At 42.2% G+C, this 71,358-nt stretch overlaps 4 protein-coding genes and 1 pseudogene across 4 annotated transcripts in view; all 5 read left to right on the forward strand.

Annotated features, from left to right (window-relative positions):
• The first annotated feature begins 12,092 nt into the window (after positions 1–12,092).
• Positions 12,093–13,921, forward strand: LOC107519955 (C-C motif chemokine 2). Its single transcript, XM_016163224.2, has 3 exons — positions 12,093–12,248; positions 12,966–13,083; positions 13,436–13,921. Exons 1-3 carry the CDS (start codon positions 12,173–12,175, stop codon positions 13,539–13,541), a joined length of 300 nt encoding a protein of 99 aa, XP_016018710.2. The 5' UTR covers positions 12,093–12,172; the 3' UTR covers positions 13,542–13,921.
• Positions 13,922–15,909: 1,988 nt separating this feature from the next.
• On the forward strand, positions 15,910–16,028 carry LOC118604281 (annotated as a pseudogene).
• A 15,843-nt stretch (positions 16,029–31,871) lies between these two features.
• On the forward strand, positions 31,872–35,907 carry LOC118603928 (C-C motif chemokine 2-like). Its single transcript, XM_036223343.1, has 4 exons — positions 31,872–31,892; positions 34,135–34,247; positions 34,660–34,786; positions 35,842–35,907. The coding sequence occupies exons 1-4, from the start codon at positions 31,872–31,874 to the stop codon at positions 35,905–35,907; spliced, it is 327 nt and encodes a 108-aa protein (XP_036079236.1).
• A 7,879-nt stretch (positions 35,908–43,786) lies between these two features.
• CCL11 (C-C motif chemokine ligand 11) lies at positions 43,787–46,117 on the forward strand. Its single transcript, XM_016163225.2, has 3 exons — positions 43,787–43,924; positions 45,060–45,171; positions 45,562–46,117. The coding sequence occupies exons 1-3, from the start codon at positions 43,849–43,851 to the stop codon at positions 45,665–45,667; spliced, it is 294 nt and encodes a 97-aa protein (XP_016018711.1). The 5' UTR covers positions 43,787–43,848; the 3' UTR covers positions 45,668–46,117.
• A 22,459-nt stretch (positions 46,118–68,576) lies between these two features.
• LOC107519945 (C-C motif chemokine 8) overlaps positions 68,577–71,358 on the forward strand; it is a 2,788-nt gene continuing 6 nt past the window's right edge. Inside the window, exons 1-4 of the mRNA XM_016163197.2 lie at positions 68,577–68,613; positions 69,477–69,647; positions 70,310–70,427; positions 70,799–71,358. The exon at positions 70,799–71,358 is cut by the window's right edge and continues 6 nt beyond it. Of these exons, the coding sequence (XP_016018683.2) occupies positions 68,577–68,613; positions 69,477–69,647; positions 70,310–70,427; positions 70,799–70,904 (432 nt within the window). The 3' untranslated portion in view covers positions 70,905–71,358. The remainder of the gene's footprint in view (positions 68,614–69,476; positions 69,648–70,309; positions 70,428–70,798) is intronic.

The following is a 71,358-nucleotide window of genomic DNA, read 5'->3' on the forward strand; positions in this document are numbered from 1 at the left end:
TATAAATGAAATGAAAGGGGAAAAAATGGAGAACTAGAAAAAAGCAACTCTAAGAAAAAATGAACAGCAGAAGCTGATGATCAGAAAGGGAACCAGAGTCTGTATATTTGGCCCAGAGCAGTGAAGATAACAATTACATTGCAAAACACATTTGAGAAGCAGGAAAGAAAAGGATGTGGTCTTGGCCGACGTGTGAGAGCAGACCTTACTGCAGACCTCACTGGGTTTCAAATCTGGGTGCCTGGACAACGCTTTCTTGCCAAGAAGCATGGCAAAGCAGTATTGGAAAGTTCAAACAGGGCTGGTTGTAGATGCAGAACACCTGCTTTCCAATCCTTTCTCCATCACCTTCTTGCATTTAACCTTGGGCAGGTTATTTGACCTCTCTATATGATGGCATGATTGTCCCTGACCTGCTTGTTCTACAGTACTATTATGGGTATGAAGTAAAATAATGCAAATAGTTGGCTATGAGCCTGAAGTCTGGTGTCCCTTCCAATGGGGAATTTCCAAAACTGAGGTATTTCCTTCCTTTGCAGCTGCCTTGACAGTGAAGAAGTGATAGAACAAATGAAACTCAGAATTATAAAGACATTCAGAGATTTATCATTTCCCTTCTGCAGAGGAGAGCCCAAGATAGCCAACCACTGAGCCAAGGTATTACAGCGAGTCAGTGAGAAGGGTAAGTTTATTGAGTGAATGCTCAATGCAGCTCAGACACAGTCAAACTACAGTCAAAAATCAGGAGCCAGATTTTTTTTTCAGATTTTGACCCCTTTGTTTAGCTGAGGTCTAACCATTCTCAGGCTCTTCATTCATTCATTCAGTAAATATATGCCTAGTATAGAGCTCATGTCTAGTAATTAAGTTATTAATTACTGCTTGTTAAGTGAAAAAATAAATGAAAGGTGAATGAATGAATGAATGAATGAATGAATGTCAGCCCTGTCCTAGGTGCTGAGATAGAGTCAAAGAAGAATAGGTAGTTCCTGCCTATACTTAGTAATAGTATGGTGAAGACATACACATAACTAACCTTTAAAATACAGAGTGCAATCAAGTATTGTAAACAGGAAAGTGCAGAATTTTAAGGGAAGACAAAGGATTGTGTGTTTGGAAAGACTTCTTGGAGACGGTCCAGCTTTCTTTCCAGAAAAAAGAAACCATGCATGCAAGGGCTGCGTTCTGGGAAAGACGAGCCAATTGGTGTTACTACAGTCAAGGGTATTTTAAAAGAGTGATTCCTGAGTGATATATAGCCTAAATGGTATGCTGGAGCCTCTTGATGGCCATACTAAAGAATTCAACTCCAAAAAGTAGATAGAGAGAGCTACTGGAACATCTTTAGCAAATCACATTGATGGTTTGGGATAGATAAACTTTCTATTAGTACAGAGGATGAACTGGATGGTAGAGCTTCTCTTGCAAGAAATCACATTCAAATGTTTTAATAGAACTCAGACTGAGACAGTGTCATTTGGGATGAGGAAGAGGAAATAAATACATGAGACACTCCAAAAGTGCAGGGTCAGATCTTAGTGATAAACTGGATGTGAAAGGACATGGAGAGAAAAATCTAAAACTGGCTCTCTGCTTTCTAGCTTGGCCATCAGGGTAAGTAGGCATCTGAGTTCTCAGTAGAAGAAACAGATCTAGGAGTAGCATGATGAGACCAGGGACTGTGGATCAGGATTTATCTACATTCCTTACACTCAGCATGGTACCTGGCAAAGTAGGCACACACAGTATGAACATCAAGGGATGGTTTGAAGAACTTTGAAAACCCTCCTCAAAAATTCTCCGTACATTCTCCCACCTAAAGTGACCCCTAAATGAATAAACTAACAATAATGTGCTTCTTTATGCAAATACAACTTAAACATCAGTCCTATACTACATCTTCCAACCACCTAATTCCTCAAAGCCCTCTAAGGTAGAAATTTTCATCTGTCACAGGGGTTTATTATATCTAGGTTGAAAGATGGAAAGAAAGAAAGAAAGAAAGAAAGAAAGAAAGAAAGAAAGAAAGCAAGAAACAAGAAAGAAGAGAGGTGGGAAAAGGAGAAACACAATCAAGAAAGAATGAATTTCTTGAAGTTGAGTGTTATTCAGGTATAAATGACCAGTGGATAGATAGAAACACCAGTCTAGAGCTCAACTAAAGAGTATCTTGCTGGATAATGAGAGTTTAAATGTGGGAGTCCATAAGAAAAAGAGTATAGACCTAGGATAAAAATTCTATTATAACAGGGGCCAGACAGATAAGAGAGTAAAAGGAGCCAAGAAATAGATAGTGGAGAGATTGTGGAGGAGAAAAGAGAAAGGTAGTCTCTGGTAAACCTGTGATAATGAGCTTCATCCAAAGGGATGGGCAACCAGTTTGCAAATCCTTGTGACCAGTGAGAGCAAAAGTATGAATCCTTAGAGAAGACCAGTATTTAGGAATGAACGCAGAAATCAGTGAATACAGTAGAAAAAAGAAGAAGCAGAGAGTAATTGAAAAAATAACAGAGCCTAGACACAATAGAGGAGCGGATTTTCTGAAAGAGGGGGTTGTGACAGTGATAACTTGGCAGTAATTTCACATTAAATCAAGTTATGAAAAATTTTTTATATTAAGCAATGAGGAGGTCACTAAAGAGACCATACAAAATTCAGCTGAGTGATGGATGTAAAAAGTACACAGCAGCAAATTAAAGGATTAGTTGTGGGTGTGAATGTAGAGAACACAACTAAACATGAATTATTCAAGAATTGCAATAATTTTTCCCATGAAAAGAAAGTAAGAGAGAAGAGAGTAACTGCTTGAGGGAAGAAGGGGTTATAGAAAATACTTTTTCTTTTTTTTAACAATGAAGAAGACTTGAGCATGTTGGTTGGAAGAAGGAAAAGGAAGAGTGGAAAGAGGGAGATAGAAGAGGCATGGAATTAATGGAGAATGCCAGGTTCTGGAAAAGGCTGTGGGAGATTAAGGATATAGATTGATCAGTGATCCTCAATAAGAGAAATCAGCTCTTCTTCTAAAGCAGGAGAGAAGAGATTTGATAACATGAAGATGGATTTAAGTTTTGATACGGGCATGGGGGTGAGCCTTGAGGGAATGTCATAGTCCCTGCTTTTAATGGGGAATATATTGTCTCACAAGAGTGCTGAAGCCTGAGGCTAGAGCAAGAGATGGAAGGGAATGGTGAAGGTTTGGAATGCTACTGTGGAGTACAGCAGAAAGAAATAATTAGGATAAATGAAAGGATTGCTGGCGTAGTCATCAGGGGGAGCAGGACTTTCAGAAATCTTGATATCCTAGGAGTGATCAAGAATAAGGGGGTTGATCAGATGATTTAGGCACTGGCAAGTGAGGAGACAAAATCAGAGACATGAAGAATCACTATGGTGGTGAGATGTGACCAACACCAGGTGGGTCTAGGAAGGAAAGGAAGCCAGGTAAAAAGCGAGGGACCTAGAGGAGTTGACATAGATATAGAGCTGACATGGTAGATATAGAGTTACTGAAAAGGAAGGAAGTGAAAGGCTGTGGTCAAAGAAATGGATTACTAAGTCGAATGCCATGAAATGGAGAAGTTCGGGAAGATGACAAAATCTAGAGAGTGGCCGCGGAGTAGTAGCTGCGATGAATTCATTTGAAGAGAGACCCAGAGGATGTTAGAGAACTTCCCTATTAGTTCATTTGCATACCCTAAACTTTTCCTTCCCTTAACCTTCCACCTCTTTACCAAGCCTTACTCAGGGGATGGAAGTCATCTTAAAAGATAATCTTCAGGATGAAGGGAAAGGAAAATAACCAGGAGAAGGAAGCATAAAGAACACTGGCCTTCGAAGGAAAAACCTGAATTCCAATCCCAGCAATCCTACTTCCCAGCTTCTTTGTCCTTGAACAAGTCAACCTCTAAGCCTCAATTTCCCCATCTGTAAAACGAAATGATAATACCAGTTTCACCTTCATTACAATGCTCTTATTAGATTCACAGGACTTAATGAATTCCTAAAGCATACACAAGAAATTAAATTGTAAGTACCTTAATTTTGAAACCTTACCTAATTAACTGCACACAAGTTCTAGAAAGCATTCAATTAATACCTAAAATTAATGTTTATCATCATCATGAAATCAGAATTATATAATGAGAAATCTTGTCATAAATTTGGAATGAAAGTACATCCTAAATATATTGGGAATGAAGTGGGGAAAAGGAAGCGGACACATGATGTGCTTGAGCAGTGAACTGTCCACAATGAAGAAATGTGGATGTATAACTGATATAGTCCCTTTTGTTAGCTCGGGGCACAAGTGGGTCAGACCTCTTTTATTATGCTCAGTTAATCACTGGCACCCCGAGTTGTCTAGATTAGGAGGAAATCTAATCGTTCATGCTTAAATGCCCTCTCCCAACTTCCTCACAGTGCCCAAGAACCTTGGGGACCTATTCATTCCAGCTGACAAATCCTGCTGCTAAATTTCCAGCAAAGTGAGAGCTGGTTGATCTGACCCAGTAATCAGTGACCAGGGTTCCTGGCTGCCATTGCTTCTGTCACTGACTCGAGTGTTAACTATAGATAACTGAACACACACCGCCCAAAGTATTCCCCTGTTCCTTGCTCTAATAATGCCCCCTTCAGTCTTGGCCAAGATGCCACCTTGGTTTCCCAAGGTTGCAGAGTGTTCAGTTTAAACTCACAGGTTTGGCCATTGCCCTCGAAGCATGACTGCTGCATCCATATGGAGGATCCCAAAGGTCTTCCCCCCTAAGCCCTCGCTCCTTGACTTCTCAGCCTGGGTTGGGACTCAGACTGCAATCTAGTAAGAACCTCCTCAGACTTTTAAAGAGTGTCTAGTAATTTTGGACTCAGAAGAAAGGTCCTCAATTCCTCTTCCCTTAGGATGTCTCTTGGTCCTTAGCAAATGTCTGGTCCATTTCTTCCCATGTGTCCAGCTTTGCATACTAAGGGGTGTGAGGAGAAGCAGTCTTCTCTTTGGCCATCAAAAGGTCTTCCCTCCCTCCACAACAATGAGTGCCTATTTAAAATGCGTGTCGACTTCTACTGCCTCAGTAAGATTTCTCTAAACAAAAAATTGTTTCCCCTAGGGAAAAATGTAGTTGGCAGTCTCACTGGAAAATGTCGTGATGTATAATCAGGTACTTCCCACAACACATACGCATGCATACTCACAGCTCGTCGGCACTGATTTAAGAGTGCAATAAAATTCTGGGCACTTTCTTTTTCCCATTTTAAATTAAGCAGGGCAGGGATTTTCAACTCTATGGCCCCTCTAGTTCTGATTCTCCCCAGCTCAATCCATTCATTCATCACATATCTGTTGAGTACCTATTGCTAGGTAGTAACACTGGGATGCAGGAGTGAACTACACAGACAGACATTCCTGCCCTCGATCATGTCTAACTCCTGCATGCCTGCCTATCCCACCCCATTGTAAATAGCTCCAATAGTTTGTAAAGTTTCTCTCATTACTCCAGCTATATTTTTAAGCAATAAATAAGTTGTAGGGTTGAATTATTTGGTCATACTTTAAGTCCTTGTGTCTAAATCAGAAAAGATGGGTGTGCTTTGCAAAACCGTTTTCTCCAACTTCCTCCCCTCCCCTAGACAAACTCCATCTGCATTCTCATTTGGACTCACTCTCAGACTCTAATTTATAGTAAATGCAGGAGGAGCTTTTGAATGGAACCAGTGCTTTGCAACCTGGGGCTCCACCAGGAAACCAGCTGAAAACTAAACGAGCACAGAAAGGGCTATTCTGGGCAGCTGAAATTTCCCTTTTTCAGTATGCAATATTTTGCAACCAAGAGAGAGAAACAGATGACTTGCAAAGAAGGATCCATGGCGCCCCTGAAAACCACGCTCTGCTGGTGCCTCCTCACTATCCCTCCAGCACTGCCACTATCTCTCCCCCAAATAGGAGAAATGGGGAACTCAGGAAACCAAAAGTCTTGCTTCCCAACTCATTTCCCTGTCTGCTGTCAGTGGTACTGTTAAACCATCCCACAATTCAGATATTTGGGGGAAATGACTTGGGATTCTTGGACTGTTCATAGATTCAAACAATATTTATTGAGAACCTGCTATATGAAAGACACCAGGCACTGGGACCCAGCGTGGGCAAGAGCCATGCAAAGAGATGGAGTATGGAGAGTTCAAGAAGCAGAGAATGAAGGTAAGGGTAACGCGAGGTTTAGAGGTGGACAAAGGCCTGCCAGAATGTGGATGTCGGGTGAGAGCTGGCTGCTGTGTGAGGTGCTGAGGCCCTAACTCAATTCTGAGGCTGCCCTCTGTGACTCCTCATTTTTTGTCAGCCCCCGAAGGCTCTTTCTGTGTCCACAGCAGACAAGAAAGCAGGGATGAGGAAGAGCTTAAAAGGTTTAAACTTCACTACATTATCTAACATAGATGCCGAATAAACTTTCATAGCAAGAAATAAGGGTGGAGGCTTGGGCAGTGCATTGGGGACATACGAATCTTCTACCTGGGACTGGCTGCATGCACCCCGAAACTGTCTGGAGACCAGCTTGCTTAAGACCTTAGAGTGGCACAATTATTTACATGTTGCTTACAAAGCACCCTTGGTGTATTATTTCATCCAAGTCTCATGACAATATTAGGAACAGCTGTTTTACTAATCACACTTCACAGAAGAGGCCCAAAGAAGCCAACTGACCTGAGAAATGCCAAACAGCTCATTAGAGGCAGAGCCAGGCATCTGGCCCTAGTATTCTGACATCATCTGGAGCTCTTTCTACGATTCCAGGCTGCCTTTCCTTTCTATCCTCTCGTCTCTTATTCTTTCTCCTCTTTTCCTTTCTTCTTTTCTGCCTGTGTCTTTTTCTTGTTCATGTCACCCAGCCCAGCCAGCATAGCCTCTACTTCATGTACCCTATAGTTTATCCCAGGGGTACCTAAAAACACACTGGCAGTCATCTGAGAGTGGAAAGAGAACTTAGAAAAAATATAGCTTCACATAGTAAAATTACAGATTGTGATTCAGCCAGTCTGGGGTAAAGACTAAAATTCTCCATTCTTGATAAGTTCATTGGTACTGAACTATTTGGAGGTCATAAATGCCTTTACTGATCTAATAGAGGTGATAGACCCTCTCTCCAGAAAAATCCACAATCACATAAATGAAGAAGACTACTCCAAATGGTTCTTGAATCCTCGCCAAGAGCCACAGACAGGAACCCTGGCCTAGACAAAATTAACTGCTCACTTTTTCTCACCTCTGACAAGCATTTCCCATGCTGAATCCTTTTAAGGTTGATCTAGTGGGACCCTGGACCAGAATTGTCAGCAGAGCCTGGGAGCTGCTTAGAAACACAGGATCTCAGGCTCATCAAGACCTGCTAAATCAGAATCTGTACTTTAACAAACTCCCAAGAGGATGTACGAGCTCTTTAAAATGCAATCTCTATAAGGTTGCTTCAAAATGAGCTCCTTCTCTACCGAATAATCAGCCAAGGTTCCAAATCTACCAACCCTTGAGCCCATCTTAAATTTACCACCATGAAGACTTCCCTGAGCCCCTTAGCTGGGTCTTTCAGAGCTCTGCATCTCTCCTACTACTGCAATAATTTTGTGTTACTTGAGTTTCTCTCAGGTGGACTCAGCACAGGTACTATAATAAGGATTTGATGAAAAGCTGTCAAAAACAGTGTTTCTCTGTCTCCATCTCCTGCTCTCCATGATCTCTGTTTCCCTAAGACATCTCCAGTTCAGTGCCTTCATGGGGTACCTCAAATGTGCTCACCAGTCCCCTTGACCCCTTCATCTCACTACTCGGGCCACCTTGGGCAACACATACCCCAGGTGAGGAAAGTGGCTTCTCCCTTGCTTTGCTGCTCTTGGCTGTAGTCTATCGAGGAAACTGTGGAGTGCCTCACACTGCCGTTAACCTAGCAGTTTATTCAGATTCAACTCCCTCACCCACAGCAGCACACTCACCATAGCGCTTCAGTGCTCGTCTATGAGGGCCAGCCCAGAAGACAGCCTTAGGGACAAGCCCCCACTTGGCCGAAACACCACTCACCACCCCCAACCAACCAAGGCCGTGGCAAGTGATTCTTCCCTTTCGCTTCCCATAACTCTCTATCCCTACCACTGCTCCCTCCCATACCCTTGGCTGCTTCAAGCAAATAGATGTAGGGGACATCCATCCCAGAACAAAGGAAATGCCAGATTCCTGGGGTGACCACACTGCTCAGGTTTATTCATAAACTCAGTCCTACTTCCTATGGAATCTTACTTTATCATCTCCTCTGGAAAGCACGCTTCATATCTAGTTCAATTATGACCCTCGCCCCCAGTCGCCTACCTTAGGCTCTGCACAGAGTAGATGCTGACTGCATAAGTGTTGTAGTAAGGAGCTTGTGCAGTGTGTAAAACAGAATGCTACACCGAGAGCCCAGAAATGAACAAACTACCACATGTGTTTTCTAGTCATGTGCCTCTTCCATGTGTCTACTAGTCGCCTCGGGCCTGTCACTGACTCTTTCTTGACTTCAGTTTCCCCATCAGTGAAATAGGAAGATGACCTCTAAGGTTTTGTTCATATCTGATATTCTGGGTAAGAGTAAAGAATGAATTTCTAGTCTTTAAAAGGCAAAGGATTACAGAATAGGGGAAAGAGGCTCCTGTCTACCTAGAGCTCATAACTACCCTGGAGAATAGGAGAGGCTGAAGGAGAGACATGGGGAAGTCGTCTAAAAAAGACCTGATGGGTCTCAGTCAAGGGCCTGTGGGGGGTGGGGGCAGCGTCCACAAACAGATGAAGGCTGCGCGAGATGGGGAAGGGGAGCAAGTGACCTTCTGAGGGTGAGGTGCGGGCTTCTAATATTTCTAGAAAGCTCACTCTTAGTTTCCCCTTTCTTCACCCCTAACACTGAGTGAGAGTCTTGGGCGATGACAAAGGCCCACGTGTAGGATGCTGGTTAGGGGGCGCGGCAGCCCACTGAGAGGAAGGAAGAAAGGATTATTCACCAAAAAGAACATTTTCATTTCTCATCTAAGATTTGATAAAAAAGGGGGCCCCAAGGGGCCTGGGGATTCTAGGGAGCAGCAAAACTTTGGCTCTGCCTCCCACGCCCTTTGCCTGGCTGTTTCATCCCTGGGCAGCCTTAGACCGTGTGCGATGTTCCTGGCCCCACGCCCGGAATCTGGAATGCAGACTCCCTCAAGCAGATTCTCTTTCACAGGATCTGGGAACTTCCAAAGCTGCCTCAGAGAGGGAATTTCCACTAATTTCTCCCACACTGCGGCTGACCTGCCAGCTGAGGAGGGCATCTCTTCTTGACAGAGCAGAAGTGGGAGGGAGATGGCCGTCCCTTTCCGGAGACTTTCTCTTCTGATTCACACCCTTTCACCTTTGATCTGTTTACTATCTGACATGGCAATGGCCAAGTCACTTTCCAAAAATGATGATTTCTCTCTGAGGTAGAGACATAGCTTCACATACTCAGAAGTCTGTCTAAATACTCAGAAAAGCCAATAAGCTTTTCAGTGTGACCACAGGCTGATTGGCCTTCCTCTCTAGAATATGGCTTCCTCACATAACAAGAGGAGATTGAAGTACACGATGCCTACAGGTCCTCTGATTCCAAGATGCTAGAAGTGATAGTAATGTGACCGAACCAGGAAAGAATACAGTGGATGCTTTAACGATGTTGGAGTTACCACTCCCTCCCATGCAGTTGAAAATCCACGTATAACTCGTGACTCCCCAAAAACTTAACTACTAATATCCTACTATTGACAGTAAGCCTTGCCAACAATATAAAGTCGATGAACATATATTCTGTAAGTTATAAGTATTATAAACTATAATCTTACAATAAAGTAAGCTAGAGAAAAGAACACGTTATTAAGGAAACATAAAAAAGAGAAAATATATTTATAGTATTTATTGGGGAAAAAAAAACCAAACTTGTATAAGTGGGCTTGCACAGCTCAAAGACCTCCACAGCTTTAACTGGTTGACGTAGACAGGAACCAAAGAATGATTCCCTGCATTCCACAGGGAAACAGGATGTAATCCTAAATCCATGGAATAGGACACTAATAGATTAGGGAGGGGTTCCATTAATATGAGGAAAAACTTCTTGGAAGTTTAGGTGAAAGTGTCTGGAATAACTTGTGAAAGTACACAGACCTCATTCCTGAAAATATTTTACTCATTCAAAGTGAATGAATTAAGCCATGGTAGAGAGCACTGAGCCAAACACAGTGCAGAATGAAAATAAGGCTTTGAGAGAGGTATAAGCAAAGCAGTGTGCAAGTCGATTTGTCCTCTGTCATTCTGTCTTTTTGGAACGATATCCAAGAATCTGGAATGGCCTCTCTGTAGATTCTTTGCTCTCCGATTCTCTAGGAAACCAATATCCAGCATAAGCCATTAAGCCTGTTGTCTGGGAGCAGGGCTTCAGGAATGAAAGTGTCTCAGAAGGGAATCTCAGCCCCATCAGCGAGTACCTGAAAGATGCTGGACAAGTTACACTTAACTTCAGTTTCCACCAAAGAAAGTTGGGCTGTTTGGAGGATGAATGAAACAATGCTGGAAAGCACCTCGGCACCGTGCCTGACCCTCAGTAAGCCCTCAGGAATGCCAGTTATTCATTTCTTCACAATTACTGACCACTTACTTCTGACCAGACATAGTCATTTGTTCAATATGATCCATTCCTTATTACCAACATAGTGATTGTCAGGTGTGTCTTCCAAGAAGCTCTGCACATTTTCTAGACATTGTCTCAATGACCTTTTAATAAAGAAAGGTCGCTAGATCCTTCCATGCCCACTGGGCAGAGGCAAAGCAAGACTCAGAAGCATGAGGCAATAGAATGCGGAATTCAAGAGGCCTGAATTTCAGGACTGGCTCAGCCGCTAACATGCCTCGAGGAATCCTGTCAAATTTGTAAAAGGTAAGAGTTCACTGAAATGAATTCTAAGATCTTTTGGGGTTTTATTATCATGATTCCGTGGTCTCTGAGGAAATCTACGGCAGAGCTGCGGCATGAAGGCATTCTAATTCCCATCATACTGTTCCTTTGCTCACTCATGCTCCCTGGGGATCCAGAAAGAAGCTGGGATAACAGCCACCATAGCAGGACACAATCCTTGCCCACTGCCACTTGCTGTGCTAACCATAGGCTCCAAAGGCATAGTAACTTGACCACAAGGAATGTGTCTTATTGTTCAGGTGTCTGCTATTTGGGAAGATACTGAGAACAGATATATAACCAGGCAGACAGTTGAAGGGCATATGCACATTTCATCCAGAACTATGTCATAGTGGTGACAGCACAGATACCGGGTTCTGCTTCGGGGAACTTAAGCAGGTTACTTAACCCCTCTGTGCCCTCTGGGTTGTCTGGTCTATAGAACAGGAATTAACAATACTAGATGGAGTTGGAGAATTGAAAGATTAGCATTTGTAGAGGGCTTAGAATACGCCTGGCACAGAGTAAGCACCATACGAGTATCATGTGGATATTTATTTTGTAGCACTACAGGGCTTCTTCCAAGAATCCAGTGATTCTTAAAATTCAATTCTATGGTTACAAAATCCTATAGTTCTGCTAAGCTTCAATCACCAACTGCATTTTAAAGAAAAAGTGGATTTAATATGCTTTTGACTTCAGGGCACCCTCCCGGCTTGAAGGCCCCTTGAAGGTGGGCTGGGAGGTGAGTCCTGAGATGCTTTCCTTTCACCTTTGACCTCTGCTTCCTTGTTTCTTTTCTTTTTGCAGAATTTTCACTTCAGAGAAAGCAGAACTCTTAAAAATAATCCACTTAGTTCATGTTTGTGGTCGCTCTAGATATAAGTGTGCTCCGCCACTCCACCCTGCCCCCCCCCCCCCCCCACGCCATACGCTTCTTTTGGTCTCAGCAATGAATGGAAAAAGTGCCCAGTCCCAGCCCAGTTTCTCTTCCCTGCTTCCTGGAAACCTCCCACGGTGCTACCCTTGCTCAGCACATTGAAGATTCGACTTAGTCATTCATTAAGGAGGATGTCGTCTCGGGCCAAGCATTGCTCCACCCACTTGGCTTTCAATAAAAAGCAAGCAGAGAGGCCAGAGGAGCAGAGAGCTGGAGGCGAACTCAGAAACCAACAACTCACACACCGAAGCTCTCGTCCTCACTCTCCACCATGAAGGTCTCCGCAGCACTTCTGTGCCTGTTGCTCACCATGGCCGCTTTCAGCACCCAGGTGCTTGCTCAGCCAGGTAAGCCCCTTCCTTATTTCCCTTTGAGGCATATCACCCCATCTCAGGGTTATCATTGGCCATTAGAGCAGGTTTACCCACAGCCTCACTTTAGCAAATGCTTTTGCACAGTCAGGAAACTCAGAGGAGAATAGAGAGTGAGCCTGATCACACAGCTGCTCCTGGGAAGAGCCTGGGTGAGAAATCCATCTGTGAACCCCAAATCCAGCTCCTTCTAGGACTCCAGCTCTGGAAGCACACCCTCAGTGCAGTCACTGCCCAGCTCCTTTCAGCAGTGTTAGGTGACTGGAATGATCAAAGAGAGGGGGCCTCTGGTGGTAGGTGTGCAGGGTATTTCCAGATACAGTGGAAGGAGAGGAGGAGACCCAGAATCTGGACTGTGCTTCTTGAGTCCAACTTCCAGAGATATGGCTCGGCAGAGGCAGTGGCTATCAAGGAAATTCGTGAACAAGCATAGATTTCTTGGAGCTTAAAGGGTCACCCATAACTGGAGTCCTCAAACTGATTTTCCCTAACCCTGATCATTTGGATTATTAGATCTTTCTAATAACACTTCCAGGAGTAAGGTAGTTTTAACAGCTACCCCGCCCTTCTATTTGTTATCAGTGCTGTATACCCATTTTACAGAACAGAAAACTGAGTCAGTATACCATTGTAGCTCTGAGGTATAGGCAGAACACCTCATACTAAATGCTCTTTTCTTTGTTCTATTTCTAGATGGAATCGGTTCCGCAGTCACCTGCTGCTATAACTTCACCACTAAGAAGATCCCAAAGCAGAGGCTAGAGAACTACAGAACAATCACCAGTAGCAAGTGTTCCAAAGAAGCTGTGATGTGAGTTGAGCACAAAATTCCCCGCTGGTCCAGTTCTTCCTCAGAAAAAAAGGAAACATTACAATCTTACATTCAGAAAGTTATACCACCTAATCCAATATCCAAAGATGCCCAGTGGGAAAACTGAGGCCACGAGAAAGTTACTCCCAATATCACTCTCTGAGTGCTGATTCAGACCACACAAATTTCTTTAGCTTGAAGTTTCAACCGAGACATCTATAGGAGCAGGGTGCCCTGGGTTCCCTCCTTCTTCCTCCAGTTCTCATGGCAGCTCCTTAGGGTAGAGTGAGCTATACTGCTAGGCTGAAGTCTCAACAGAACTCCATCTAACTGTGCCCTGCTCTTCCCACAGCTTCAAGACCAAACGGGGCATAGAAGTCTGTGCTGACCCCAAAGAAGATTGGGTCAAGAATTCCATGAAGCACCTGAACGAGAAAACCCAAACTCCAAAGCCTTGAATACTCACTCCACAACCCAAGAATCTGAGCCTAATTTATTTTCTTCTGGCTTTCACTAAATGTTCTCTGATATTATTTTATTATATTTTCACAGAGTGTGAACTTTGTTTACATGATGCCTTAAGTAATGTTAATCTTATTTAAGTTATTGACGTTTTCATTTTTATCTTCCATGAATACTAGTATTTTTTAGATATGGAGACTTAAACAAATTGCTTTCTTCTGTGAACTCAAATTCCACCTTAGGATGGTGCGATGGTTCTTACAAAAATCATTAATGCAAACACTTGTCGTTTTAAATTCCAAGGTATTGCTAAAAATGTTATTGTGGAAATGTATATGATGTAACTATTGGACAATACATATATTTTTTTACAAAACCTGACCTTTTGTGTTTTCTCAAGGGAAATTCAATGGCTGCGTATCAGCTTGGTGATGAGGGAGGAGTGTGGTTTCAGAGGGTAGGGGTCCTGTTCTGAAAGAGTCAGAATGTGGATTTCCCTGGTCTTTTCCACTGGATGTGCTCATCTGAGTGCTTACAGAAGAATATTTATGGCAAGATCCAGTCAGGCATTCCACCACTACCCCTCCAGTCCCAGACACCACCTGCTCAGATGCCAACTACCCTTGATACCTTTTTAGCAAAAGCCCCACCCCTACTTCTTTTCTCATAGATTCTGAGCCCAGCCTACAATCACTCCCATAATATATTGTAACTGCCCCCTAACCAGGGTACCCACCCTCAATCTCTTTTCTTTCAATAATCCTTCAACTTGGAGTAATATAGATACTGCAGATATTGGGAAATCAGGGAGAGACTTAAATGACCATCAATAATATGGTTAGATTAGTATTTCATAAAGAGGATATGACTCCAATTTATTCTTGAGGAATGATGAGGTTTTTCTTTAAAAAAAATTATAAGATCATTAAAGAAATGAGAAAGAAGAGTGGAAGCAAGTATCTGAAGGTAAAAATTATGATGACATGTACATCAAATGGGAAGAAATATCAATCATATGGGAATTGGGCTCTATGTCTATGTCATGTGATGGGGAAGTTTAGAAAGAAAGGTTGAATAAAGGATCGTAATGCCAAATTGGGGAGTTAGTACTCAGCTTCATTGGTTAAAAGCAGATGTTGAAAATATTGGTCCACTGAAGAAGGATCTAACATGCTCAGAGGTTCAGAGGCGAGTTTCAGGAAATGTAACTTATTGGCTTCATGCAGACCTGGATAAGTAAGGACAGGGGAGAGGTTACTGCCATGGTCTAAGAGATGATGAGGGCCCAAATAGGGAGCCTTAGAGGCAGAACCGGAAAAGAATGAGCAAGTCAGGGTGAAATGTTGAGTGTTATAGATAGAGGAGAAGGACCTATGACCTAAGATACAGAAGCTTCTTCTTCAACCCACATTTTAAGGGGTCAACTTCCCAGAAAGTAGAATGTACTTTTCTCTATCACTATCCCCCTATCCCAGTTTCAGGGGGCCAGGATCATCCATTTAGATAGCTAGGTCTCTTTTTTCTCAATGTCCACTTAAAGTCTGAACTCCTTTGTATGGCACTTGACCTATCTCTGAGACATCTGACCCACTTAGATACAGTTTCTCCACTAAGAAAAGCAGGTACATTGCCCTATTGGATAAATTCTGCACGGTACTCACCTTCCCAACCTGGTGGGGAGTTGGTCACTGGGTCAAGCTGGGCCAGGCAGTGACTTTGGCAGCATGAAGTACAGGAGAGAACCTTGGCAGGCAAGAAGGACACTTGGGTTCTAATCCCAGAATTGGCACTGAGTCATTCTGTCGCTTAGGGTAGGTTGGGTATTCTGAGTCTTCATCAATAAAATAAGGAAGATAATGTGTTACATTAGGAATCCACTAGAAGACTTCAATTTCTATCAGCTGGACCTGAAGAGGAAAAGAAATGATTCTGCTTCTGTATTTTGAACTGGTCCAGAGCCCCTGATTCAGGCTGAGGGATTCCTACAAAGCTTCAAGTAATACTTACCAAAGTGCCCTGATACATCGGTCAGCAGATAACTTGTTAGCTTCTGTTTATGGAACTCGATGACCCTTGTGCCAGGTCCAATAGCCCTCCCTGCCTCTTCTCCTCTTCTCTAGTCTGCAGCTTTGATTGCCAATCAGGAGTAAATCTCATATTGCAATGGATGCCAAGGGGTCAAAAGGGAGTGGAGAGCAAACCAATGAGGCATCACCGTATAGTTTACTGAGTAGCAGGCTCTCTAATGCCAGGCAGATGGAGGTGGAGGGTCTGGAAGGAGGGGAGACCAAGAAAGGGGTGATTCAAGTGCTCAAGTCCCCAAATAACCTGTTCACATTCTCTTTTAAAACCACATATATTTAAGACTACAGCCATGCCACCCCGAACATGCCCTATCCTGTCTGATCTCGGAAGCTAAGCAGGGTCAGGACTGGTTAGTACTTAGATGGGAGACCACCTAGAAAGATCAGGGGCTGTAGGCATAAAATACATACATATGTACATACATACATACATACATATGTACATACATACATAATAAAATCACATCTATTCATTTTTAAGAAATCTTTAATTCACTTTTTTCCCTAAGCTAAGTTTGGGTTTCCTTGTTACTTGCCTGATGAAACTGTTAGAACAAAGCACTGGTAACAGACCCTGTTTCAGGAGAGAATATACCAAGTTTAATGTATTCATTTCCTGTTGCTGCCAACAGTCTATTCCAGGAAACACAGGCTTTTTCTATCATGCTCAAAATTCTTTCAGCCTCTGCCTATTGTCCAATTTCAAAGCTATTTTTACATTTTTTACTATTTGTTAAGTAACACCCTACTTACAAGATATGAAAATCTGTATTAGTTTCTTATTGCTACTCTAACGAATTACTTATAAACTTAATGGCTTAAAACAACACAAATGTATTATTTTAAGTTCTGGAGGTCAGAAGTCTAAAATGAGTCAGTTGGGTTGCATTCTTTCCGGAAACTCTAGGGCAGAATTCGTTTTCTTGCCTTTTCCAATTTATAGAGCTTCCTGCATTCCTTAGTTCATGGTTCCCTTTCCTCCATCTTCAAAGCTCTTAAAATCCTCTCTTTCGGACACTTACGCACATGCGCGCTCTCTCTCTCTCTCTCTCTCTCTCTCTCTCTCTCTCTCTCTCTCTTTCCCCCCCCCTCACTCCCCCTCCCCCACGCTCCACTCTACATCCTTATCTGCTTCTTCATCACATCTTGCCTCTGATTCTTATCCTCCTGTCTCCATCTTATGAGAACCTTTTCGACTACACTGGGTCTGTCTGGATCATTTAAGATAATCTCACCATCTCAAGATCCTTAAATTAATTACATCTGCAAAGTTCCTTTAGCCATGTCAGGTAACATATTACAGATTTCAGGGATTGGATTAGGATGTGGGCCTCTTTGGGAGGAGGGCATTATTCAGACTACCACTGCTCGAGACCAGGAAAAGGTTTACAATAGGTGGCTGAGCACTCTGACCTGGCCTTTGAGAACTGGACCTGGTTTGGTGTATAAATTCTGAGATAACTTTGTGCAAGCCACCTTTCATCGGTGGGCCTATAAGTTATAGACTTATTTTGTACATCACATAGTTCTTAATTTTCCTGTGCATTCAAGTCACCTGAGTCCCTTTCAAAACATCAGTACATCACCCACGGATTCACCTTAGGATATTGAAATGAGGGTGGGCTCTTCTTCCCATTCCTTCATTTTATGAGTACCCCAGGAGACCTGGATGCACATGAGTGTGGGGTCCTGTGTTCCTCAGTTCTCTCACATTTAGGATGCTGGGATTGCCAGCCAGTTCTGCAATCTCAGGCTTGGCCTTTTGTAGTGTGCTTCGTTCAGACCTGATTTTGTCAACTTATAAGTAGGAGTGAAAGGGAGTCCAGAAATTTAGGACCTTGGAGAGTTTGAAAATCCAACTGTCTCACCATCCCAAGCAGTGACATGGAATTTTTAAAAGGGTAGTGTGGTTTCAGGAAGAGAGCAAGTTAGAGTGTCCCATTCCCATTCAAGCATGGGATCATCAGCCTCCAAGAGAGGCATGGATAAGATGTGGAGAAAGCAGAGAAATCAGCCAAGAGCTATGCATAGGGAGGAAATTCGCATGTTGTTACTGGTATTTCAGAAAAGGCCTAGCAGCTTTTTGCTGAGGGAATTGTATTGCCAAGAAAATCAGAAGCCAAGACTGAAAAAGGTTTTGACATTTCCAGCTGTAAAGCAACTTTCAAATTTTCCATGAGCTAGAGACAAGCAATGACAGCCACCAAAGAAGGGCATGTTTACCAAGGAAGAGCCTGGCCAAAGGTAGATATAGAGATCTGAAACAAGGGAGCTCCTCCTGAGAGCAGGATCACACTTCCTGTTCCAGAAATGGGCTTTCACAATACCTACGCAGCATTGCTAGGTGTTTCCCAGTGAAAGTAGTGATTGTAATTCTATTGTTCCTATTCCACCAAGTACATGGGAGTGTCGAGGGCAGACAAACCATTCACTTTTTAATCATTCCGTCATCTTTTATTTGGAGGCGATAACATTCACTTCAATATGGCTTCATTATCTGGATTTTTTTTTTTTAATTTTCAGTTTTAAAAGCTGTGGTAAAAAAGAATACATAATGGCAGACTAGGTAAAAGCAGCGTTTGCCTCCTCCCAGGTCTTCATTGAAATTACAATCAAATTATAAAATAATCAACATGGATAATCACCTGAAGTCCAGCTGATTGTAACACAGAAGTCTGATAATATAAAGAAAGAGCCACATGGAAGCTGGTAGGAAGGGGAAAGTCATAAATCAGCCTGGACCCACGGGTGGTAGAGGAACACTGGGAGGGAGAGCTAGGTTGCAGAGGCTCCCCTGAAGGAGGAGGGATTTCTAGCCTCATTCAGGTGCTCCCTGGCCCAGGGAAGAAGAGTTTCCAAAAACTCTGACTATAAAAACCAGAGGAGATTGCGGCTGTCTGGGTGAGATGCAAGGAGACTGAAACCCTAGACGCCCTTTTGAAGGGCCCAGCACAGCCTCTCTCGCCTGCAGACACTTACCTGGGGCACCAGTGGTGGCTCAGAAGCTTGCGCAAGATTCATACTGGGAAAATCTGCATTACCTGGCTCCAGAACGATAACTAGACAGGCAGCCACCATTGTACCCGAGCTGGGCCTCCTACTGGGCAATCCACAGACCTTGCCAGCTTGACTGTGCAAACTCCTCTCACAGGGCCTTTAGGAAGTGCTGGCCTGAGGATATCAGCTCACCCTACCCAACTTGCAGATTGCCTGGGGCTTTTGTTGCTGGGTGGCTGCCACGCCCTGCACAGATTCAGGGCCAAACATTCTCTGCTGGCAGCCAGCGCTGTGAGCACACATTTTGGAGACAGTTTCAGGCAGATCACTGCTGCCAATGTGAACTTGGGCATATCTTGGGAATCTGTGGGCCAGTCCCAGACAATGGATCGTCTTGCTGTGATCTGCGATTTTCGTGGGAATGCACCAACGGTTACTGAAGTTGCAGCAAGACTGAGGCTGTATTGATCTGACTGCAATTGTCTCCCTGCAACCCCATCCCATTCAACCCACGAATTGCCCCAGGCTGCTCATTGACAGTCAACCACCCCCACCTTCCCCTCCCCATCCCCCTCATCTTCCAATCCACAAGGCAAACTTTGGCTAGCACAGGGCAGGCACTACAAGGAAATTTGCTGCAGGCAGATCTCTGCTGCATGCAAGTGCTGCAATATTACGTGAGGGGATTGCAGGCATCTGTGGGACCACCCCAAATGGCGGCTGGTCTCACTGCGATTTGTGACTATAGCAGGACTGTCCGGGCAGAGAAGTTGCAGCACAACTGAGGCCGTATTGGTCTGATGGCCCTGTCTCTCTGAGATCCCACTTCACCCAAGCCACAGAGTGCCTGCAGCCCATTGATGGGCAGCCTCCCCCCTACCCTGCTTTTCTCTGGGGTTGCACATTCTGCACAGGCAACAGACCTTGGCTAGCGCTGCGAACGCATACAGGGAAAACAATTGTGGGAAGACCACTGCTGCCTGTGGGCAGATCACAAGCTGCAATATCTCTTGAGGGATCGCAGGGGTCTAGGGGACCGCTCCAGACAGCAGCCTGTCTCCCTGTGATCTGTGACTACTGTGGGAATGTGCAGACATGGAAACTGCAGAAAACTGAAGCTATTGGCCTGACGGTCCCTGACCCCTTGAGCTCCTGCCCTATCCAATACACAAAGTGCCCACTGCACATTTAGCACATTCTACGCAGTCAACAAATCTCAGCCAACAAAGTGAGCAAAGTTCAGGGAGTACAGTGACGGGAAGATTACTGCTGCCAGCACGAGATACAGTGTCGCTTGGGCAGATCTCAGGGGTTTGGTGGGCCCATCACAGACGACAGTAGGTCACACAGTGATATCTGACTTTGGTGGGAGCCCGCAGTCCCAGAGCTGGCAGCGAATCTGGTGCTGTGTAGGCTTGACAGCCCCATGCCTCACTGAGATGACACCCCACCTAACCCACAAATTACCTGTGGCAAGTCTGATTCCAGGCAACCCAGTCCCATCCTGTGCTTTCCTTGGGTCATGAATTCAACAGCAAACAAAAGCACTCAGTTCATGTGGCCCACGCAAAGCCTGTACACCTGGGAGAAGCATTCGGTGGCGGGCCGCGAACTCATGCCCATGAACTTCGGTAATTTTTAAACAGAGCTTGGGTGTTTCCAGGCCTGAGGTGGGCAGCAGCTGACCTTGTTACAATTGGAAACTTGTGCAGATATTGCAGAATTCTCAAACGGAGAGGCGGGACACCAAGGCTATAAGCAGGAAGCAGCATTTGTCGATGCCGGCACCGGCTCGGCGGATTCTTATCCAAAGGCTGAGCTCCGATTGTAACATAACAGGCAGTTTTATACAGTCTTGTCATCCCTACACAGCTACAGATATAAGGAAGAACGTTAATGGGTTGGCAAGCTATGAAACAACTGATAGTTGGAGATGTTAGCTGAAGAGTCCTTTAGGTGGGGGAGGTAGTCGGGAATGAACTCCTTCGAGCAGGAAATGCCCTGCAGGGCCAGGCTGCCACATTCCTCACTTTGATGCTTGGACCCAGGATGGAGTCAGAGAGCATCATCTCCTTCTAACTTTTGGTTTAGAGGCTGGTACCTCCATAGCATAAGGACTTTTGCTGCAGTTTTATTGGCCCAATACTAGGAAGGAGCGGCTACTAGTTTAGGTCTGCGTGATTTAAAAATAGCATTCTTTTACATGGAGTTCTCCAATTTATGAGTGTATCCTAGAACCATCCAACCAAGACATTCTTCCCCTACCACTTCTGAGGAGAGGACCCAGCTCTGGGGTTGACCCTCTTCACGACGAGCCACTGTGTGGTTCCACTGGAAGAGGTAAAAGGCGTCTGGGCTAGCTCCCTTCCAAGGCCGATGCTCACTCATGAGTGCTCCTCCACAAACCCAGCATTTAGCGACACCAAGTTCATGGGCTGTCTGCTCAGCTAGGTCAATAAAGAAGTTCTTCCCTAGATTTTGGCCCAAGGTGGCCTTTAGCTGATCATAGATTTGTGGCCTTTGGGGCCTAGGAGACAGTGTAGGCTTAGAGGAGGTTGGATTATGCAGCCATTGGGCATTTGCTCTGGCTTTTCTGGGCCCTCTGCAGGGTAATGGACCTTTTCTCCGCTTGAGGTCCATCGCCAACACGCCCAAGTTTCCCCTAATTTTTCAGGCTCTTGGAAGGACTGGCCACTCTCAGATGTAACCTGTATGTACCCCATCCAATACTGGAATCCCTGATGAGTGCGGAGTGTGGTGTTTAGGGCACTCCCTTCGGGTAGGCCGGCTACGGAAGCGAAGCCGGTGGCAGTGACCCTATTCTGCACCTTTGTATGTAATGGGTACAAAGGGGGAGGAGGAGCGGGGAGACTGGCACCACACACGTGGCAGAATAGGTGGAGGAGGGAAAGAGTCTTTAGGGGTGCCAACCTGACAAGACATCGTCCTCAGGTTTTTGCCGCGCATAGCTTGGTCAGCTTCTGACCAATCCGGGGCTGACGTCTTACCCTTGGTCTGTCAGGGCTGCCGGTGTTTTCTTCCAAAGGGTTGCCTCAAGGGGCTCAGAAGAGTCTGGAACACATTCCTACTCTACAGCTGTGGGTTAAGTCTGCTGTGATGTATCCAGGGTGTTGTTTCAGCAATCTTAAGTGTAGTGGAGGCACACAAAATAACAGTAAAAGGGCCACTCCTCAGGGGTTTTAGGGCCTGAATGTTCCACTCCTTTACCTAAACAGAGTCTCCTGGCTTAAAGGAATGAACTTCAGTGGTTAAACTGACAGGAAACCTTTCCCTAACTCATTGATTGAGAGTCTGGAAGGTGGTCCCTAGGGCCTGAAGCTGTTGTTTCAGTCAATTCACTTATTTCCTTGAGGTCTCCTTGTAGTCCTTTGATGAGTGGGGGTGGTCGTCCATATAGGCTCTCATAGCGGGAGGTTCCCTTAGCAAAGGTTTTTCCTCATGGTGAAATGTAAGGTCGCCACAGCATATCCTTCAAGGTGTTCTCCACCCCTTAAAAAGCTGCCACCATCGGCGTAATATTCTACATCAGGGTCTTTGAGGGGCTGGTCTATCAAGTCAGGTCGGCTGGAAAACACTTTATTCATAACTTCAATGCAATCGTGGTCTGGCTGGCCAGGCCCAAAGGGTAGCAAGGCGGCTGGGGTCAAGGTTCGCACTACTTCTAAGCGGATGTGTGTATTCCCACACAGCATTCCTTGGTATCTGACCATCCAGGCATTGCTTAGCCAATGTTGTCCCTTTACACCAGTAATGTTATTACTGAATGTGGTACTAGAACTGTTAGTTCTGGCCCCATAGTCAGTTTGTCAGCCTCTGACACAAGGGGAGCCATGGCTGCGAGAGCTCACCAGCAGGGTGGCCTGCTCTGGGTAACAGACAGAGTTAAGCTGTTTGGAGAGATAAGCCACGGGACAGTGCCAAGATCCTAGTAGTTAAGACCCATACTGTGACGCCTGTGTGCTCATGTATGTACAGAAAGGAAGATTTGGTTAAGTCCGGGAGTCCTAGTCCGGAGGTGTTAGTGAGTGTCCATTTGATTTCATCAAAGATCTCTGTTGTGTAGATTCCCAGAGTAGGTGCTCTCATTCTTCCTTCTTTGTAGCTTCATAGAGGATTGGCCAGGATGGGGAAACTAAGTATCTAGCTTCTGCAGAAGCCAGCTGCTCCGAGGAATTCACGGATTTGTCGTCAGGTGGTAAGGACGGGAACTGAGCAGACCGTTTGTTTCCTTTCTGGACTGAGTTGGCATGGCCCTTGTGACAGATGGAATCTGAGGTATGTGACTCTTTCTTGGCAGATTTGAGCTTTTCTTTTAGAGACCTTGTAACCCGCTCCCCAGAGGAGACTGAGAAGTATAGATGCATTCCTTCCATGCATTCCTCATAGGTCTTTCCTGCTAAGAGGAGGTCATCATAGTGGAGCAACGTACAGCTGTGCTGGTTTGCCGGGAAGGCTTTTAAATCTGAGGCTACAGCAGCCACAGAGATGGTTGGAGAGGTTTTTGAATACCTGAGGTAGTCGTGTCCATGTCAACTGGCCCTTTTCTCTGTTTTCAGGGCTTTCCCATTGGAAGGCAAAGATTGGTTGACTCTGAGGAGCTAAGTAAATGTAGAAGAAGGCATCCTTGAGGTCCAGACAGGTGAAATAAGTTGCCTCAGTGGGGATGAAGCCTAGGAGGGTATATGGGTTGGGGACAACAGGGTTCAGGATGACAGTCCCCTGGTTGACTGCTCATAAATCTTGGCCTGCTCAGTATTCATTGGTCCCTGTCTTTTGAACCAGCAGGAGAGGTGTATTCCAGGATGATTGGCAGAGACAAAGAATTTCATACTTCAGAAGTCTCTCTAAGTGTTTTTGGATACCCACTTGTGCCTTATGGGGGATGAAATACTGTTTTTGGAGGACTGGCTCAGCTCCTGGTTTTAACTCCTCCACCAGTGGAGAATGTGCTGGGCCAGTCCTGGAGGGTTGTCTTCGGTTCACACTCCGAGCACCCTGAAGGGGAGTTCGGGTCTCCGTTGGGACTCTTCTATGAGACTGTAGAGGTGCCACTTCTCTCCTTGTGGAACTGTGAGTGACATGATCTTTGCTTCTGGCCTCCCCAAGGTTGGGGCTGCTTGGCCACATGTGCCAAAGGTAATTTGAGCCTGTAGGTTTCCTAAAAGATCTCATCCCATCAGTGCCATGGGGCAGTTGGGCAGATATAGGAATTCATGAATGACTTCTCGTCCTCCAAAGTTATACCGGTGGGGCTGCAGGAAGGGGTGACAGACTTGTCTTCCAGTTGCTCCTATAATGGTAGCTTGTCTTTGAGAAAGGGGGCTCATGGGCCAGTATCAACCACAAAGTCAATAGGTTGGCCCCCATCTGTCATTTGGACTATATATAGGCTTATGGGGGCCTAGCAGAATGGAGCCGGGTCTGGCTTAGTGCTGGCAACACAGGCTTTTTTCCCTTTAACTGACCTTGGGTGGGTACTAAGGCTCGGGCTAGGAGGACCCTACGGTTTTCCTCTAGGCAGAGTCTCAACCAAGGGGGTTGGGTAAGAACTACTGCCTCCTACGAATCTATATAAAGGAATTGGTCTGGGTGGCCAGGTTGACCATAAAGAAATGAGAGACTTTTGCAATGATTTCCTTGTCAAAGGCTCCCTCTGCTGGCTGTCCAATGCCAAAAGAGAGCCAGTGGATCTCACAAAGGGTAAGGAGTTTCTGTGGGGTGAGTTTAACTCCATAATCTCCTGAATAACCTTTTTTCAAATTCTTAAGCACACAACCTAAATGTGTTTGTTTATTCTGTTCTTCCACCCATGGTCAGTGACACACATGCACTCAGAGATTTCTTTCACTAGTCTCTGGCCGCTCCCCTCCCGGGGATCTTTCAGGTGCCTCTTAGCGATTGGTGGGTCAGTATAAACCCCCGACTCAGATCACTGGAGTACACTCCTCACAGAGATCCAGTGACTCCACCCTAAGCCATCTGAGGTTCACCACAGGACCTCAGATAGAGGCTCAACTCTTGCTTTGTTGCAAGGCCACGTCTCAGTAACACGCAGTCACACACCAAACACACTCCACCCTCCTCCGCCTTATGTACCTGAGAGGTCACGGTTTCCTCTAACAAATGCAGAGTACTCAGGTGATCTCGAGAGTTGATCAGACTCCCCTTCTACCCTCTAGTGGGTAGGCTGTTCCTGGGACCCCAGGCCTTACCATTCAATCAGGCAGTACTCCTGGGCTGGTTACTACACCTCTCCGGGTTCCATTGTGCTTCTGGGGCAGCCGCCCAAAGTCACTGGAAGAGATGTTTCTCCCCTTAAGGGTAAGAGGCCCTTTGGCACACCAAACGGGGTTCATTTCTCCCTGTGTCCTGGGGGCCAGACCCCGAAGACAAGGGAGGTGAAAACCCACCGTCTCCGGATAGTGGACTAGCCCCCAGAAATGTTGTGGGATTCTTGAATAGAAAGACAGAACACCAAGGCTCTAAGCAGGAAGCAGCATTGATTGATGCCAGCACCGGCTCAGCGGATTCTTATCTAAAGGCTGAACCCCAATTGTAACGTAACAGGCAGTCTTATACAGTCTTGTCATCCCTACAGATATAAGGAAGAATGTTAATTGGTTGGCAAGCTATGAAACAACGGATAGTTGGAGATGTTAGCTGAAGAGTCCTTTAGGTGGGGGAGGTAGTCAGGAATGAACTCTTTCGAGCAGGAAATGGCCAGGCAGGGTCAGGCTGCCACACTGTAATTTCAACTTTCTATTTTATCCCAAAAGTTTTATTGTGCTGTGATTTCAACTTTTTATTTTGAACAAATTTTAGACTTACAGAAAAATTGAAAAAATAATATAGGTTTTCATTATCCCTTGCACAACTTCCCCTAATGTTAGCATCCTACTTTCTATATGTCTTGTAAAGTTTGCTGTATCTCTGTTCCATGTATCTTCTTCAAAATGTCATCCAGATTGAAGGTGCATCTTCATTTGGGTCATGGATCTTCATGGTAAAAGGAGGGAAAAAACCATGGTGGAATCAGAAGATGGCAATTAACTTCTGCTCACAGATGACAAATGTAACCTTTGCTCACATCTAATTGGTCAAAACTAGAATATTAATGGCACACAAAGACCGTCCTCACTGGAACACATGGTCAAAATCCCTTTGAGGTCCGTAACATTTCTTATCCTAAGTTCTTGCAAGACTTTGAGGACCTTGCTTCTTTCCTGCTACTGTACTTCTTGGAAGCCCATCCTCACTTCAACATCTCAATTCAGAAGAAACAAAATACTTTGGGGACAACTTGTTCATAACTCTATCAACATCATTCTGAATCTCTAATGTCTTCTTATTAACTACCCATCCTTATAACCTACTATTAATAATTATGACAGCCAACACATACTGCGCATTGTGTTCAAGACATTTTCACCCCACTTTTCATGCATTAACTCATTTACTCCTTACAAAAATGAAAAAATAAGGTCTTTTTATTATCTCTACTTTTATAGATATAAAAACTAAATCACAGGTAAGATAAGCAGCTTGCCCACGGTTATGAAGCAAAGCAGCCAATGTCACAATCCTTTTCTTAAACATGTCACTTAACTGACTCTTCTAGAACTGAGTAGTAAAAGTCTTTCTCTGCCTCCTCTTATTTCCCAAGGTTTCCTGGTCCTTATGCTGACAAATAAAACAATGAGAACAATATGGCCTTAAAAAGCTTCAAGCCATCAAATTTATATCTGGCAAATACAGGATATGAATGGGGCCATTTCCTAAATCTGTGCTCATGGCAGACATTGTGTGTCAATCAAGACACCATAAACTCAAACCCAAAGGAAGATATGCAATTCTGCCCTGAGACATTTCTCTTGGCTGCACTCACCAAACAAAAGAGTTGATATCTGAGTAGTATCTTAACTCAAGTCCCCTCAAACTCAAAATAGACCCTGCTAGATGCAACATGGTATCCTAGATTGAATCTTGGGTCAGAAAAAGGACATTAGTGAAAACACTGGTGAAATCCAAATGACATCTGGCGTTTAGCTGATAGCACTATACTAATGTGGGCTTCCTGACTTTGAGAAATGTACTATGGCCATGTAAGATGTTAACAGTCAAGAAATGGATGATCTAATCTGAGTAACAGAATGAAAAATTAATGAATAGAATCACAGAGACCTATGCAATACCATCAAGCACACCAATAAACACATAATAAAAATCTCACAAGAAAAAGAGTCTTTCTTTGAAAGGGGTGAAAATAATATTTGAAGAAATAATGACTTACTACTCCCCAAATTTGATGGACACATTAATTTACACATCCTAGATGATCAATAAACTCAAAGTAGGATCAGAGAGATCCACATCAAGATTCATCATAATCAGTCAAAAAATAAGAATAAAGAGAAAATGTTGAAAGTAGCGAAAGGGAAATAACTCATCATATACAAGAATCCTCAATAACAGTTTATTAACAGTTAATGCTCATCAGGAACCACGGAGGCCAAGGAAAGGGCGGCATGCCATATTTAAAATGCTGATCAACAGCAAAAAAAGTTATGTTAACCAAGAAATTTTTATCAGACAAAGCTACCATTCAAAAATAAAGAAGACCTGAAGACATTCTAGCCCACAAAAATTTTTGAAGAGAGTCCTTCAGGTGGAAAAAAAAAGAGGCATCAGACAGTAATTCAAAGAAATAAGGGTAAAGGTAACTACATAGGTAAATGTAAAAGACAGTAGAAATGTATATTTTCGTTTAAACTACTTTTTTAAATCTAATTTAAAAAATGAATGCATAAAATAATTATAAATCTATGTTGAGAGGAATGCAATGTATACACATATAGGTTGTAACCATACAGCTTTAAGGTGAGGGACGGGTAGAGTTATGTAGGATTAAAGTTTCCATATACTTTTGAAATTAAAATTGTTTAATCTGAACTAGGTTGTGATAAATTGCAATAATAACGGTAATCACTAAGAAAATAACTCAAAAAATATATAATAAAAAAAGAGAAAGAAATATGTACCTTGAAAGAAAATAGTCACGGAAGGAAGAGTGAACTCAGTAAGATGGCCAAATAAGACGTCCCTCACTAATACCTCCTCTTCAAAAAACAAAACAAAACTAAACAATTTTACATCCATCCATAGACAAAAGAGCCTTTGAGGAGCTGTAGGATCCAGTACCATATGCCAAAGAACCTGGGAAGGGTCTCTCCCTCCCGTTCACCAGGTAAAAGGCATACAGATCTCAGACCTGGCTGTAGAATCTGCGGCGATGCAGAAATCAACTCCAGCCCCCCTTCACTGTGGTCTGGGAGTCCCTGGAGAACACTTCTTAGGCAATCACCCATAGATGAGAGGGCCTTTGTGGAAGGTTTTTAGTAGAGAAGTTTCAGCACACCATGAGAGCAAAAAAAAAAAAAAAAAAAAAAAAAAAAGACAAGTTTGAACACATTGGAGAGAATAAAAGGAACAGTTTGACATTACCCTCATCACCCCACTCCCAAAGTAGACCAGCTCAGTGCCAAAAGAGACCTTCTCAGCCCATGATATCCTCTGTGGGGGAAAGTGAGAGCATGTGGGTGAGCTTCCCCTACTCCCCAGCTGTGCTGAATACTGACGACAAAAACCATTTCTCTCCTTCCTCATTCAGAGTACTGAGTTGTGAGCTGCATAACTAGGAAGCAAGAAGAGAGGCTGATAGAGCAGCAAATAGGACTTTCGGAAAGCATTAAAGATATGCAGATCCTATTCATTGTATTGAGGACCCTATCAAGTAACTTGCCCACAATCCACTTCAGATATCTCACTTGCAAATCCCCCTAATTAACCCATGAATAAGCTCCAAACTATTGCTGGCTCCCTGTGAATGCTCCCAGCTATGGTGAGAGCAAGGTTGGCAGACATCTTGTAAAAATCACAGAAAGATAGCCTGAATCTGTGGACCAAGGGAGACCACAAATTTTAGCTTTAGCTCCACCCTCGTGAAAGCATAAGAGAGGCTGGTATCACTGGTCTGGTGTGTTGCAGGACTGAAAGAAGGCATGCAAGATTAAGAATTGTCAGAAGAGGGAGCAAGAGGCATGTCTCAGGCATTGCCACACAAGTTTTGAGAAAGTCTTAGAATCTCTAGCAGGACTAGGGAGAGATATTTAATTCTCTCCTGAAGTCAGTCAGTAAAGACTAGAGTAGGTAACTGTTACTTCAAATTCAAAGAGAGCAACACAGGACTTCAAAGAACATGAAAAAATCAAGAAAACATAATATATCAAAGGATCACAGTTATCTTCTAATAACTGACCCCAAAGGCAGGGAGAGCTACATTCACCTGAAAAAGAATTCAAAATAGCCATTTTAAAGAAATTCAATGAGCTACAAGACAACAGAGAAATACAATTCAACAAAATTTGGAAAGCACTACATGAACAAAATTAAAAATTTAACAGAGAGATAGAAATCATAAAAAAAAATTAGAGCTGAAGAAACTATGAATGAAATGGGGGAAAATGCAGAAGAAATTATCAACAGCAGAATCAATCAAGGAGGAAAAGAATTTGTGAATTAGAAGACAGGACCTTTGTAATGATCTCTTCAGAGGAGAACCATAAATGGATGGATGGATGGATGGATGGATGAATAAAATAAGCCTATGTGATCTGTGGAATACAATCAAAAGAAACAGCAAATTATTGGAGTTCGAGACGAGAGACAAGAAAAGGGAGAAAGCTAATTTAAAGAAATAATGGCTGAGAAGTTCCCAAATCTGAAAAGAAATTTGGACTTCCAAGTTCATGAAGCTCACAGGTCCCCAAACAAACTCAAAGGTATCTTCTCCAAGACACAATATAATAAAACCGTCAAAAAAATCAAAGACTATAGATAATTTTAGAAGCAGGAGAAAAGAAGCTTATATCTTACACAGGAACCCCATAAGCTTATCAGTGAATTTCTCAGCTGAAACTTTCAGCCAAGAGACAGTGGGATGATCTTATCAAAGTGCTGAAAGAAAAAACTGACAACCAAGAATACTATCTAGCAAAACTGCCCTTCAAAATGAAGAAAAGATTTGCCTAAACGAACAAAACCTGAGGGCATTTATCACCACTAGACCTGCCTTTCAAGAAATGCTGAAAGGAGTTCTTCAAGCTGAAATAAAAGAACACTAATTAGTTACAATAAAACATGAAATATGCAACACACAGTAAAGGTAAATATATAGTTGAATTTAGAATATACCTCAAGGAAATGGACAAAGAAGAACCAATCAAGTGCAAAGTTAGCAGAAGTAAGAAAATAACAAAGATCGGAGCAGAAATAAATGAAAGAGACCACAAGACGATAGAAAAGATCAACAAAACTAAGAGCTGATTTTTTTAAAAGATAAACAAAATTCACTTTTAGCTAGACTAAGAAAAAAAGATGACTTAAGTTAATAAAATCAGAAATGAAAAAAGAAACATTACAACTAATACCATAGAAATATAGAGGCTACTGTGAACAATTATATACCAACAAATTAGATAACCCAGAAATAATAGATAAATTCCTAGAAGGTACAACTTATCATGACTGAATCATGAAGAAATAGAAAATCTGAAAGACCAACAACAAGAAAGGGAATTAAACCAGTAATCAAAAGCCTACTACACAGAAAATGCCAGGACTAGCTGGTTTCCCTGGTGTATTCTACCAAGCATTGAAAGAAGAAGTAATGCCAATACTTTTTAAATCCTTCCAAAAAAATTGAAGAGAAGGGAACACTCTCAACACCACATTAAAAAAATCATATATCGTAATCAAGTGCAGTTTATTCCTGGGATGCAAGAATGGTTTAACACACGCAAATCAATAAATGTGATACACCACTTAATAGAATGAAAAGTAAAAATCATATGATCCTCTTAATAATTGCAGAAAAAAATCATTTGACAAAATACAGCATCCTTTCAGATAAAAACTCTCAGCAAATTGAGTATAGAAGAAATGTACCTCAATATAATAAAGGCCACAGCTAACATCACACTTAATGGTGAAAGGTTGAAAAATGTTTTTCTAAGATCAAGAACAAGATAAAGTTGCCATTATCATTACTCGTATTTAATATAGTACTGGAAATCCTAGACAGACAAATCAGGGAAGAAAAATTAATTAATTAATGACACTCAAATTAGAAAGGAAGAAGTAAAGTTGTTTGTTTGCAGATGACATGCTCTTATATATAGAAAACTCTAAAGACCCCATCAAAAGCTGTTAGAAGTAATCAACGAATTCAGTAAAGTTACAAGATATGAAACCAAAATACAGAACTCAATGTTTCTGTATAGTAATAACAAAATATCTGAAAAAGAAATAAATAGGACAAACCCTTTCACAACAGCATCAAAAACAGTAAACTACTTAGGAATTTAAACAAGGGGTGAAAGATCTGTATACTGAAAACTGTAAGACTTAGATGAAAGAAATTGAAAAATAAACACAAATAAATAAATAGAAAGCTATCTCATGTTTATAGATAGAAAAAATTCATGTTGTTAAAATGTCCATATTATCCAAAACCATTCATTAAGTCAATGAAAACTCTATCAAAATTACAATGACATTTTTTACATAAATTCCAAAAATTCTAAAATTCATATGGAATCTCAAAGACCCCAAATAGCCAAAGCAATCCTGAGAAAAAATAAAAAAGCTGAAGTCATCATACCTTCTGACTTTAAATTATGTTGCAAAACTATAATAATTAAAATAGCATGGAACTGGCATATAAATAGCTACATAGACCAATAGAACCAAATGGAAAGCCCAGAAATAAACTTTTGCATATACAAGCAACTGTCTCCTGGACCGGAAAATAAAACAAGAGATAAGATTCTGCCTCCTAGAAGCACCAAATAAATAGAATATACACCCTGAGTTAGTAAGTAAGCTGTTGTCACAGGTTACATCAAAGTGATTTGAGAAGACTCCATAAATAAAAAGGTAGAATGTAGACTGAATCTTTACCAATTTCTGTAACAGGGGATAATGGAGATTTGAAAAAGAGCTAGTAGAGAGAGTATCATAAGCAAAGTCACAGAGGCAAGGATAAACTTGATGTAAAGCTAAAGCCAGAATAAAAGTCTCAAACTGCTTCCAAGTGGGTGTTCAAGGTTGTATTATGCTCCTATCTCTTCTGCTGAAGAATTTTTCTCTCTTGTATCCATGCCCAACATGGGTGATCCAGTTATGGATGTGAAGAGGCTACACATGACCTCTCATTAAACCTATCAAACTCAAAAAGAATCTGGAGGCTTTGCTAGAAATAAACAACATATTTATTCAAGAGTTTAAGGTTTACAAACCAGAAAAACTAGACAAAACGAAGAGTGTTCCAAAGAAGAAAGGAAAGCAAAGGTTCTTATGTTAACAAGTATATTCTTCTTTTTTAAATTTTTTTTTCAATTACAGTTGACACACAATATTATATTAGTTTCAGGTGTACAACATAGTGTTGGTACTCTAATAAGATGGTACTCTAATAAGTCTAGTACCCACTTGACATCTTACATAGTTATTATAATATTGTACACTATATTACTTATGCTATACTTTATATCCCTGTAACTGTTTTTATATTGGCAATTTGTACTTCATAATCATTCACCTTTTTCACCCAGCTCCCCAGCCTTATCCCATCTGGTAACCATAATTTGTTCTTTGTATCTGAGTTTGTTTCTGTTTCATTTTTCATTTATTTTATTCTTCAGATTCCATATATAATTGAAATCACATAGTATTTGTCTTTCACTGACTTATATCACTTAGCATATCTTATAGGTCCATCCATGTTGTCACAAATGGCATTATTTTATTCTTTTTTATGGCTGAGTAATATTCCATTGTATATATGTACCGAATATTTATCCATTTGTCTGTCAATGGACACTTAGGTTGCTTCCATTTCTTGGCTATTGTAATTAATGCTGCTATGAAAATGGGGTGCATAAATCTTTTTGGATTAGTGTTTTGGATTTCTTCAGATAAATACCCAGAAGTGGAATTGCTGAGTCATGTAGTAGTTCTATTTTTAATTTTTTGAAGAAAACCCATACTGTTCTCCATAGTAGCTGTGCAAACTTACAATCCCACCAATAGTGCATGAGGGTTCCCTTTTCTCCACATCCTGGCCAACATTTGTTGTTTGTTGATTTATTGATCCTAGCCATTCTAACAGGTGTGAGGTGATATCTCATTGTGGTTTTAATTTGCATTTCTCTAATGATTAGTGATGTTGAGGATCTTTTTATATGTCTATTAGCCATCTGTATGTCCTTGGAGAAATGTTTATTCAGGTCCTCTGCCCATTTTTAAATTAGATTTTTTTTTACATGGGGGTTGTTAGGTTGTATGAGTTCCTTACATATTTTGAATATTAACCCCTTATTGAATGTATCATTGGAAAATATCTTTTCCCTTTCAGTGGGTTGTCTTTTGGTTTTGTTGTTGGTTTTCTTCACTTTGCAAAACCTTTTAAGTTCTACATAATTCCATTTGTTTATTTTTTCTTTTGTTTCCCTTGCCCAAGGGCATATATCCAAATATATATATGTGTGTGTATATATATATGTGTGTGTGCGTGTGTGTGTGTGTTTATATATGTTATATACATATATACAGGCATGTGTGTGTGTGTGTGTGTGTGTGTGTGTGTAACTAAGAGGTACTCACTCAGCTATGTAAGCCCCTTCCCTCTTTCCTTTTGAAGCACATCACTGGGTTATCATTGGCCATTAGAGCAGAAGGTTTACCCACAGCCTCACTTTAGCAAATGCTTTTGCACAGTCAGGAAACTCAGAGGAGAATAGAGAGTGAGCCTGATCACACAGCTGCTCCTGGGAAGAGCCTGGGTGAGAAATCCATCTGTGAACCCCAAATCCAGCTCCTTCTAGGACTCCAGCTCTGGAAGCGCACCCTCAGTGCAGTCACTGCCCAGCTCCTTTCAGCAGTGTTAGGTGACTGGGGTGATCAAAGAGAGGGGGCCTCTGGTGGCAGGTGTGCAGGGTATTTGCAGATACAGTGGAGGGAGAGGAGGAGACCCAGAATCTGGACTGCACTTCTTGAGTCCAGTTCCCAGAGATATGGCTCGGCAGAGGCAGTGAGTATCAGGGAAACCCATGACCAGGCACAGATTTTGGAACCTAAAGGGGAATCCATAGTTCAGAACCCCTTGCCTTAAAGAATTGAATTATCCTATTAGCTCTTCCTAGCGATACCCAGAATTGTCATCAATTCCTCTTACCCTTCAATTAGTGATGGTGCCCTGCCTATCTGTGCAAATGAGACTGAGAGTTTAAGGAATGGCTCAAAGTACAGAGACACTGGACTTGGAGTGTATGGTTTCCTTTCCCTTTGACTCCTCCTTATTACTGTTCCCTACTTTATAAAATAGAAATCACCAACACATACCTTAAATAGCCTTTTTTGTTGTTATTAGTATTGTTTTATTGCAAAAGTGGTTAAAATCCCAGTCACCTGCTACTATAACTTCACCAATAAGACAATCTTCATCCAGAGACTAAAGAGCTACAGAAGACACCAACAGCTAGAGTTGCCAAGAAGCTGTGATGGGAGTGGGCTAAGCTCTCCTCCTGGGGAAGCGGAAGGATTATTACCAGGCAGAGTTGGAGTTAAACTCTCAGATGCTTAGATCATTTCTAATCCAATTCTAGGAATTTTCTAATGGGAAAAGTGAATTCCAGAAAATAAAGACTTCTCATTTCCAGCTCTCTGTCTAGCCACTGGTTCAGATTTCAGTTTCTTCACCCAAGGGCCAAGATGGCTTCAACTGGGCCAGCAAAAACAACTACTTCTCTGCTTCCCTGAGGTCCTTTCTTCCTCTTCTGTCCCTAGGCTAGCCCCTTCACCCTGGCCCTTGGGCCAGGCAGGTTTCCCATAGGATTCAAATCCCAGGTTTAATCCTCAAGACGCTCCATCTCATTGTGCCTTCTCTCCTCTACAGCTTCAAGACCAAATTGGCCAAGGAGATCTGGGCTGACTTCAAGCAGAAGTGGGTCCAGGATTCCATGGAGCACCTACACAAGAAAACTCAAACTCCAAATCTTTCAGCACATGCTGAAGCCAAACCAGTGCCTAAAAAACAATTTGAATTCACTATCCTTTCTAAGATGCATTCTGAGATTACTTTATTATAATTCTAAGGGAGATGAACTTTGCATAATAATGTGAATCATAGTTTTTTTTAACTGACGCTTTATCTTTTTAAAGTTGTTAATATTTTAATTAAATGTGCCATGGATTTGGGTGGGTTTTTATAAAGTCTTGAGCACATCTCATCACTTCAGTCCCCTCAAAGGTATGGGATGCTCCTCTTCTCTCTGCCTCACTGTAGTATTATGAAGGTCCTTCCAAGAATCAATGTTTTTTTTTTTTGTTGTTTGTTTGTTTGTTTTAAAAAGTGATGTCCCTATTAAACCATAATATTATTATAGAATCGAACTTTTAATATGTACAACTCTTGAATTTTCACATTACATATATTTTTGAATAAAACCTGATTTTGATGGCTTTTTAAAAGATAAGATAAAGTTGGTGGGAGTAACAGGGGAAGAAGGCATGGTTTTAGAAGGTGGGGCTCATGTTCTGAAGGAATGATAGACCCTGGGCTGCCCCCAGGCTGGGCTCACCTGCATTTCAAGGAGGATCACATTGGTTGGGTTCAGGTTCAGCCAGCTCTACAGCTCCAGAGCTGACATTAGCTTCAACCATTTGTTCAAATACCTTCTTCCTTTCCAAAGTCATACCTTACTCAAAAGTTTCCCCTGTCATCTACTGCATCAGTGTTGTGGCTGGCTGGTTTTCTCCCTTCCAACAAATCTTTAAATCCAGAATAGTTAAAATATTATCAAAAAATCACAGAGGGGACTAACAGATGATCTCGTAGGTTCTTCTCCACATCTAGGAACTATATGTCTTAAAAATTTCTATCTTGAAGAAAAGCAACAGGAGCAAAGATCCTACATCCAAGGCAGGCTACTGACAAACCCTCGATAACTTCAGGCAGAGCTTTTTGGAGACAGGATTTGCATCAAATATCCGGTAGAAATCTCAAGGTGTCAGAAGACACCTTAGTGGCAATCAGATAATACATTGGTGACCATTTGCTGCCATTGTTGATGCTCAGGCCAGGTCCAACAGCCCTCTCTACCTCTTCTTCAGCCCACTAGTCCTCATCCTCAAACGCCAATAAGGAGTGTAATCTCATATTCCAGTGGAGAACAGGAGGTCAAACAGAGGTTGAATGGGAAACAGATAAATGCTATAGAGTAATGAGATGCAGCAAGCCCTCTGGTACAGGCAAATATTAAATAGAGTATAAGATAGTAGGACAGATGAGGAGAGATGAGCTCCACATGCCCAAGACCAAACAGATTCTGCTCACACACTCCTTGTCAAGCAGTACCTCTTCATTTTCAAGAATTCTAAACTCTCTCATCCTTATGTAAGCCTAGATCCCTTGGCCCCTTTTCGCACAGAGGATTAGAGAGAAATTCCAAACCACAACCAGGAAAAGAGGCTGAAACATATCTGGACATTGAGTTTAATGGTATTGCAAGATTAGACTGGTTATACCACTAATGTGCCTAGTAAATTTGGGCAAGTTACTTGTTCTGACTGAGCCCTCATCAGTGGAGATTGACAGTAGATCAATGGTTCTCATATTGGCATCAACATTCACTTAGACACTAATAAAAATACAGATTTCCAGATGCTATCACCAAAGATTCTGATGCAGAGTATTGGGTTGGGAAGGTACCCCTTCTATCTTTTTAGCTAGTTCTCAGTCATGTCTGTGGACTAGTGATGAGATATATTTTGAGATTCCCTGATAGTCTCTCTTTCAGATCAATGCAGTCTCTAGGCTAGACTGGTGCCTTTTCCTTTGAACATTCCTACCTCTTAGACTTGACTGTTGTAAGTGTCCCAGTCCTGAAGTAGCAGAAGTTGCAAATCTCCACCACACACCCATGTGCTCTTTTATACTTTCTAGCCTGAATTACATCTATTTGGGGGCCATGTGACTGAATTTTAATCAATTGGGTGAGGGTTAGAACGATGTCAACTTCCGGACCTGGTCCCTATGAATGACCTATGCTTTCAGCCTCATCTTCCTCTGTCATGCTGACCTTGCAGACAGTGTGCTCCGTAAAGCTCAGCATCCAGGTTGAGACAGCCCATATCCCCAAGTCCTGGTCACTGCTTGAAGGAGAACCACCTGGCTCTTACTGTGATCTGTGGCATGTGGGAAAATAATCCGTTGTGTTAAGCCACTGAAGTTTGGAGCCTAGCTTAAACTTGATTAATAGAGGAATCAGGACCATGATCATATGTTGCCATTAAAAATCTAAAGCATGTAGCGTTAATGAGACATTCCTAGCAGGCAGTGAGAAAGCTAATATCTCACGTCCAAAAGATGGAGATTCATGTTACGAAGTGTCAAATTTGTCAGGTCCTATCTGCTGAAACTTTAGCACCAAGGAGAAATTTGAAAACTATGCATTAGTAGTATGTTGGTGGTTTTCGTCTGCATTCGTTAAGGTATTGCAAGAACGAGATGAGCTCAGGAAAGAATTGACTGGTTTTAAAGCAGACATGAAATGAAATAAAGTCCATGAATTCAGGGCCTTACGTTGTTGGAAAAGCCATCTGTTTTTAACGAAAGTATTTAAGAAAAAATAAGTACAAAGATTTCAATAATAAAAATCCAAGAAAGAACTCTTAGTTTGGTGAAGTGACGGGGCAAAATTAGATTGAAGTTGTATAGCCTGGCCATTTCGAGCCTCATTCAGAAAAGGGGGGCAGGGCAGGGAAAACAGAAAAAATATTGAAGAAGTAGATTTAGAAAAAACCATGGGCTGTGGCTGCTGGCATATGGAATTGACTGGGTAGAAAGAGATCAGAAATTTGTTATCAAGGGAACTGTATTGTATTGCTAATAAAACCATTAATGAGCCTGGACTGGAAAATAAACAGAGCCATTGACAGTTCAAAATGAAAACAAACTCCATGCTCTACAGTGCAGCAAGCAGCCTTCAAAGGCTCCAGAGCCCCCTAGGAGAACATGTCTCTCTCCCACCCCAACTTCAGAGGTGGCCAAGGGGACTAATATAAAAGGAGGGGCCTCACAAGGCAATCCGGAGGCAGGATCAAAAAGACAAAAGAGCCTCTCCAGATTGGAGAATCAAGCCTCATCAAGGTGAGGGACTTTGATAACACCTGTCTGAAGGGCTGCAGGATGGCTGCAGAGCACTGGCCACTGGTGTCTACCATTCGCCCCTCCATGAATGATGGTGTTGCTTGCATGCACTCTGTCCTTTCCAAATTTGAAAATTGGATAAGGGGCAAATAAGTTATCTTTGTAGTTCACAGATCACTAGACAAAGTAAATCCATGTCTTCACTTGACAGAGAAGACCACCTGCCATTCAGAGATCCTGGCCATTTGGATTGATGACATGACTACCTAGGACTCTCTTAGAGATGGGTTAATTGTGTTAACCTATGTCAAGAAGAAATGAGTAAAGGACAGACTGCTAGAAACTATTAGTCTTCACCAAATATTCATGCGCTCAGCTTCATTTCTCGGCCTCCTTTGCTCTTAGACTAGAGTCAAGGCCAACAGGATATAAACAGAAGTTGCACAAGCTCTTCCTTGACTGGTTCCTTAGAACATACTACACAGTCTTCCACCCTCTCTCCTCCTGCCTAAGCAAACTTGGAGGCCACATGTTCCAGATGACGGGTGTTATTTATAAGCAACCTCAGTTGGAGTCACTTTTCAGAAGAGAGTACCTCCCGCAAGCTGCTGACCAACATCTGGCTATGATGTAAATTAAAAATAAGTATCTGTTGTAGCGAGGCATTGAGATTTTTTTGATTGTTATTGCGGAAGCATAGACTAACATTACGAACATTGGCCCAGGGAAATACTTTCAGCATTCTAAACCTCATTTTTCACTTTTGCACAAAGGGGTAAAGTTGATCACGCCCAAGAGGATTGTATCTGATAATGTAATAGATGGTAAGAATATTTTAAGTAAAAGAGCTTTGGTTTTTCTCAGGGCACCTCTAAGAAGCAGCCTTCATATCTATAAACGGTTTCACAAAACAATAAGTCACTTAACTTCCCTAAGCCTTTGTTTTCCCATTTTTTAAATAAATTTAATTAAAATACCTACCTTATAGGTTTGTTGGGAGGATTAAACACATCAACTCACGTAAAATGAAGTAATACAGTGCCTTGCCTTGATTGCATAAGTTAGCATTCTTATTGAGAACTTGCTGTTGGCTAAACACATGGTTAGAATTTTTATACTAACATATATTTTGGGGACAATTTTTCTCTAAAAGTAACAAGAACCTACAGACACAGTCTCAGTAACCCTCGAGAAAAAGAGGTAGCAGCCCCTCCTTTGTCTTGTTTTGCAGAAGGAAAAAATGAGTTCGAGGACTACAAAGTGGTAAAATTTTCACTGTGTAGGCAGTCAAGACACAGAGGTTCTAGAATCAGCTCAGCCTAAATTATGCCACATCGCCTTAGGGATTTTGTTAGTGGTCCCCAAGCCTCATGTCCCTATTCTTTTTAAAATTTTATTATTATAATTTTTTGTTAAATTTATTATGGTGACATTGGTTAATAAAATTATATAGGTTTCAAGTGTACCATTTATAATATGTCATCTGTATATTGCATTGTGTGCTCACCGCCTAAATTCTAATCTTCCGTCACCACATATTTGACCCCCCCTTTACACTTATCTACCTCAACTTCTCCCTTTCCCTCTGGTAACCACTAAAATTTGTCTGCATCTATGAGTTTTTGTTTATTTCTTGCTTTCAGTTTTATATCCCACGCATTAATGAAGTCATATAATTCTCTACTTTTTCTGTCTGATCGATTTTGCTTGGCATGATCCTTTTCATTCCTATATACTAGTAATGAAATTTCAGGGGAAAAAAATTAATTCCTTTTGCAATTACAACGAAAAGAATATAAAACTTAGGAATTAACTTAACAAAGGATGTGAAGAATCCATACACTGAAAACTACGAGACATTATTTTTTTAGAAAAGTTGAAGAAGACACAAAGAAATGAAAAGATATTTTGAGTTCACGGGCTGGAAGAATCAACATACTTAAAATGGCCACATTACCCAAAGCAACGCACAGATTTAATGCGATCCCATCAAAAAAATCGTCATTTTTTATGAAACCGCAAAAGACCACAAAAGTCTACAAATAGCCAAAGCAATTCTGAGAAAAAAAGAACAAGGCTGGAGGTGTCACACATCCTGACTTCAAATTATACTACAAAGTGACAAAAATCAAAACAGCAAAATGGATCAAAGACCAAAATATAAGACTTGAAACAATAAAAGGCATAGAAGAAAATATAAGTACTAAACTTATGGACCTTGATCTTAGAAAGGGTTTTATGAATTTGACCTCAAAGGAAAGGGAAGTAAAGGCAAAAATAAATAAATGGGACTATATCAAATGAAAAAGCTTCTGCACAGCAAAAGACACCATCAACAAAACAAAGAGGCAACCAGCCAAATGGGAGAAAATATTTGCAAACAACACCTTGATAATAGGTTAATATCTAAAAACATATAAAGAACTCATATAACTCAACAACAATAAAAAAAATCCAATTAAAAAATGGGCAGAGAACCTGAACAGAAACTTCTTCCAAGAAGACATACAAATGGCCTACAGACATATAAATAGATGGTCAACTTTACTAGCTTTTAGAGAAATGCAAATCAATACCAGAATGAGATACCACTTCATACCTGTTAGAATGACTATTATCAATAAGACCATAGGGAAAAGGAACTCTTATACAATGCTGGTGGGAATGTAAGTTGATGCAGCCACTATAAAAAACAGCACGGAGTTTCCTCAAAAACTTAAGAATAGAATTACCTTTTGACCGAGCAATCCTTCTGAGGCTCTACCTGAAAATTTTGAAAACATTTATTTGTAAAAATATATGTACCTCTATGCTCATTGCAGCACTATTCACAATGGCCAAGATGGGGAAGCAACTGAAGTGTCCTAAGATAGATGGTTAGGTAAAGAAGACGTGATACATATATACAATGGAATATTGCTCAGCCATAAGAAAGGATGAAATACTGCCATTTGAGACAATGTGGCTGGACCCCGAGAACATCAAGCCAAGCAAAATAAGTCTATTTTTTTTAAGAGAAGTTTGAAATAAAATGAATGTTAATGTCTCTTTAATCTGTATATAACTTTCTATTATGAGAGAAAATCAGGAGCAGAGCTGCGAAACAAAAAGGAGTCCTGATTCCCAGGATCTGTGTCCAATGATCACTCATCATTCCTCGGGAAACTGGAACATAAGATTTTGCTTTCACAGAGGGGGACTCATTTTTTTGCCCATCATTCAGTCATTCTTGAGCCAGGCGCCACATTTCCGAGGCACCAAACCACAGGCAAGCAGTGCATCGGGCCTATGTCACTGCTGAGGGAGAAGCCTCTGAGGAAGAGAGACAGCCAGCAGCAGGATGGGACAGCTGCTGAACTTGGATCTCTAAAGATTTAGTTTACTTATTCCCACTGAAGTTTCTCTGGTTTAGATTACTCCAAAGCCCTTAGAGGAAAACTCAAAAATGGAAAACCACTTGTTAATAGGGTCTTTACACACACAGTAGTTACAAAATTACTCCTACTATATCTACGAAATCTTTTGACAATGTCAGCCAAATACCTCCAAGGTTAAGAACATTCCAAAGTTGTACTGACGCAACTTTTAAGACTCACACTTCCCACATGCAATGCAGATGCTAATGAAGCCCATATTTAGTGTATTATGTTTTTACTTGGAAGCGGTGGGAAATTTAGGGAGAAGATAAGGAGGATTCCATCTAGTCGGACTTGGAGTCCTTTTCTAGCACAGCCTAGCCCACAGAATTTGCCCTGTTTCTTCATAATAATAAGTATAAGCTTCTACTTACTATCTACAGTGATTTAGTCACTCTTCTGAACACTTTATATATGTAAATGTATATTAATTAATTTAATTCTTACAGCAATCCTCTAAGATAAGCAGGATTACTTTTCCCATCTCAACCTAGCAGAAAGTGGTTAGTAAGTTGGCCATGCTATGAAAGCTAGTTAGTGGCAGAGCCATCATCCAAACTCAGAATCCTGATTCCAGAGTCCACACTAGACCACCTCACCTGCCAATAACAGGAGAGAACAAGGAAGGTCCAAATTTCCTGCTCTCTACTTGGTCCCTTTTTAGGTAATTATAGACCAATTAATTTAGGTGGGAGCTTAGAGACTATCTAGATCAGCAAAGGCACTTTCTTAATCTTGTCCCCATGATGGACATGAGCAGTCAGCTACAACACTGTCTTCTACTAACTCAAGGCAATGCCTAAGAGTTTTTCTCAACACACCTCACTATGCGACCTGTACCAATCAATCAATTTGAGATGATAGTGTGCAGTAAAAGCCAGAAAATGGCTTTGCAGTGCCTCCATGACAGTATTAAATTCTATATTCACCACAGTGACCCCATTAAAGACTTTAATTAAGGACTTCATTAAAAAAACCATTAAAGCCTGTCTCCCCTTGCACCATCTCCTACTAGGGAGACCAGTGTTCCACACAGAGGATACATGTGTTCTCGTATTCTTAGCTTTTTTTTTTTTTTTTTTTTTTTTTTGATATTTTTAGCCAGCAGGCACCTTGTCTGCAATGTATGCTCAGGAGGTGAGAGTGAATTAGATCGCTGGTTTTTCAAATGTGTTCCTTGAATCCTTGAAGTGTGAGGGTATAGGGGGCCACCCATTCTGCTTCAAACAGATCTACTCCATCATAGCGTATTAGATGAATAGACTTTTGCTATTGCTTCCATTTGAAGAAAGGCTTTAGGACCTAAACAAATAGTTTAGAAATGCAAAGAATCCTCCATACTATTTTCTGTAATGGCTGCATCAGTCTACATTCCCACTCTTCCCAACGAGGTACAGATGTTCCCTTTTCCCCATAGCCTCACCAATACGTATGCCTTGTTTTTTTGATAATAGCTATCCTAACAGGTGTGGGGTAATATCTCATTGTCGTTATGATTTGTACTTATTGGGAGATATTTGCCAAAGTGCACAAACTTTCAGTTATATGATAAATAAGTTCTGGGGATCTATGTATAGCACGGTGACTATGGTTTATAGTACCATATTATACATTTGAAATTTGCCAGATAGAAAGTGTTCTCTCCAAACACATACACACACACATGAAGTAACTATGTCAGGTGACAAATGTGTAAGTTAATTTGATTGTGGTAATCATTTCACAATGTATATGTATATCAAACCATTACAATGTATACCCTAAATATATACAATCTTCATTTGTCAGTTATTCCTCAATAAAATTGGGGGGAAAACACATAAGAAATCAAGATCAACAGGAGCTATTCAGTTCTGATGTCCTATGATGCTAAAATTTCAGGGTGCTAAGATCCTATGAGTACTAGATGGAATCATGGGGGGTGAGGTTCCTGTGTGCTACCATGCCTGGGATCCAGGGAGCCGGCAATGTTCAGAACTGCTGAGGTCTCTCCAGATCTGCGTGGGAGCCTAGCAGAAGTTTTAGTGCACTTTCCTTGCCTCTCAAATCCTGAAGACCACCATGTGACATAGGGACCAGGGAAGGTTCTTGGATCTCATCTCTTCATGTCCTTGGTTCCTTTGCTTCTTTTTCTATTACAGATGTTTTATTTTAGAGAAAGCAGAGCTTTTCAGAATGATTCTCAAATTACTCTCTGTGCTCAGTCATTTCACAAGCACATAATCCCTCCTTCCTACATTTCAAGTATGAGAATGGATTAAAATGTGCCAAGTTTCCTACCCCTGCTTTGTCTCTCTTACGTTCTGTCAACTTGCCAGGATTTAGAAGCTGGTCAGCAATTCAGGATCTTCTTCATGATGATTTGATCATGACCTCGATCAGGCAAAGTTTTCCCTGGAAGTGCCTACTCTGTCTGATGTCTTTAAAAGGCAGGCAGAGCACGCAGAGGACAGAGAGGCTGAGACAAGCCCAGAAACCAGCAACTCTCGCACTGAAGCTCGCGCCCTCACGCTCCACCATGAAGGTTGCTGCAGCCCTTCTGTACCTCCTGCTCACAGTGGCAGTCTTCAACATCCAGTTGCTGGCTCAGCCAGGTAAGACCCCTCTCTCCCTATGGGAGGACTGACCATTTCTAGAACTGTAACATTAGGTATCATGAGTAGACAAGAAAGAGCCCTGACCCACAGTTGGTGGAAGACCCAGAACTGGAAACCCAGGCTACTAAAGCCAGTCCCCACAATCTTTATTAAAATGAATATTGAGAGAGATGTCAAGTGTATCCATGATCTAGTTGCCTTTGCAGTATTTGGGGTCGGAGCACAGAAAAGAAAGACCTTTTCCTACCGTGGGCATAGTGAGCATTTTGGGCAGTGCTGGAGGGAAAGAAAATTCCTTGATTAAAGTCTCAGAATTTTTACTGGACTTCAAGACAACTTTCAGAAACAGTGGTTAGAGGAAGGCAACGAAATCTCAGGGGCATCTCTCCAGCTGACATATTTTGACTCTTGTTTGAGAAGAAAAAAATCTAGATGTTTGTATGTATCATAACTCAGTTTTTCATCATCTGATGACAGATTTACTGTATGTATCAGTCCATGTAAGATAGTGACTGCTGTGGTAGCAAATTATTCTAAATGATCGGTGGCTGGAAGAAAAAAATGTTAATTTCTAACTCATACAAAATATCTATCAGGTATTGGCTAGAGCTTCTGCTTTATATACTCAGGATTCTAGACTGATGGAGCAGTGGCCCCCCAGAACACTGCTGCTTATCATGACAAAGGGAAAGAAAGCTCTTGAGGGTCTTGCACTGGCAATTATTAACTTTGGCTCAGAAATGGCACTCCATCACTTCATCTTCTCACTTACAGGTCAAAACTAGTTAAGGGGTCCAACTATAAGTGGCCAAAAAATGAAAGCCTACTTTGTGTCCAGAAAGCAGAGAACAGAACTATAACTATCGCATAGCTACATAGCTCTGTAATGACAGCTTTTTGCAGTGACCAAGATTTTACCAGACTTTTGCCAGCGGTGATGGGTCCCCACTATTCAACTGAGGACCTCCAAATCAAAGACAGAAAGAAGTACAGGACTTCAGAGCAGATAAATTCTACCTCCTCTTACATTTCCTTGCCTTCTCCTAAATTTCCTTCCTTCCTTACAAAGGCATGCTTTTAGTAGCTACATATCATTAGTGGCTCATCCTTTTCATTTCTCCCCTGAATATAGCTCTCGTTCCGACTATCTGCTGCTTTAATCTGAGAAATAGGAAGATCTCCATTCAGCAACTGCACAGCTATAGAAGAATAACCAGCAGCAGATGTCCCCAGAAAGCTGTGCTGTAAGTAAACAAAGCTCACCCTCTCCTAGCCCAAAACTTCATTCCCAGGCGGCAGAAGTCAAGAACTGCGTTAGGTTACTTGGAGTCATAGACTCAGAGAATTCCACTCTATCATCTAATCCAAGAATTTTCACAACAGGACATTTTCACTCAGCTCCTTGTCTGAAAGCTTGTTCAGATCTTACCAGTTCCTTTGAGTTAAGAGCAAGGATGGCTTGACTGGGCCATTAAGAGCAGCAGCTAACCACCAGAGTCCTATCTTTCTTCTGTTTCCTTCCTCTTCTCCCACAGTAACCCCTTCACTCCATGGCAGATGGGCCAAAAAGTTTAGGGGTTAAGTGGACACAATTTTCAGAAGATCTTTCTAATTGCTTTCCTTCTCTCCCACAGCTTCAAGACCAAACAGGCCAAGGAGATCTGTGCCTATCCTACGAAAAAGTGGGTCCAGGATGCCATGAAGTACCTGGACCAAAAATCCCGAACTCCAAAGCCATAAATATTCACCTTTTTGAGACCAAACTAGAGCCTGAGAAATGTTTGATTCATTTTCTCTGGTCTTCCTAAGATGTGTTCTGGGATATTCTCCACATCATTCCAAAAAGAATGGCTTTTATTTAATAATTTCTTTAAAAATATATTGCATTATGTTATTAATATTTTTAAACTTATTTGCCCTGAATGTCAACTGTTTTTAAAATGTAAAGCTTTGGTCAGGCCCTTTCCCCTCTGTGGGCCCCAATTCAACTCCCTGTAGAGTAATGTTACTTTGTCACTTAGGAGTAATGTTACAGTTCTCCTCCCTCCCTCCCTCCCTGGAATCTTGTAAGGGTCCTAGCAAAGATAATCGATATGAAAATGTTTTATATTTTTAAGAAGACATTGCTCTTGTGGACCCATTAAAAGTAGCATCTTGCACAGCTGAAACTTAATATTATGACTCCGAATGTTAAATGGAAATAAAGACATAAAAATATTTTTGCAGTTACATTTTTGTGGGGAATCCACTCTGAGATGAGGAGAAAGATGGAAGCAGGGGTGAAACGTATGGTTATGGGCGTGGGGATTGTGTTCCTGAGACATGGCTTTTTGGCTCAGCTGGTCTTCAATGAGATTCAGGGTAAAACTGAGAGGACCAGACGAACCTTTTCTATCCCTCTGATTCTTATCCTCAGGAGCCATTTCCCAGACCACAAGTACTTCAGTCACTTATTCAATAGGACACCCACCACCATTTTTTCCCTAGCCAACCTCACACTTGCCCGGTCTCTCCCATGACTCAGTGCAGCAGGTGGAGGTATTCTCCCTGTGTCCAACCTAATTCCTCTAATCATCCTCCAACCCAGAATACACAGATAATACAGAAAAATTAGAGAAAAACTAGATGACTCTTGACAAGAGGTTCGTTTTGACCTAGGTCTTATAGGCCTTTAAAAAGCTTTAAGCCTGGAACCTAAACTAGATCTTGACGGACAAATACAGGGCCTCTTTTAGAGGTATTTCAGGCTAGGTAGGAAGGAGAGAGGTATAGCTTGAGAAAATGTCTTGAAGTAGAGATGGCCATGACGTGTTTATGAAGTTGGGTGGAAGCTCTTTAGAAAGGTGTCAGGGCTAGGGTCTGAGTGAAATGGGAAAATTCGAGAAGGAACATTGGGAAGGAAACGGGAGTTTGCACTCCATTCAGATGGCAGTAAGATGAACGTGTCATTTTTTATCACCCAAATTAGGATACTTTTGAGAATAAAAGGAGGTACCATTAATAATTATGCTGAGACAACAGACATAAATTAACACTGTCGCAGGCAAACCAGAACATCTGGTCACTTAACAGGCATGGGAAGTTTTGATTCTTTGGAGAGACAGAGTTCTGTAATCAGAGGTGCTTTGAGAGTAGTAACCAGGTGGCCAAGCCTGGATTGAGAGAGGAAGGGAGGAGCAGTGAGCACACTGCAACGCATAGGCAAAAGAGGTAATGGGGAAGAGGACCAGGCACTGGTAGATGGGAAGGGAAGAAGACAATTGTGGGAAGAATGGGACTAGGTAAGGTGAGGTGATGAATGTTGTAGATGGAGGAGCAAGCCTGGTGACATGGAAACTTTCATAATGCCACAAAGCTGCAGTTGAAGGGTGGCTACTTAGACCCAGAAAACTCACTTCCATCCATCACGCTTCCCCGTGCACCCTAGCTTTCCAAGCTCAAGAGCTTCTAACCAAATGAATGGGATGTCTACTTCCTGGATAAGCAGCTCAAATCAGGATTCCTCTGCAACATATGAAACAAGCCTGCATTTCTGTCAGTCATGTGAGCCCCTATGCCTGAACACGGAAACCAACTACGTTTTCAAGAATAGAAAAAGATCATAGGTGTCCTGCTGGTGTAATTCTGTTGGGGCACGTTCAAATCTAAGACCCACGGAGCCAATTGAGATTAATTATGAGCCTTTATTAGCCAGCCGGAGACTGATTCTCCCCACTAGAGAATCAGCCCCGAGCTTCCAGAGGGGATAGCTTAAAAAGCCCCAAAACCCCTTCCAGCAAGCAAGCAGGTGTACAGAAGCAGATGTTGGTGGTTAGTTTTGTTATCTATACTCCGACGGCAATATTGTTTTATTGTTCTTCTTGGGAGCCCTGGGAGCTATTTTCTCCTAGGCAGCTGGTGCCTGGAGATATCACTCTCTGCCCTGTTCTTGGGGCTGACTTACTGAGGAACTGATACCAATAACCATGACAACATATTTTCCAAAGTAGTCACAGCTGGAATAAAGAGGGGAGATGTGAACAAGGAAGATGTTATTGAAATGCACTTTTACCCTGTTACAACTCTATGTGGTCTAAGGCTGTTATTCTGGAGGACGGATGGCCCACTGCATCATGCTGTGCCCAGCAGGATCACTGTGTCGCATAGCTCCAGGAATGCCAGTCACACCAAAGTCCCATTGGCCCACACTATATGTGGTGGTCATGGCATGGGCAATATAAATGAGGCACTAGAAAGAACACTGGCCTGGGAGACAGGTGATCTCCATTTTATCACTAAAACAGGTCTCTCTCACTATGTTACTTTAATGGACCTTGATTACACATTCAAAATATGGGGATAGTAATGTCTTAGGGAAGAAATCTAACAGATGACCTCACAAGATCTCCTGTTCTGAGAGCACTTTCTCTTGGAAAACATCACTATCGCCACCACCTGGGGTAAGGAAGGTTGAGTGAGGGTTCTGTGCCCACACACCCAAGTCAGACAGGGGGCAAGGTAACTGCACGCCTACTGTACCTCAAGCTGAGCCTTTCTGAGAAGCTTCTCTATGAGAGCCTCAAGAAGCATGGACCCCAGGAACCATCAGAGAGCTTCTAGTGGCAAAGAATGGTTCCTATTCAGAGTAATCACTAGACCTCAATCCAGGTACAACAAGCCTCCCCACTATTCCTGCAGCTTAGCGGACTTCAACCTTAAATGCCAATCAGGGATTCACCTCCAAACGTCAGCCTGTCCAGCAGGCCAGCAGTGTGGTGGCCATAGGAGATAGCTCACTGGGATCAGCAGACCCTTTGGTGTCAAGCAAATCTTGAAGAGGGGATCAAGGAGGGAGAGTAGAGGGGAAGAAGTGCTTCCATTTGCAAAAGACTGACCAGAACTTGCTCTCATCCCCTGAAGGTAGGGAGGAGGCTAGAGAATTAAAATGTTAACCAAGCCGCAGAGACTGCAATATGCTGATTAGCCCTGTGGCCAGGCCAGGAAGACTCCTTCAGAAGAAGGTAAAATTCTGCGGGGATTGCTAACAATCCATTCCCGCCCCTGTGAAGGGAAACGGAGAAACCAACAGTCGTCATTCTCTCTAGCTAAACCCATGGGAAACCTATGGATTAAAGGCTGGAAATTGCCATCAGGCCTTTCACTCTACATATTCCTACCTTTTCATGCTACATACTCTTCCCATTCCTCACTGTATATCCATACCAAAGGAAATGGGTTACCAAAGTCTTTTAAACTATAACTCACAGGAACTGAAGAATGATATACAAACTGAATTCCTAGAATGCTTGGTCCCTTTGTTACCAGAGAGTGGGGATTCTCTTCCAATACATCATCCAGGTTCTTGATGTCTTGGACAAAGAATTAAGCAAGACACCAAAATACAGCAGAAAAGAAAAGCTTTATTAGTGTTGTAGCTGCCAGGCCCCGATAGACACATGGACCACCAGAAATCAGTGAGTTATAGGAAGCACACTCTTTATTCAGCCAGCTGGGTCTGCCAGGGGTACGCAGACCCCAAATTAAGTAGCCCACGTTACAGTAATCTGTGCGTGTGTATCCAGATAAAGTAAACATGTTATGATCTCTTGTGTGTAACCCAGATAATGCAAATCCAAAAAAATGTAAACATGTTTTGATTACCTGAAGTGTGTAAACATATTTGGATTCAGTAAGATAAACAGAAGACGTCGTCATAGAGTATAAAACAAAGGGAACTCTAATGCAGACTTAGAGGGCGTGGTCCCTATCCTCCCGGCACTACGTTCCTCCGTCTCTTGGTCCCTGACTACTCTGCTGTGAAGAAGAGGCCTCCACTGATGGACCATCGCAGATCGACAGCATCCGAGCCAGCATCGACCGGTCACCGCTTAATACGTGTCTTGTCTCTGCCAGTACCGCCGGGTGGTCTGCTAGAACTGAAATCCATCAGGATCTGGTATGATTAAACTTGTGTGATGCTCTGGCAACTATTTGTGTGTGTATTATCCTTGCTTAGTTGGTACTCGCTGGGCTCGTTAGATATACGTATCTCACACTAAGTGCTCTCCGACGCTCGTACTGGCTTGGCCTTAGGGAGGAGTCGAGCCACCTGTGCACATCTCCACGGAGAAGGTGGACACCCCAAAATGTAGAGGTACAGGGTTTTGAAGCCCTAAACCCCTATTCTATATCCTGTTTGAACACATAAGTCTATTTTTCTTCTTTTGACTAACTGTCAACCCACAGGCTGGTTGTGCAAGCAGGGGTACAGCAACAGAAGGCTTATTGTTAGAGTGTTATGTTCCTATGGGTGATAGCCAAACAGTAATTTTTCAGCCAGCACATTAGAAAGGAAAGTATGTTTCCTGACGTGGAAGCGGACCTGAGTAAGAGAAGCATGGCTCAGAAGGCCTGGTAACAAAGCCTCTGGGGGTTTTATCCCTATTTGCTGTGGGTGGTTACTTTTTTTAGAGGAGTGGGCTTCCCTGATTGACAACTAAGATTGACAGGACTCTGTGATTCATCGTTTGCTTCCTGCTCATGTTTGTTCCCAGAATTCAGTCTGCTATAATGATATAATGAACTTCTGGGCATATGCATCATATTATAATGATGGTATAATGAGGCTCAGATAAATTGAAGATTGTTGGGGTCTTTATTGAACAAATGTGAGTGACTGGCTTAAACTAGTACTCAATTTCCTGCTCACTTGTTTCTTTCTACTGAGATGGGACATCACTTGTAAAATTCTTAATCTTTTAGCAGGAAATGATATGAAACATCTCTTGCAGAGTTCTTAATTTTTTAGTAAACCTGGTTAAGCTTTCTACCCTCTTTTCTTTAGAAAAAAGACCCTCTCTCACAAATCCTGATAATTGCCCCAAAATGGTGACTCAGATCCTCTGGCTTTTGATAAGGAGGATCATGGGTCCATCATATGCAGAAATGGGGCTTTAGGCCAGGCAAGGCCTATAGAGTCCAAGTAGGGTGGGGACCATTAGCCCAAAGTCAAGGGCAGTTCCCACAGAGGAAACTTAGGTGAGAGGTGGGGGAGGAGCACTTCAGTCCTGGAAGAGAAGAATCTGGGCAGCATGCCTGGGAATCCACCAGGTGCTGCTAGGATCCACTTGCTTATATAATGAATTCTAGAAAACTCCAGGAATCTGATCGGCCTCCTTTTTCCTAGAAAGTTTGCAAGAGGAAGGTTGGTGGGATGAACTAACATGCTCCTCACTGCTGCATGAGGCTGTGTGACGTTGTGATTCATAATAAGGAATACATATTTGGCTTTCGACCTCATGCTTAGCACAGAGCTTCTAAAACTTTTGGGATTTCCTGTGATGAGAGCAATGAAAGTGTCTTTTGTTAAGTTAATGAGGTATTTTGGAAAGCATCTAAGGATAGGGGCTGGTTACCAGTGGAGACGACCAAGTGATTAGAGGATTGGAACTTTTACTCCTACCCGGTGAGGTCGAGTTAAATCACCAATGACTGATGATTTAATCAATCATAACTCTCTAATGTAGCCTCCATAGAAAAATTAAAAAGACAGAGTTGAGATCTTCAAGGTTGGTCAACACATGAAGATTGCATGACTCTAAAAGGTCGTGCAAGCTTTGTGCCTTTCCCCCCCATACCTTGCCCTATGCATCTCTTCCACCTGGCTGTTCCTGAGTTATATTCTTTTATAATAAACTGGGTAATTTAGTAAGTAAAATGTTTCTGAGTTTTATGAGCCACTCTATAACAAGTTGATCAACCGAAGGAAGCAGTCATTGGAACCTCGTGTCTATTGTCAGTCAGTCAGAAACACAGGTGGCAACCTACATTCGTGACTGGCACTTGAAGTGTGCACATGGGGTGGTGGCAGTCTTGTAGAACTGAGCCCTTAACCTGTGGGATCTAACGTTGTCTCCAGGTAGACAGCATCAGAATTGGATTAAATTGTAGGATACCCAGTTAGTGTCACGGAATTGCTTGAATGTGGGGAAAACACACACACACACACACACACACACACACACACACACACACACACATTAAAATTGGAATCCGAATCTTAGGTACTTATCATTCTCTCTTTGGGCACTCATTCTAGACTTCTGACACTCAGCCACCACCTCTGCTGGTCTAAGAGCTTACCTTCAGGGTTGGCACAGACCCTCATCCCTAAGGGTTGATCCCCTGGTCATCATGATCTTCTCAGGCTGTGGCTACTGCTCAAAATTGGGTGAGGGAGTACCAAGAGACATCTAAATGGATCACCTAGGTGTCGAACATACTCTCTGCCTGATTGTGTAAGATCAGTTCTACCTCCTCCTGAGGGTCAGGGTGAATTACCCTCTGCCAAGATGCTAACTCCTTCCTCTCCTTGCTTGTGGGTTTCTTCACCTACAAGTCTAAAGAGAACAAGTACAGTCATAGCTTGAGGTTTAATGTGACTTGCTAGAAACTCTAATGAAAATATTCTTCCTCAGGGAACCAGGGCTTCCAACCCACAGAGCCCTGAGTTGTGGGGACAGGAAACCATAGATTTTTCCTGGGTCACTGGGAGTCATGGTAAGTGGAGTCACTCCTACTTCTTGATACCTGGATCCATGATTTTTACCTATTGGGGATATAGCATCATGTAACAGTTGATTTGGGGGTGTATATTGAATCCTAAAGGAAGGTGCTCTAGGATTTTTCCAAGCTGGCGCCTCAGTTGTACTTTCCACAGACCATTCGATTCTATCCAGCTTCTGGATAATATAGTTATGTGATTGAATCAGTAGATTCCGTGGTCATGTGCTGCACCTCGTTCCGCTTGCTATAAAGTGTGCCTCTCTTGGTCTATAGTGATGTGATACAGGATCTCATACCAACGGATGAGCCCTCAGGTAATGGTGCTGGCTGAGGAAATGGGCACAGAAATGGCCAACCCACGCCTGGAAAATGTGTCCATTCCAGTTAACATCGATCATGTCCTTTTCAGTTTAGAAGAGATATAATGTAATCAAATATGTATTTGCCACTAATTACTGGTTAGATTCCTTGATGGATGATGCCATATCAGAGACTCAGAATTGGCCTCTGTGGCTAGCAGGGTGGACGTTGTACTATATTGGTCTTGGTCAGTGGGAGTCGATGTCATGGAGTCCAGCTATAGCCCAAAGCCCTGCTTACCATGTCTACTCTGTTCCTGTGCTCACTGCCCTGTCCAGCAGTGTAGTAGCCAATGTCAGAAGCTTGATAATATCAACCAACCTCATCATTCTATTTGCTTCATCATTTGATGCCTCCCTTGTTCTCCAAATTTTCTGAAGTACGTTAACAGCTAACAATGATCTTCGCATGTTGTGCCCTGTTCGATAGATCCATCCACAGGCTTCTCTCTCAGACTTCTCTTTCCTCAAATGTTCTACCCTTCTGCTTCCTGACCAGCCATCCAGGCCATTCACCACAATCTATACACATTATAATCTCAGGTCACCACTCTTTCTATACAAGTGGATGACCAGGAACACAGCCCAAAGCTCTGCCCACTGGTGTGATCCCCCCTCGCTTCTGTCTTTCGAGGCCACCCCTGAGCTGGCTTGAATCCACATGCTGATCTGATCTATCAGTGAACCAAGCTCAGCCTTTTTCTTCCTCCATCAGATCATAAGTGACTTCTCAGATAGCCATGCAGCAGGGATAACATGGGGGTCTTTGTCGCCTGCTCATATGGCTTTTTCTGCCTCTGGCCCTCTTTGTGCCCAGTCCTAATGTACTGCTTCAGTGTCACAATATACTGCCACTAGACCCAGTCCATGCTACTGGCATTCTAACTTAGTGGCTTTGACTGAACCCAACTCATGATAGACATTCTGGCTGCAAGGTTACTTGAATTCTTATGGCCAGGCTCTTTGTCTTTGCAAGAGCCCAGTAACACACTAAGAACTTTTGTTCAAAAGATGTAAGTTCTCCTCTTTAAATGACATGGCTTTGGTCCGGAACTCCAGGGGTCTATGTTGTGATTCTCCTACTGAGCCAGAGACTGCACAGGGCACAGTGGGTTTCTTTTCTCAACACAGTTAACTCATCTAATACTGTAAAGTCAGCTGGTTGTATGGCACAAGCTGACAGGATCATTTGCACGATCCCTGGACTTGCTGCAGAACTGGTTCATGCTCGGTCCTCAATTGCAACCAGCAGCCCTTTGAGTATGTGGTCAGAACAGTCTTCCTGAGTATAGAGAAGCTTATTACCAGGTACAGCGCCTCCATTTGAATGGCGGGAGGCAAGAAATGCAATTATTAGTCCACTGCTTTGTAGGGGATGTCCCAATATGCCTGTAGACTAATCCTCTGGAGTGCTCTGGAGCTGGGATGCCATTCAGAATTGTCCCAAGTTAGGAGAAGGGAACAATCAATGGATGTGGGCTGTCCCCAGAAAAGGGGGTATGACCTTGAGGAAGACCACTGTCCACAGCTAAAGGCAATTCCCAGAGAGGCACTCAGTGGAGACCTTTTGGCCACCAACATGGCCAAAGCTGGGGCAATGACTACGTTGGTCCTAGAGGTAGATGAGGCTCTAGGCAGAATCCACTACAAGGATGCAAACCTGGGCCTGAGGCACTATCTCTGAGCCCTGGCTTGATTCTTCAGCTAGAGTGTAAGACAATTATTAGAAATTCACATTTATTCACTGGTCTTTAATTTACCTAACCATAAAATGGATTCTTGAACTAGCTATATAGCTTCTAACTGCTTATGTATTAAAATCACCAGGGACATGTTCAAAACCACAGATCCTAAGTTATCTTCCTGTAAGACTCTAGTTCAACGTGTCAGAATGGAGGCGGAGTTAGGGACCCTGTAACTGCACACGAACTTCATTTCATTTCTTTAATACGGTTTTTCCTCCCTAATTCAAGCTGTTTTTACCCAGATAACAGTATTGTGATTTACTTGCTTTTTCCACCCTCTACATTTGTATGCCTACTCCTTTAATCATTAGGTCTTAGGACATAAGATTTATCGAGCCTCAGGTCTGTAATCAATAAGTTTCAGGGACAATAAGTTTCGGTTACATCAAGAAAAATATCTTATTAGCCACAGGACCAGACGAGATGATGCCAGGCTGATTCCAGAACTGACCACAATAATCAATTACCCCAACTCCCTTAGTTTTCATGACAACTGATTTTTTCCCCTATATAATCTGTACTCCCAAGACACCCAGTGGACAAGATTGTTGAGAGAGCATCAGCTTGCTTGTGTCTCTGGGACTTACAACTCCATAAAATAAATCCTTACTTTCTTTGCTGCAAACCTTCACGTCTCTCTTCTTTGACTCGTAAGGCAAACAGAAACCCTTTTGTTCTGGTAACAACCCCATCCAAGCTCTTCAACTGGCTTCAGCTCTGGTGTGTCCAGGATTGGCTATGTAACCCCCAGAAAAATCACTTAATCTCACTGGTAAAGTGAGGATAAAGATGCCTGTCACTAGAGGAGTCTGTGAAATAATGGGCAAATAGCTCCATAATGAAGACGTGGGTGTATATTCAGCATAGTTAAAAAGCATGTTTGTACAGAGGCAGCTCTCACTTTTACAAGCTTTGATCTGAGGGAATCATTTAGCTTCTCTAAGCCTAGGTTCTTTTATCTTTATAATGAGCATCACAAAAGCACTTATCTCAGATGTTGGTCAGGAGGAGTAAATTAGATAACACCTGTAAACTCTATAGTCCCTGGCGTGAAGAACAAAAGCTGCCAGCGTTATTGATTACTTACTGCTTGTCAGTTGCAATGCAAATGAGTTTGTAGAACGTTTCTTCCGAGAAGTTCCAAGCAATTTTGGGAAAGGCTGGAAGCAAATCGCAGCGGGTTCTCTTTTATAGAAGGAAGAACTGAGGGCCAGGGTGGGAGAGAGCACAATAAAGTAGAAGGTTCAGACAACCTGGGTACTGGGACTCATAGGCCTCTAATAACCCCGTGTGGCTTTAAGGATTTTATTTCTGTCCTTGGGCCTCAGTTTTTCTATCTGAGAAAGGAGAGAGTAGAATACAATGATTTCTTAGGCCCTATCCCATTCTTTCTTAAATTGCAGGTCTCAGAGGAAATCTGAGTCCAGCTGTAAATCAAAGCTGGGAGTCTGAATTCATAGGTTGCACTTTCACCTGGTCATTCTTATTTCCTGGGGACCAGGTCGAAAGCCAGGAGATCTGTTTCCACAACAGGGACTATTTACTACCCCCGTTAGTGTTATTTCTAAACACAAACTTCCCATGTATCAGCAAGAGAGATTGTGAATTGAATCTGCTTTAGATGAGTGCTGGCTGGGAGGTCACCATAAGAGAGAACAGAGAAAGAAGCCAGAGAGCAGCCCCCTTCCTGCAGAGGGCAGCTGAGCTGGACAGAACAGCTGCCCAAACCACATGGCTGGAAAGGTTGGGTTAACATTTCACACAAAGTTCTGTAGGTAGTGGAAAGCTGAAGTTGGGGGAGGGAAACCGCAAGATGACAATAACAGACCAAATAACAGGCCTGGCTTCCCTGAACACATGCCAAGCTATGACACTGACATTTCTCAGAGGCTGTCTCCCCTGAAAGACATCCATCAGCTACATTCCTCTGAGGCCCAGAGCACTCAAAACATCAGATTCTTGCCTCTTTATCTGGGACTACTCCTCTCTGTCTGGCATTCTTCATCACATATCCATTCCCTTTTCATAATATGGGCATTCCTGGGAAATTATCCCTATTTGAAATCATGGGTCAGTTTTGGTGAAGAAATTGTGAGAATTTCACTGTCTTACACTGTGTACCTTCCCAGAGACCCCTGGCCATACTCCCGGAGTCCTTAAAAAAAAAAAAAAAAAGACTGTTAAAACTTACTGAGAAATTACTGTGCACTAGTAGTCACTGTTGAAAACACTGTTATATGCCAATCCATTTAATCCTCAGAACTTATGTTATCCCCCTTTCAAGAAGTGGAAACTGAGATCCAGCTTTTTATTCCTCATCCTTTCCTCCATTCCATAGTTGATGAGCATGGGACTTTTATCTAGTGAACAAATTCAGGCTTCTTCCCTGGGCCCAAGAAAGAGGTACCCTGGGCCTTCACCTTGAGAAAGTTCCTAGAGGGAAGGGGCTGCATCACTTGAAGGCCATAGCCCTTGATCTATTGATCTGACATCCACAAGAGGTGCCCAGTTCCCTCTGGGCAGGGTCCCTGTGCCTTCCTCCGCATCCATGTGTCATTATAGATCTTCAGTGAAAACTGTCTTCTAGGGCAGAGGGAGCCTAGTCAGAAGAAGGGCTGCACACAGAGAACAGAGGATTACTGGACAAATGTCCCTGGATGGCTTTCAAACCAGTCTTCCATGTAATGTTTTGCACCAACTGTCCTCTAGAGGGAGCCTGTCCTCATTACCCTCGTCCATCAGTACCACCTCTAATACTGGTCTTGCTGTGGGGGTTGCAGGGAAGAGAAGTTTAACTGGATTAACACGTCTCATAGCACGTCATGCCCTGGAGTCTCAGATGTGAGGGACAGGACCCTTCAGCTTCTGCATCGCACAGACCTCTCCACTTGTCCTGGCTGACAGATTGGGATTCCCCTTGGGGAGAGGCCGTGACAGCTAAACCAAGGTTTGAAAACCACAGCACTCCAAGTTCTTTATCTGCCGCCCAGTTTGACACCCTCTGATGCTAAGACCCAAGAGCTTTATCACTGACAAGAGCCCTTCATTCAGCCAAAGTTCTGATTTAATACCATCCTGTGCTACGTTAGCAACGTTTAGCAATGCAGAAGTGTGTTAAGCCTCTGGGTGAGATCCCATCCACAGTGCTGAGACCCTCATGGGGGTCCTGCCAGAAAGTGGAAACAGGAGGGACTTCAGATATGCTCATCTCTCTTATAACCACCTTTTTCTTTGTTCTCCCTTTTCTATGAAGATATTTTAGCGAAGAGAAAGTAGAATCCCTAAGATGATGCAACTCCAAGCATTTCCTGTTCTTAGACCGGGCATGACTGTGCCTCCCATTCCTATCTTACTCTGGTTAGTCTTGGCACTGGATGGAGAATGTGCCCAGACCCAGTCCCTGGTTCCCTTTCTTATTTCCTGGAAACTGCCTCAGGATACAGTGCCTACTTTGCAGATTTCAGATCTCATCTCATGATTTCTTGATCACGACCCTCAAGGTAAAGGCTTCCCTCCAATCCTCATAACTCTCCCCCTCCTTTAATATAGTGGATCATAACTCTGTAAAAAAAAAAAAAAAAAATCAGGCAGAGGAGCCAGCAGAGCAGAGAGGCTGAGACGAGCCTGGAAACTTCCATGGTTTTAGGAATGGGGACAGTGCTCCCATAGAGTGGAACGTCCCTTTGACTCGGCTGTTCCCCATGAAGCTTCAAGATGGACAGGGTCATTCCAGCACTGGGCTTTAAGTGCCTATCTAGGACCACTCCACAGCCACGCCTTTCCTCACGTGCCCACTACCACCTCCCTCCCACCCAGCGAAAATCTCCTACCCTAGCCTCCAGAATTTTTTCCTACCTTTAGTCATCCCCATCCCTCTATCTTTATCCCCAGAGAGACATTGATCTTATGTGAACTAAGACCTCAGCGGGAGGCTATGTGATAACAGACTTAATAGTCAGGTGACACTAGGACTTGCAGGAGATATTTAGTCATGAAGACAAAGAAGGAGGGCCAGTGACTCAGGTCCTAGAACCAGGCTCCTCAAATACCACAAGGTAGTATTTAAGGGCATGCCTACCCTGAGCCCCAAATTTACCTCAAATATAGAGGTTTAGAAACATACATTTAAAGAGACCATCTCCTCTTCCTGGCTGTTCCCCTAAGATTTCATTATGGTACATGAGCTTGACAGCTCTTCTTTCCAAAATACGACACACTGGTATGGAAACCAGCCTCCTCACCAAGAGTAAAGACCAAATAGCAGGACTCTTGTCTGTCAGTCTTGCGAAGAGATGGCTGCTCTAGATAGCAGTGTACTTAAAAGAATGGAGTGCTGGAAAAGTCCTGGCCTGGGAGGTGAGGGACGTTGGTTCTGATTATAGAAGTGGCGCTGATCCCTGTGCACTTAAGCATATCACGTTTTCCTTCTGGGCCTCAGTTCCCCTTTCCATTAAATAAAGATAATATTATATCACAGGCCGAAAGTAAGGGAACCTAGCAGATGACCTCACAAGTTCCCCTAGCTCTAGAAGTCATGTCTCTTGGCTGGACATCATTGAATGCAGACATCACATGCACTTGCTACAAAAGAGTTGGAAGGGAAAATGTTTCAAATCTGCACTCAGGACCAGCTGGGGCCTGCGTTACTATGAACCCACCCCTAGCTTAGGCATTGCCTGCCTGGACACAGAGTTTTCGTCAAAGCCCACAGCAATGAATCCAATTTCCTGGGAGCAATTAGCAAACAGACAACTCCTTTCATCTTCATGCTGGGTCCACCAGTCCTGTGTGCCTCTTGCCATCAAGATCTCATCTCCGAATGCCAATCAGAGTGATTCTTAAAATCCAACCAAGTATAAGAGCACACACTGAGTTGAAATACAAATGATTAAGATGTCACCATAGGTATCAATACTCAGAAGACTTTTGGCAATAAGCAAGTCTTGGGCTGAAGGTGAAGAATGGTAATAGGCAAGGAGTAGTGAGGTGTGTTTCATGTGCCTGACCTCCATCAAAATTTGCTTACGATTCCTTTCTAAAATCATAGCTTTATCTTGAAGTAGTCCTCAGTTCATTTGTCCTCCAACTCCTGTCTGTGAACCTATAAACACAAAACATAGGAGACGTTGGGGCCTCTGATAGAGCAGAGTTCTCTCTAGGCACTGGGAACCAAATATAGATACGTGACATATAATTGAGCATTGCAACCTCAACTTTTTCTTTAGGCTGTGCCCATGTGCTGAATTGTCAGGTGAACTTGTGAAAATCACTTTCCTCCCATGAGACTCAACTTACCCATCCATTACTACACTTTTGCACTATATCGATGGCCTCCAAATTGGCTATGAATCAAAATCACCAGGACTATATTTAAAAACAAATTCCCAGACCTTCTTGCAAAATTTCAAGTCAGGACATTGGCTTTTGGAAACCTTTTCAGGTTTTTAACAAGTTTCCTTGGGGACCTAAGGCACAGCCCAGTCTGGAAGCAGGCCCGGGATGCTCTCTGCAGTTCCCCCTGCTCTCATATTTGGTTCTGCCCCCTCTGTCTTGAACTTGCACGGTAGTTGGCATGACCTGCTTAACTCTGATATGGGCCACTGTTCTTCTCCAGTCCTGCCTTACCACAGACTAGCTATGTGACCTGCTGGAAAGTACTTCACCTCTTTCTTTCAATGTCTCTTTCTATTGTTTCTTTGATTTTGTGATCTCTGAATAAATCTGGGGCAAAGCTATAAAATGTAACCAGGACTCGTAACTCCCAGGTTATTCTTCCACCTTACCCTGACATTCTTTGGGGATCACTTAAGAAGATGGAGATCAGTTTCCCTTGCAAGGAGACTTATTTCTTTCCCAATGCTAACTTATCCTTGCCCACGACTAACTTATTATGTAGGTGACAGTGTCACTATTCACAATCTCCTCAATTACAAGCACTTTGCTGGACACACTTTAGCTAACTGCTAACTAGGAAGTCCCGAAGGAGGGCAGAGGGGGAGAAGGCAGAATGATCACCTCCATGGGGAATGTATAGAACAGCCACAGAACTTGGACAGTCTCAAGTTTCATTTTAGCTTTTTAGGCTGAGACTTCCCAAATCCACATGAAAACCAAAACCAAAGGAGGGAAATTGCAAAATCAAAGGGACTTGCTGACACCAGTCTTTGAACTCTCTGCAGAACTTGTCATATCCCATGTCATATCTGGGATCTGTCCCCCGTCTTGGAGCCTAGGGCATTCTGCGCCTCTCATTCACGTGAGGATCCAGGGACCTCATTCTCTTCTGTGTCCAAGAGACTTTATTTCCTCATCTACAGTAGAGGCCTTTCTGAAGGCCTGTCTCTGCCACATGTCTTCATCAGGAAACATGAAAAACAGATAAGGGAACGCTTTGTCTAATAGCCTACATCTCAGGTCCCCTCCTAGCATCCTCTGAGCACCACACTCCCTCATTATTAATATTCATAACAGCTAACTTATTAAATACTTACCACGTGCTAACAGCTCACTGTCAACGCCCTTTTCCTGTGTCGACTTGTTTAATTCACAATCATTTTATCAATAGGGAAACTGAAGTACAGTGAGCTGAAATAAGCATCCAAGCATCCAAATCCTGGCAGTCTGGTTCCAGAGATTATGGTCTTAATCACCATCCTGCCTCCTAGAGTCAAGCAGCAAAGATCTCCTCCCAGCCAATTCTGAATGCCCTAATGCCATAAATGTTTCAAGAAGCTAATCATGAGAGACTAAAATAGAGGGGAGCAGAGGTATCTCTTGGCTCAGAAAGGGCTGGTGTATCACAAACTGGGCCCCTCTCTGATCCTGTGCCCTTGGAGGACATCGGGAAAGAATCGCATCACTCTTTCTCTTAGCCCCAGATAAGGCCTCTCTATCCTTCCAACAATCCTCTTGGGTTGACACTCATACTGAAACCTTGAGTCGCCCCTGCTCTTGCACATTCTCACATTTATAGAGGAGGCAAGGGACCTAACAGAATCTGGCGAGGCCACATAGCTACGTAGAAGGCAAGCCAAGCTCATGCCTGCTTCACGTTAATTTCTTGCATCTCCTAACCCCCTTGTCATCCTCACGATGGACTTTTACTATTATTTCTGTTTTACTCCCAGATGCACCTTTTCTATCAAGCCACATCACTGGAGAATGAAAACATCTTCGGCTTATTCAGTGGGACAGTGAGTGGACTTGTATGTGAACTGGGGGGTCCATACAAACTGAATTCTGAAATCATGCTGGACTATGTGTATCAGTACGGTATGATGCAATTGGCAGGGACAGTCCCCAAAGCTTAAAAAAGCTGCCATTCTGGAAAAGTTTAAGTTCCTTCTTCTTGCCAGAGGAAATGCTTATGTCAGAGGTGCATTTTAAGTTCTATAACTTTTGTATTGCTAAAAGATGATTCTGTGTTTCCAACAAATGGAATATACAAGAGGCAGAAGTTACAAAGTCTCTCAAATAAATAAGAAAAATAATTGAACTTTTAAACTAAAGAAATTGTTGGATAATTCGCAAGATAAAAATGTAAACCATTGAAACAGCACATGAAAATGCCAACCGATAAATAAGAATTTAAACAAGCAGATACTGGAATGTGTGTTTTTTTACTTTTTAATTGAGGTAATACTTCCTTCAATAAAGTTAAGTCACTTTTATATATGTACACATCCAATGTAGCTACCACCCAGATCAACATTTGAGAACGTTTCCAAACTCCCAAATTCTCTCTCATACCTGCTTCCAGTTAATATCCCAGAAGAGAACCTCTAGTCTGAATTCTATTACTATAGATTACCTTCCCTTATATATAAGATTATATTTTTATCAACAAAGCATCTTACATTTTTAAAGACTAATGTATTAGTTTTCTACTACTGCCATGATAAAGTACCACAAAATTAGTGGCTTAAACAACAAAAGTTTATTATCTTACAGTAGTGGAGGTCAGAGGTCAGACATGGGTCTCATTAGACTAAAACCAAGGTGTTGGCATTGCTGTGCTTCTTTCTAGAAGCTCTAGAAAAGGATCAGTTTTCTTGATCTTTCCGGCTGGTGGTAGAATTTGGTTCTTTTGGGTTATTGGGCTGAGATGATATTTTCTTGATGGCCATCAGCTGAGGTTCATTTGCAGCTTCTAGAAACTGTTATAATCCTTGGCTCAGAGCCTCCTTCCTCCATCTTCAATAGCTTATCAAGTCCCTCTCAAGTGTAAATGCCTTTTTTTCTTCTATCTCATTTCTCTGATGCAGCAGGAAAGAGTGTTTACTTTTAAGGACTCATGTGATTAGATTGGGCCCACCTGGATAATTCAAGATACTCTCCCATCTCAAGGTCTTACCTTGCATCATATTTGCAAAGATTCCTGTGCCACGTAAGGTGTGTGCTCACAAGTCCCAAGGATTAGGGAGTAAAAAGGGTGGGCGGGGGGGGGGGGGGAGGTGCGGGATATGTCTATTATTCAGCTTACCACAAATAATAAATGTTGTCCAGAGTAAAACTTTCTATACAGCAATTTGGTGATATCTATTCAAAGCTTCAACATTTCATACACTATGATGTATTAATTCCAAAGCTACAGAAATAAGTAATAAATAAAGATATGGGACAGGATTTTTAAATGGCTTTTTTCATTTTATATACATATATATACACATACATACACAGAGCAAAATGAAGAGAGAAGAAAAAGATAAAATAAAATAATAAAAACCATCAGGCCCATTTAACCTTAGTATTTAAACCACATGTAGGGTAACCAATCATCCTGATTCGCCCTGGACCGAGGAATTTCCTCAGACACCGAACTTTTAATGCTAAAAATAAGAAATTCCAGGCCAAACTAGAATAGTTGGTCACCATAAATGCAGATCCGGGTTGTCCTTTCCCTTTAGGCATGTCTGTATATTTTTTGTGTCTTAAAAAGAACGTACGATCCTTTCAAAATTATTTAAACTCCTTCAGGTGTTTCATTCTGAGTTGTGGAAAATGCCCTCGTCTGGGCCTGGGACGCTTGAAGACTTTGGAGCTGTAAATTGCAATAACAATTTCTTATTGGAGATCGCTGATGGGGGAAGTAGCCGGCATTGCTGCTGCAGGCGAGAGTGTGGAGTGCAGCTAGGACAGGGAGCTGATGCTGCGGGGGCTCGGACGGTAAGTGCCCACGTGGGCGGATGCCTTGAGAGAGACGTTTCACAGTTTTCAGTTCAGCCATGGGATAAAATACATTAATGTTTATTATATTGACCTAAAGTTTCTACAACTGAGTTAATGTTATACATTATCTTTGAAAGTGTAGAATAAAAACCAGCTGTTATTTTTGACATAAAGATAATAAAACATGTTTGGCTCAGAATGTTATAGAGTATAATATATATTATTAAATCAGGTAGACTACTCGGTCTCAATTTTAAAAAAAAAAAAACACTAATCTAGACAAAACAGTGAGCGTTTTGTATGTGATGTGGAACATTTATTGACACAATAATTCCTTTGCAGTGTTTGACAGGTACTAACCTGGAAGTTGTTAGCCTTCAACGGTTAAATTGCGATCTTCATAAATAATGAAATAAAAATACTTTTCAAAGCCCCAATTAACACCTGTATCCATTAAAGTCTTCATAATAATTTCCCACTTTAGTGAGCTGATGTGGATAACTTGATGTGGCAGTCCTTAGTAGAGTTCCCTGACATTTATATAAAAGTCAGTTGTTGGGAAGGGGGGCAAAAATAATACACCATGTTTGATTTAGAATGCTATGGAGTACATTAAATATTATGAAACTAAACTCACCACTCTTCCTCAAATTAAAATTAAAAAAAAAATTTGAGTGAACTTTTTTTAAATGTGAAGTATTAAAAATTATTTAATCTAAGAATATCACATAGCATACCCACTCTTTACAATGCTTAATAGTTAATAAACTTACCTGGATAATGTAGAACAGGCAGCGGTAACTAGAGAAATCCACAGATATTTCAGTTCTTGTTCTTTTGTCACATGGTAGGATTATACTTCCATGCCACCTTGAAGACAGGCAAGCTATACGACCCACTTTGATCAATAAAATATGAGCAGAAGAGACAAGTGTCACTCCAGGCAGAGGCCTTTAAGAGGCTATAAGAATCTATAAGAATCTTCATGCCTCTTTGACCTGCCGCAGGGACCGGAAATATTCCAGTTGAAAAAGACTCCAACAGCCCAAGCGAGGAAAGACTAGAGCAGAACAAGAACCCTCCACTCAGTTCTTACTGAAGAAACTATTGGAATCTGGATAAGAAGCAACTCATGCTGTGTCATGCTGTACCACATTGTTCCATGGCCACCACTGGAGATGGAATAGAGTAAGAGAGTGCCTAGAACCCATACTACCAAGCCAGCCAGGAACACAGGATCATGGCAAATAACACATAACATAACCAGCTGGCCTGGAGGCTTATATTCACATCCCAATGGCACCTCCCAAAACCCCATGATCAATTGAACAGCTCACCGCCATCAAGACAACATCCTAGTTTTCATAATAGCACAGTTTGCCCTCCCAGTAAGTCTAACCATCTTATTTACCTCTCATCCTCACACTCAGCCCTTATCCCCAAACACCATTCAGGAGTGTATCTTAAAATTCCAACTGGTTATGAAGTTATAAAGGACAAGAATAGACATTACTAGATAATTTATTGAGTCTCAGAAGGTTCTCCTCTGTGCCAAGAAAATATTAGAGATCAAGTACAGAATGGCGATGCAAGAGCTAATAAAATAAGCTACAGATCCCAAGCCCAAAAAGTTTATGCTTCTCTTGTTAAGACATATCAAGTAATTCTCCTTGTAACCATTCACATTCCAGCTGGAACCGCAATTGCTTATCCCTGCAACATAAACTTACAGACATAAAACATTGGAGATTCTGGGACCTCTGTTAGAATGAAGACCTGCTTCTACCAGGGACCAAACAAGGAGGCCCAATGCATAATCGGGCATAGTGACTGTATCTCTAAGTTCTGGTTTTAATTCTTTACTAAGTTGTCAAATTGACTCTGGGTAAATCATCCTGTGCCTCAGTTTACATATCTGTAAATGAGGCATTCAAACTAGGTTAATGGTTCCCAAATTGAGCATGGTTAAAAATCACCTGGACCACTTCAAAAACAGAAAATTGGAAGCATCATCTCCAAAGAGTCTGAGTCATCCTGTTGGAGTGGGTTAAAGCATATCTTATTAACAACTGCCCAGTGCACCCTGATGTTACAGCATGTTAGGGACCAATGCATTGAACAGTCTCGGGAGTTTCTGTGAACTGTAGTTTTCTGCCTGGTTCTTCTCTTCTAACTTGAAATTGCATAATGGCTTTTGTTTTGACACACCCACTCATCAGTCCTGGCTTGTTGTGGAGTAGCTGTGACAAATCATTTTGCCTCTATAATTCTTTCTCTCATTCGTAAGTGATAAGTGTTAAGCAAATTAATTGCAAATATCTCTTCCAAGGCGTCTATAATTTTTTGATCATTGAGGACACTTGGAACAGAACTGAAAAACAAAAGCAAATGTCCTTGATTCCCAGGATGCTCTCCCATCTCAGCACATTCCTTTAAAAGCATGTAAAAATCCAGATCTATTTCTAGAGCAGAGTACCCATTTCCTGCCTTCCATTCACAGATAGTCGTTGCCGATCTCAAGCTCCCCTTCGTGGCCCATGAGCCATAGGCGAGTTGTCAAAACTGCTTTAGAAAACTGCTCATTGGGAGGTCACCTAGGAGAAAAGGAAGAGAAAAGGCAGAATGATCACTTCTCCAAACAACACAGTCAGGCTTCTGGACAGAACAGTTGCTAAATATGCATGGCCTAAAGTTTCGTTTTAACTTTTTATGTTGGGATTTCTAGAATTCAGTTAAAAAAAAAATAAAAAGAGAGAGAAATTGTGTAATCAAAGTGACTCACCAACTGAGACCTCAACTCCGGGTAGAACTAAGCTCCTGGGGCCCCTTAGCACTGGAATCTGACCCCCATCCCCTCCGACCCCTACGACATTCCACTCTTCTGGTTCTTGGCAGGATGCCAGTGCCTCTATTCTCTTGTTTCTAAGACATGTTTTATTTCTTCCCCTACAACACAGACATTCCCAGAAGTCTATTCTTACCATATATCATTGCTTGGAAGCAATTTTAGGAAGAACTTTGACAAGAAACCAAAACCGTACTCTGGGGCTCTTCTTAGACTATTCTGTACAGTACAACCACATATTTGGACTATTGGTAACACCCCGAAAAGCAAATTATCAATGTCAGATAGCATTTGCAATAAACCCCATTTCCACATCTAAAAATATAGCTAAGTAAGGAATTTGACATATAAAAAAGTTAAAAAGCTTGTGCCTTCTCCGACACAGATATTAACTCATATTTCTAGTATCCAAATTCAGACTTTCAACCATCATGTTATTCTGCCTCTCCAAGGACTGAGCTAAGGACACTTCTCTGCTCCTTTCTAGCATCCTAGCATCCTTTGCAGGATCTAATTCATAGATGAATTAAGTTACAGAAGAGCTTAAATATTATTTAATCCAGAAATAGCAACTACGTAACTATATCACATAGGTAGTACCACCTATTATTGTAACCATGGCAGACATCACTAATTATTATTTTTTTCTAATTATTCTTTTTCATTTTTAATTTTATTTATCATTTGTTTGTTTGTTTGTTTGTTTTTATGGGTTAATGAAATCCAATAAGTTTCAGCTGTACACTTTAACAGTAAGGCATATATATACTTACACTGCGTGTTCACCTCCCATAGTTACATATCTTTCTGTCACCACATATTTGACCCCCCTTTACCCTGTCTTCCTCCCTCTTCCCCCCATCCCTTACCCTCTGGTAATCACTAGTCTATAGTTCATGTCCACGAGTCTCTGTTTATTTGTCCTGTTCATTTGTTGCTTTTAGGTTTATATCCCACATATAAGTGATATTACGTGATTTTCAACTTTTTCTGTCTGACTTATTTCATTTAGTATGACTATCTCAAGGTCCATCCAGGTTGTCACAAATGACAGTATTTCATTTCTTTTATGGCTGAGTAATATTCCATCGTATATACGTACTACAGCTTCTTTACCAGTCATCTATCATAGGACATTCTGTTCCTTCCATGTCCTGGCCATGTGGATAATGCTGCTATGAACATTGGTGTGCAAATATCATTTCAGATATGGGTTTTTAAGTCTTCAGGGGTAAATACCCAGTAGAGGGATTGCTGGATCATATGGTAGATCAATTCTTAGTTTTTTGAGGAAACTTCATACTGTTTTCCATAGTGGCTGTACCAATTTGCAGTCCCACAAGCAGTGTAAAAGGGTTCCTTTTTCTCTGTACCCTCTCCAACATTTGTTGTTACTTGTCCTGTTGATTGTAGCTATTCAGAGAGGTGTAAGGTAGTATCCCATTCAGACATCACTAATTAATCATAGCATTGTAGTCAATAACCCAAGGTAAGACCTCACTGGTTGTTTATTTTCAACAAAACTTTCTGTTTGGCCACCATCAGTTTCATCTACTAGAATGGCTAAAATCCAAAAACCTGACAATAGCAAATGCTGCTAATGATGTAGAGCAACAGAATCCCTCAATCATTGCTAAGGGAATGCAGAACGGTATAGTCACTTTGGAAGACGATTTGGCAGCTTTTTACAAAGCTAAATATAGTCTTAACATATGATCCAGTGATCACACTCCTAGATATTTACCCAAGTGTGCTGAAAACTTAAGTCCACATAAAATCCTGCACATGAATGTTTATAGCAGCCTTATTCATAATTGCCAAAAACTGGAAGCAACCAAGATGTTCCTCAATAGAGGAATGGATAAACAAACTGTGGTTCATACATATAGTGAAATAATATTCAAAAATAAGATATCAAACCATGAAAAGACACGGAAGAAACTTAAATGCATATCTCTTAATGAAAGAAGCAAGTCTTAAAATGCTGCATGCGATATGATCCCAACTACATGACATTCTGTAAAGGTAAACCTATAAGGGAAAAAGCTAAAAGTAGATTTTGTGAAGAGAGAAGAAAAGATAAATAGGTGGAACACAAGAGACTTTTAGGGCAGTAAAAATTGTATATGATACTGTAATAATAGATAGGTGATGAGAGGGGGAAGACAAGGTCGGTGGCTTGCAAACCTAGTTTCTTCCCTTGTGCCCCCATCCCCTGCCCCAACGTGTGCAAAGAAAGGGAACTTGGAGAGCTTTCTCAGATGGACCTGTTCTATTTGAATCTGCATAAAATATCAGGCTTCTCCATATGGTTTCACTTGGAAATAAACTTTAGCGTCTAAATAAAGTATTTGGAAAACACCACCCTACAAGAATAGCATGTCTTGTCCACTTTTCATGCTCCACAACATAAGATTCCAGGGCATTAAGACTTAAAGATTCTCGATTCTACCATTCTTTCAAGTCACCTGTGTGAGTTTCAAAGGAGGCTGACCAGTTTAGGATGTCAGGAACCTGAGCCTGGCAGAAAGTACAGGCAAAGCCTAGGGCCCCATTCCAGGCTTCCTGAGCCTTGAGAAGGGTCGAGACTTTGACTCCATTATGACTTCAGCTTCCACTCTTACTTTCTGACAGATCATTTCTCATTTCAAAGAAATCATAGCGCTTAATAGTCTAGTGAGATCACTTCTTACAGTCTATTGGGCATAGCCACATGTCCTTCCACCTTTGCTTCACATAGTCTAAGCAAACAATAGAAACACCACAACTTCCTTCTCTCCATGTTTGGAAATCACCCCCGGGATATGGTGTCTACTCAGCACATTCAGAGTCTTACTTCATTGTTCCTTAATCACGATCCCACCCATGCTCTTTGTGCTCTATAAAAGGCAGGCAGCATGTCCAGAGCAGCCAGAGGGCAGAGAGGTTGAGGTCAATTCAGAAACCTCCGAGGCACCGGACACTTGCACCCTCACTCTCCACCATGAAGGTCTCCGCAGCACTTCTGTGTCTGCTGCTCATAGCAGCCACCTTCAGCACCCAGGTGCTTGCTCAGCCAGGTAAGGCCTCTCTATTTCTAAGGCTTAACATTTTAACTATTGCAGATGCTAACATCTCAGCATGAGTCATCCCATGCTTGCTGCATGGCCTACATTACAAGGATGGAGAAAATGAAACCAAGAAGAGAAGAGCCATCATGTCCCAGCTAGTCGAAGGCCGCTACCTCAACAACCTTTACATTGTTTGGGAATGTGGCACAGAAATAAGGACCATTTCTCATTGTAGATGTGAAGGATGTTTCAGGAAGTAGTTTGGAGGAAGAAACTATTGCTTAAAATTTCAAATTTTGGATTATAGTCAGTGTAGCTTCTAGAACAGTGGTTGTGTCAGGGGGACAAAGACACAGAGGCATCTCAGTATGTGACATGGGTTGGCTCTAAAGCCATGGGGACAAACAGCTGAGAGGCAAGATCTTAGAACTTATTTTCCCAGTGCCAGAAGCTTTGGATCAGTAGACCCAGTAAATAAAGAGGGGCCCCGCAGTTCAATATAGAAAACTGATTCACAGGTAACATTTTATCTATGGGATCTGGAGTTAGACACTGAACTTGGGAGTGGTGGGTCCTCATTAGAACTCGCGTATTTGCTTTGTCTTCTGCCCTTACAAATGCATGCTTATGACACATCCTAACTGTCTCATTCTTTAAAAAATGTTTTTCAGATTCCGTTTCCATCCCAGTCACCTGCTGCTATAATGTGATCGATATAAAGATCCACATCCGGAAGCTGAAGAGCTACACAAGAGTCACCAACAGCCATTGTCCTCAGGAAGCTGTGATGTGAGTGAACCATGCCCTGGCACCCTCAGACAAAAGTTCTACCTGAGTTCTGTACAAGGGAAGGAGGTCAGGATTCATGTCCAAATGAGTCATATTAATATACCATCTAATCAAAAGGGTCCTTTATCCCATAGAGAAACTAGTCCACAAAAAGGAATCCACACTCCCTCCAGGAGAGCTTCCCCAGGGATGGCAAGAGTGAGCTTCCTTTGAGGGTCTCTTCCTCCCATCCTTCCCCCTTCCTCTTGTCCCTATCCAAACCCTTCACCCAGGGAGCAAGGACTGATCAGGTTTGAGGGCCAATGGGTCACACTCCTAGACAAAATCTTTAAGGTGCTTCATCTAATAATTGTGCCCTTTCTCCTCTACAGTTTCAAGACCAAGATGGACAAGGAGATCTGTGCTGATCCCAAGGAGAAATGGGTCCAGGATTCCATGAAGCACCTGGACAAAAAGTCCCAAACTTTGAAACCTTGAACTTTTGCATATGTACTGAGAGACAGTCAGAGCCCGAGGAAAATCTTATTTATTTTCTCTCATCCTTCTCCAAGTGCAGAATGATATTATTTTATTATAATGTATAAAAAGAAACACTTTGGTTAATAACTTAAGCATAATATTTCTTAAATAATATTTAATTGCATTTAAGTTATTGATGTTTTGACTTTATCTGCCACAAATCTGAATGAATGTAAAATGCAAAATCTGGTGACATGTTTTCTTTTCTGTGAGTTCAGTTAAGTTCATGGCAAGATGCCACTGTTCTCCCTCCTACCTGCCTGTAGTATTGTGAAGTCCTTCCATGGATCATCGGAGTGAAACACTTCCATATTTTTAGGAAATGAGTGCTTTTGTAAATGTATGCTCTCTAGTGTTGTTGAAATTAATATTGTTAGATAACTATGGAATTTTCAAAATATATATATATAAT

This window comes from Rousettus aegyptiacus, unplaced genomic scaffold, assembly GCF_014176215.1.
Source record: "Rousettus aegyptiacus isolate mRouAeg1 unplaced genomic scaffold, mRouAeg1.p scaffold_m13_p_6, whole genome shotgun sequence".
Lineage (NCBI taxonomy): Eukaryota > Metazoa > Chordata > Mammalia > Chiroptera > Pteropodidae > Rousettus > Rousettus aegyptiacus.

Coding starts and splice junctions, on each gene's coding strand:
- LOC107519955 (XM_016163224.2), top strand. CDS start 12,173: ATGAAGGTCTCCGCAGCACTTCTGTGCCTGTTGCTCACCATGGCCGCT. Junction 12,249..12,965: donor CCAGGTGCTTGCTCAGCCAG/GTAAGCCCCTTC, acceptor TTCTATTTCTAG/ATGGAATCGGTTCCGCAGTC. Junction 13,084..13,435: donor TGTTCCAAAGAAGCTGTGAT/GTGAGTTGAGCA, acceptor CTCTTCCCACAG/CTTCAAGACCAAACGGGGCA.
- LOC118603928 (XM_036223343.1), top strand. CDS start 31,872: ATGGGTGATCCAGTTATGGAT. Junction 34,248..34,659: donor AGAAGACACCAACAGCTAGA/GTTGCCAAGAAG, acceptor TCTCCTCTACAG/CTTCAAGACCAAATTGGCCA. Junction 34,787..35,841: donor CACATGCTGAAGCCAAACCA/GTGCCTAAAAAA, acceptor GTTGATGCTCAG/GCCAGGTCCAACAGCCCTCT.
- CCL11 (XM_016163225.2), top strand. CDS start 43,849: ATGAAGGTTGCTGCAGCCCTTCTGTACCTCCTGCTCACAGTGGCAGTC. Junction 43,925..45,059: donor CCAGTTGCTGGCTCAGCCAG/GTAAGACCCCTC, acceptor CCCTGAATATAG/CTCTCGTTCCGACTATCTGC. Junction 45,172..45,561: donor TGTCCCCAGAAAGCTGTGCT/GTAAGTAAACAA, acceptor TCTCTCCCACAG/CTTCAAGACCAAACAGGCCA.